Below are 70,130 nucleotides of genomic sequence, written 5' to 3' on the forward strand. Positions count from 1 at the left end.
TGGGGCAGTCATGACTGCTGTCTCTCCAGATCTGCTTTGTTAGAGAGGACATGGGACCTTCCTTTCTTAGCAGGCTCTCAAAGCTTACCTCCCTAGTAGGTGCAATACAGTGTGGCTAAGATGTATCCCCGATCTAGGTCTCTATTCCCAGCTTTCTCATCAGACCTCACCGTTTCTGCTCCCTCTACCTGTGTTATCTCCCTCTCTTCATCTATCTAGACTTTGAGGGAAAGGAGTGTCTCTCTGTATTTTTATTGTACATCTTATGGTAGTCCTAGGTTCTCTGTAACATTACTAACAACAGCAAGTTGCAGCTGTAAATATCTGAGCCCATTTATGATGTTGGCTTTTTACCTACTGAAGAGCTGCAACAGTGGTTTAGATGCACTAGATGCTTTAAAGTACACATATCATATCCTTGTCTGATTACTTGTTTTACGCAGATAACAGCCGTGTGTAGTTCTGTTGATCCTATAGTTTAGCTATTCGTGATTTCTGCCAGTCAAGTCCATCATATCTCAATGTAGTGCACTAGTTAAATACTGGTTTCCTTTACTCTTAGATTTGCTTGAATCCTTTCTTGTCTTTAACCATTTAAGGATTTAGTGCTCCTATGAATTCAGATAGTGGACTAAATGGTTAACAAAACTTGACAAAGTCAGATTTCTTCTACATAATCTGCAAGTCTTGCAAAAGTCAACTTCCACAAGGCAAGCAGCACTTTAACCAAGTAAGGGAGGCCAGTCAGCAGTAGCTTTGACATGGTGAGCAATCAGGGTGGAAAAAGCATGATGAGATGGTTTTTTGTGCCTAGGGTGGTGAATTTGTAGATGCAGCAGATTCAGCACATGTGCCCACATCTGTACAGGGTGTGTCTTTTAGAATAGTTTACTGGAGCTTTTGGAAAAGAAGAGCTAGGAAATATATCTCACTCATGCACCCTGTCTGATATTGCTGCCTTCTGCACTGATCTCACAGCTGCTTTTGTACAGAGAGCATTGGGATCTGCTTCTTGCTGCATTTGGTAGAGAAGGCAATAGTACTCATCAGCATGCAGTTCCTCCTGCACATATTTCTCATGTACTCTCTTGCTGGCTCAAGTTCCCTGAAAAATTTTATGAGTTTTATAAAATCCAGCATTAGAAGGATTAAAAAAACACCCTGGATCCTCAGGGCAATGAAAGCACATCCTAAAGAAAGCAGTGAAGAAACAGATCCAAAAATTTTGTGTCCGGCGATTCTGCTAGACAAAGCCATGCCTGACTTGATCAAGTGGTGGCAAGTCTTGGCCCATGTGGAAATTTGGACTAGAAGGAACCTTCAGCACCCCCTTCAAACAGTTGGTTTTGTGATGCTGTGGTTCAGGCTGCAGGAAGACGGGAAGAAGAGACCAGGACCTTCAGCAGAGAGTGGAACTCATAGTCCTCAGTAACTTCTTATCCACTCTGTGTGCTGGGGCACATGCGGTACATGTCTAGTGTGAACTGAACCCGTAGAAAAGGAGCAATGTTCAAATCAGCTGCAAATGAGAATGATGCTTTTCAGCAGGACTCCTCAAAGCCTGACTTTCTGCTAGGTCCCTTCTCCCCTGCCCAGTAGTGGCAGCCAGATCAGAGGCTTAAGGCAGCAGGGGATAAGGAGCAAGAGCAAAGACCCCAAACCTGTGCTAAAACCTGCATGAGATCTAAAACAGGGCCCAGACTGCTCTTGCCTTGCTGTCACAGTGTATCAAGGCAAGGCCTGTAGCATTGTTTGACGTCACTCAGTAAAAGCAACAGGGCTTTGTAGCTTGGTGCTTGCTAGAGCTTTACACTGGGCTAATACCTTTTTTGTCTTTCTGTAAAGAAAGTAGAGGCTGACAGTTTACAAGGCAAATGCCCCTCTCTGTGCCTGAGCAGCAGAAAGCAGTACTGGCACCCACCAATCTACGGAGCGGTGCAGTGAGAGAAACATACAGTGCATAACATCAGGCTCTCCGCAGGCTTGTTATGAGTCTTTGTCTTAACAAAACACACCCCTGGCCACTGTTTTCTACCCCTGTACTGGCAGAAATCTTCCTCAGCAACAGTATGAGCTAGATCAACTGGATCAGTAGCGTGATACAGTTGAAAAATACTCCCAGCTCCAGTGGGAGATGAAACAGGCTGAGGATCAAAAGGCCCTTGAAGAAGGCCAGAAGGCTATTGCTTGAAGAATGGGCTAGAGGAAAGCCCGAGTCTCCAGCCAAGTGCTGTATTTGGCAGATCTGATTCCTCGCCATATCTTGGGTCTCTGTCTATTACTTCGCCATGGGGATGTGCTCAGGCACAGGGGGCAGACAAGTGGTTTTTCCATTCCATGAAGCGTGGGAGGAGCAGTGCTGTTTCCCAAAATTACCAGCATGAAGGCGTCCATCACCTCTGTCTGAGGAGCAGCTGAGCAACTGAAACTAACTGTCAAGAGTAACCTGAACATTTAATTGTGCTCCTTCAGCGAGTTGTTCTCCTGCACCACTGTGCAGGCACTGTGTGGAACAGCAAGTTCATGACTTGGAAAATGCTCACCTCTGCTCCCAAGCACACAGGCTTTTTTTGTCGCTGTCCCAGGCACATAATGAGAGGATTGTCACTGCAGGACATTGAGGGGTAGTGAGTATTTAGGGTTGAAATCGCTTGGAGACAGAGATGTGTGTGCTTGGTGAAACACTAGGGCAAAAGTCTTCAATGTAGGCAGATTTTCCTCAAAAGAGGAAGTTAAATCACAAATGAAACATGAACTCAAGTCCTCTTCTGACCCACAGAGTGACTGAAGATAACATTCTTATTCAGCAAGCCTGATCTTTGGGTGTACCTATGGCAAAACTTGCTCTCCTGACAGATCTCTAAGGCTATTTCGATACCTCCATAATCCCACCTGCTCTGGACTCCTGTCAGCCCTCTGGAGCAATGCAGCTACACGAGATGTGGCTTCTGGCTAGTGCACCAACAGCATCCAGTGCATCAACATGCCTGGAAGCAAGCAGGTGTCAGAAAAGGGATAGGTGAACCTTTGGAGTTTTTATTATTGGTATTGATTGGGTAGCTAGAGGTATGCTTCAGCTTAGCTGAGCCTTAAATTCATCTAGCAAGAGGTGATGTTAGAAAAAAACAATGCTGTGCAGAACTGCAGAGGGTAGTCAAACTGCAGGTGATTAATATGGTGACTTGACAGCTCTTCTATAAATCATATTTATAAACCATAAGAGCAGGCTTTTCCTGCATTCACAACACCAAGGAGTCTGGGGAGAGTGAGCTTCTTTATAAAGACAATAGACCTTGGGAACGGGAGGCCGAGGAGAAGCCTTGACAACAAACCAAAGGATATCCGATCTTCCTGCTTTCACACATTCTCCTAGCTGGGAACACATAGCAGCACAGCGAGGCAGCCTGATGGACGACGGGTAACCCCAGTGGGCTGCCGTGACCCCCGTGGGCCCAGCAGGGAAACACCTGAGGAGCATACTGCCTCTGAAGGTGTGAGATCAGTGTGGCAGTGTCACTGTTGGTTCCCAGAACTGCCTCTGGCCCCAGCTGACCCAGATGAACTGGAACCATCCCCTGGGTGTGATGGCCTTTCCAGAAAGTGGGAGGGCGGGAGAGAGAGTGGGTGCTGCCTCCCCCCGCCAGCTGCACCCCTCCGTGCCAGGGATGCGCAGGGGCCGCGGGCAACTTACTGGGCGCCTCGTGTCCGATGCCCCTTCCCCGCTTCGGCGGGTTCCAACGAGAGAAGAGAGCTGCTTGCCCCCTCCCCCTCCCCCTCCTCCTCCTCCTCTCCCCGCCCCGGGAGGGCGGCGTAAGAGCGCGGGGCAGCCCTGGGCACCCCGGCGCACGGGGGCTCCGCCGCGCCGCCGCCCCGGACCCAGCGCCGCCGGCCGGGGGAACCGGCTGCCCCAGCGCGGCCCACGCAAGCCGGGGGCGGCCCGGCTGGGCGGCGGCACCGCCCCGGGGGTCGCGCAGCCGGGGGCCGGGCCGCGCTGCCCGGCGGAGCGGGGCTCCATCGCTGCCGCTGCCTTTGCCCGCGTCCCGGCGGGGTTTGCGTGACAGCGCCGGGCACTCCCCGCCGCCGGTTTATGTAACCCGCCGCCCGCACCCGGTTATAAAAGGCCGCCAAGGCAGCGCCGCCGCCGGAGCCTCGCTGCCGCCGCTCCGAGGGCCGCGCTAGCCGGGAGGTAACGTGCGGTGCGGTGCGGTGCGGTGCGGTGCGGTGCGGTGCGGTGCGGTGCGGTGCGGTGCGGTGCGGTGCGGTGCGGTGCGGTGCGGTGCGGTGCGGTGCGGCCCTCCGGCGGGCAGCGCTCCTGGCGCGGCGCGGCTCGGCTCGGCTCGGCCGGGGCGCGGGGCTGCCCCGCTGGCAGGCGGGGGTTTGGGGAGGAGAGCGGAGTGTGGTCGGCCGGGTCGGTTCGCGGCTCCGGCTTAGGAGCGGAACCGGCCCGTGGGGCGAGGGTGGGAGACTGGAGGGCCGCTGCTGCCGAGGTGCTGCCGCTGCCTGATCCTACCTGTAGCCTCTGCTAAGCTTTTCCCATCCTCCTGTCGCCCTTGCACATACCTGCAGCAGTGGTTTAGCTTGCCAGCATTACTCAGGAGCTTTGCGAAAACCCGTATAAAAGGGTTTATGGTGTAATAAACTACAGAACCTATCCGTAACAGTTGTGAGATATACAAGACAATCAAGCGTTCAAAAGTCTAACCAGGTCTTTGCCCCTGGTGTCACTGTTATCTGGACTGTTTTTTTCTCCTGATCTGTTGCGCAACAATTCGAGCATATAAACCTTCTCTTGCTGATGTAACCAGCCAATCCTCGTTTCCCATAAGCAAGGCATTCCCCGGGGGCTACCAGTCTTAGACTTCAGGATGTGTCCAAGCTAAATAACCCTTCCTTCTCCCCACCACTTTTATTTTACTTATACAGGAAAAAACGACGGCAACTTCTTGAGCTTTAAGTGATAGGAAGAGGCAGAGAGGAAAGGGCAATTCCTGTTTCTTTAAATCTGGCTCTTGTAGTTCCAGTTTCTTAAAAGGATGACCATCTCTCTCCCTGAGAAATCCACTACTTCTGCAGTGGTGGGTATTGTTGGTCCTACTCCCTCTCAGTCCTGGGAGGCAAGAAGGGCAGATGGTGGGAAAAGGACGATCAGTGGGATACATCTACCTTTCCACAAAACTCAAGTAACCAGCAAAGGATGTCTCTGTGGACAGTTCTCTCTTTTTGCTCTCTTAGTTAGCCTGGTGACCTCCTCGGCTTTCCGCAACATCTCAGTAAATTTTTAGCTTTCCAGCAAATACCGTCATGCCAGCACCTAGAAGGGAAGTAAATGATTAGGCTAACTTGTGTTAGTCTAACCTGTCGTGTTCAATTTCTGGAAGGGGCATGTATTAATTCCTCTCTTCCTTGCTGTAGTTCCCTGGAAGGGGGACAGGAAGGTCTATGGCTGTGAGGTCACCTGGCTAAAAGGCAGGGTACAAGTTATACCCAGGCCTTGCACAGGCTGCAGAGCTTGGGGACTGCAGAGTTTCCAAGTTCTTCACATGCAACATTAAGGCAAGAACTTCAAACGTTTTCTTTCTTTTTAAATGAGTGAAGAGATCCGAACTTGGTGTCCATCAGTTACAGCAACAGAAAGGGAAGGAGTCCCTTGACAAAAGAGCTCTGCTGCTGTGACTAGTAAGTGAATCAATATTAATGGTTGCACCTGTATTGATATATTTCCTGCTATGTAGGCTCTGATGCATGCACAGGAAGAACAGTTCCTTCCCTTTGCTGTTCACATGTCCTCACTTTCAGGTGCTCCCATCCTAAGTTACAGAGGCATCTTATCTGCTTAAACCAGAATGCTTTATAACTTTGTTATTACAAACAGACATCATATTTAATTTTCCTTAATGTATCAGTGTGTACCATATTTTTCCTTCCTGTGTCATGTCCCCGATTTCTCCCTGTGGGAGGGGGGAATCCTACTGTTCTTCAGGGTAAATGGTGCCTGCAGGCAAATCCAAGTTTCTCTTCCTATTTGTAGTTGTGAAGTATCTTGCCACTGGTGTGACTGAAACATAAGCAACACGTGTAGTTGTTACTTTAATCATGTCGGTACCTCTGAAACAAACTTGTGCCAGCAAACAAGGTGCATGTGACTGGCATTCATTTTCATAAGCACAACCATTTTTCTTCCTGTGGTTCTTCGTACAGATTCATTAATAGGTTTTCTCTGCTGGCTTTGTGGGGGTGTGTGTGTGGGTAAACATGTTACGCCTGAAGGATGGGAGCTTGAGTCTCTTTAGCTTAAGTGGTAGCAGCTTGCATTTCTAGTCCCCACTGTGTTGAGCAAGACCGTGACCATCACAGATGGGCTTGTTTTTTACTTCATTAGATGCTCTTTGAGCTAGCATCACTCCAAGAACATACATGTCTTATTCTTAAAGGCTATGTCTATTGTTCCAAATCTGTGGGTTTCCGTGCCTTTGGGGACTACTGGATGTCTTCCAGTGAGGATGTCCATCCTTTTGGAAACTTGGCACCTGTAAGGATTGGTATGGTGTGCATGAAGTTGCTTTTCCAAGATGCTTTCTGCAGAAATCTTTGCTCACGTCTCCTTTCCCTGCATGTTTTTGTGTTCTTTGTCTCAACAGATGGGAACTGCTCAAAACAACAGTGACCTCAAAAAACTCCATGCAGTGGAGCTTGACCTATGTAACAAGGACATGATGGCAGACACATTTGATCACAGCATTATTTCTGTTGGAGAAGAGGAAGGAGCAGGCAATTTCCAACGTTCTTTTCCAACACGAGAGTCCCTCCGATCCCCTCGGGGCTCTGTTGTGAGTTTCCATAATATCCAGTACTCCGTTAAGCAGTCCAGTGGATTCCTATGTAAACGGAAAACTGTGGAAAAGAAGATCCTTCATAATGTTTAGTAAGTTCTTAAATAAAATACCAGAGGGTAGGAATTAATCTGCTGCTGTGAATCAGTGACCTCAATGTCACCTTCCAGATCCAGCTGTGCTGGTAAAGAAATGACTACCCTCCTGTCAGTCTGCAGTTCCTGTGAACACTTTCTAATTTGATTTTAGGAATAATAGCTGGGATATAGCTGGAGCAGTTTCAGTTATTGATCTGAGCAAATTAGGACCAAACTTGAGTGAACTCTTCTGCCAGAAGATCTGAGGGTTCCCTTAACTATGGTTCGAGCTGCAGTTGGAGGAAATGAACAGCAGAGAGGAGTTGTTTCTTCTTTTCAAGACCCAGCTCAGCAGGGAAGACAATTTCTGTCTTTTGTAGATTGCTTTTTATGTCCAGCTCTGGTTCTGTTCTGACTGGCAGTCTGGGACAAGAAGGGAAAAATGCTTATTGATTTCAGATTTAAGGAGAAGTTTTTAATAATCTCTAAGTTTTCCTTTCAACAGCATTTTGTTCACACCTTACCTCTACTATGAGCTGCATGTGAACAGTCCTCCATTTGGAAATAACTCTTTCCTTCTTCCAGTGGCATTATGAAGCCAGGCTTGAATGCTATCCTGGGGCCAACAGGGAGCGGTAAATCTTCGTGAGTAATTTCTTTTGCTCCTTCAAATGGACAGTCAGCTGTTCAAAGAGGATTTGGGGTTCTGAGGGTTGGGGGAGATGTGAGGGATCTGCAGGCTCAGACCTTTGCATGCCTGTGAGAAATCTGGTGATGTGTTTTGACCTCATGTCCCTCTATTGGCTTTGCTGGAGTTCTTGCCCTGCAGCGGTGTCACACCCCTCATCTGCTCCAATTGGTGGTCCATATTACTGCAGTCATTTTTGGTGGTGGCCTGAGTTAAGATACCAGGCTCAACTGGCGTGACTGGAGCTTAGTTGTAGGCTCTGTCCTAGACCTGTAATGGAGTCGGGGGTGTGTGTGTGCAAGCTCCCTTGGGGAAGGAGAGATACCATCCCCTGTGAAGTCACTGCAGCAAGACTTCCTTGAAGATGCTAGGCCAAACCCCTCTCTGACAACTGACAGAAATACGGTGTAATGTGAGTCTGTAGGATGCTCTGGATCCTCAGCTTGGCTGTGGCCTGGTGGTGGGGGTGCACATGTGCTTGGGTTCTTTGGATGAAAGCACAGAGAAATACCATGCAGACGATCTCCAGCCAGTTCTGATGCTGTTTTCTCTCCTGTATAACCATGGTAAGAGAGCTCTTTGTCACTCTCTGCCTTTGAGAATGTCAGAGACTGGCAAATATGGCGAGGATTCACACAGGTGTGTCTTTGTGATGACCCTTGATCTTCCTCTCTAAGGAGACTGCTGGCTAATCAGGATGTTTTCAAGAGCAGCACTTGATCAGGGCGGTGTTTACTTAGCTAGCAGACAGGCTGGCCTCTGCATTGGCAGTAAGGAGAATCCAGTGATATGTTAAAACAAAATGACTTTATAGAATTAATCTTAACTCTAGTCTTGTTTATACCCATTTGGATTAATTTCCTTGAGATCAAAGTTCTGGCTGGAGAGCAGACTGCAGCTACTCGGCAGGGTGCTTTTGTCTCTGTGCATTTGAGGTTAGCTGTTAATACAGAGACTGAGTTTATGTCTGTAAGGGGTTGACTGCTGTGAATTGTGAGGGTCTGTGTACTACCATAATGCCGTGGCACACCTTGTGCTGGAAAATCCTGTATCTACACCAGACTTTCTGTACAAAGAGCTAAAGCCCCCAGAGTAGAGGAAGCCCCTTCTGTGCTCTTTGGTTTGCAGCATGTCATGAGCAGGCTGTGAGTGCAGTCCTTACTGGTGGTACTTATCCAGTCAAAGGTAAAAGCAGCTGTAATGGCAAAATCTAATGCCTGGTGTTTGTCTGAAGTCTCCTAGATGTGCTGGCTGCCAGAAAGGACCCAGCAGGCCTGTCTGGAGAAGTGCTTATAGATGGCATCCCACAACCTCCAAACTTCAAGTGCATCTCAGGATACGTTGTGCAGGTGAGTAACTGCATTCAGTGAAGTCCTGGGAGCCCTTGGGAGGGAGAACCGCGTGAGATGAGCAAAGCATGAACTACTAGGTTAGTTAATTTTCAATGATCTCTACAGAGTCTAATTTGATAACTCAGATGTTACAGTATTCAGTATTTTTCTGACAAATCCTTTGACAAGAGGATCAAATCGTTACTCTAACCAAGTCAAGCAGGAAGGTGTTTGTCTTCCCAAAGCCACATGGATGCCCAAACCACTGGACTACTGTGGCTTGTTCTTTGGGCTCTGCCCTGAAGTACTAGCAAGGGTTTAAAAAAAATAAAAAGGTGAGGAAAAAACCCCACAACACCCAAAATCCCTTGTTGTAAAACTCAGAAGCAGTTCTGGCTGGCAGAAGTACCTTTAAGCTATCAGGCAATAATTCTAGGAAGTAAATAGATCCCTGCTGTTCTTCCTCTGATTCTGGCTGGCTGGGACAGAGCTTCGTTGCACTTGGAGACAGGAAAAGACAGATGAATCTGCGGAAGTGGGTGGAGGCCTGGACCAATAATAGACCCTCAAAGCCCTGGGGGAGCTGAGGAGAAGGGGATTCTTGGCAGCCATACGAGAAGCCAAATCTGGAAACCATCCAGGCTTCTGACTGCAGGCAGATGTGAAATAGGCAGCTTTCCTGAAAGCTGCCAGCTGGGGGGCTCTGCAAGGATGCATGTGACGAGTCTGATGCTGAGTCTTGATCCTGCAGGTCAAACATCCCCAAATCCTCAGTGTTTCAGGAATGGCCAGGAAGTTTCTTGCAAGTGGTCCCAGTTTGAGGCATTTGTCTGTCAAATGCCCAAAGCAACCAAACTTAACCTTAAAATGATAGGCAACTAGGTGAGACATTAAATGGTCTCTCTCCCCTCCCACCCCTATGCAGTACTCCCTAGATCAATAAAGGTGGCCCAAAGACTACAAACAACACTTAAAGCCTAAATACATAAATACATACATACTTACAGGGTCAGTTTTATGCAGGTGAGCATATAGACATGCTAAGTCATGTGTTATCCCTATAAAACTGCTGGTGGTCTCTCCACTCATGCCTTCAAGTGAGGGTGTCATGCCACAGTTTGTTACATTTGGTATTAAGGTAGCTTAAATTCAGTTTAATTTCCAGTGTGTTGACTTAACAGTTGTACTGGTGGGTCTGAGGATGGGAAATGGGAGGCTAGGGTGAGAGACTGAGGGTGTGTGGGGAGGGAAGTGATGGTAGGAAATCCCTAAACCAGCTTTGGCAGCAAGGCCAGTTTATCATAACACTACACCCTGAGTAATCTGTCACATACTTCTAGCACAGCAGCATGTTCAATCTTCCTCTTAACTCCAGTGCCAAACGTGGTTGGCTGGCACATCCTTTGTGCTGCTGATCAACTACATCTGATGTGGAAGGAGTCCCAAAGCAGGCAAGAACCTGCTGCCCTGCAGCTTAGGGGCTGTGTCTTCCAAAACGGCCCTAGGTTTGAAAAGTGCCTGATTAACAGGCATGTTTCTCAGCAGCTGCCCAGTGTTGCAGCCCTTCTCCCATCATATGGTGGGATGCAGAATTGGCTCCAATATCAAAGCAGGGGTGATGGAGAGGCAAGGAGCTCTGGTTGGACCTGACGTCAACTCTGTTTGGCTCGTGGTTGTTACAGGTTGGTGTGGGCTCCCCAGATGTTTGTCAACTGGATAGATTTGATTCTTACTCAAAATGCATATGACTCTTGAAGCTTTTCTAAAGGTGTAGCCCTGAGCGTCTCTACCTTGAACACTGAGCACTAGCAATGTTCTTTGGCTTCAGCTGGACTGACAGAAGTTTAACTCTTTACAAAACCAGCTGCCAGCTCTCCTGCTCTGCCTCCCTTTGGCTGGTAAGGAAAATGCATGTGCAGTACAAAATGGTACTCTCTGCACTTGAATTCCTGAGCCTGAAAGCAGACTGAGGTGGTGCTTGGTGTAAGCTGGGAACCTGCAGAGCTGCATTCTCCTCTTGACTGCAACTGAATGACCTTGAATTTCACGTCATGTAAGTTTTGAAGCAGGGGTTGTCCCTCAGTCCAGTTTCCACTGTAGCCTACAAACACCTTGTCCAGCAACTGCCACTACAGGGACTCTGGTGCCCAGTTGGGTAGCTGAGAAGGAGGCTGTCCAACTGTCCATTTGTACTGTTTTCAGGATGACGTTGTCATGGGCACAATGACGGTGAGGGAGAATCTGCACTTCTCTGCTGCCCTGCGACTCCCCAGCTCCATCAGTGTTAAAGAGAAGGAAGAGCGAGTCACCCAGATAATCAGTGAGCTGGGATTAACCAAAGTGGCTGATGCTAAGGTGAGCAGTGAGAATACCTTTCTCAGAAATCATACTACCTCTGCAAACTGAACTACTTGACTGGGCAGTATGGCGTATGTAGTGCAGCTACACTAAGCTAAGCAGGAACCTGACTAAACCGTATTGCACACAAGAAATCAGTCTCCAGCTCAGGAGGTAGCTTGGAAAGAGGTATGTGTATTTGCTACTAAAAGGGGAAGATTTTGGGCCATGTCCAGCATGTTGTATAAGTTCAGAGGGGAAAAAGTCACCTAGTCATTGCTCCTTGGAAAGCTGCTCAGTCATTTCCCGGCTTTGTGGGACAAGACAGGGAAATTGTTTTTACAGTGCTGAAAGCTGTAAGGTGTAAGCATCAAAGCTGGGCTATGATGGAGAAATTCTGTGCAGAGCTTGTTCCTCCCAGCAGCATTTTTACTCTTCCTTTACTTTTACTTTACTTAGCCCACTCTCACTTGAGCAGCAGGTGAGCTACAAACAAAAGGCATCCCTGAACACCAATGCCACCTCTGACTGCTGTGGCCTCATTCTGGCTTTTCCTTGTCAGTGTCATCCTTGTTCCCTGAAGTCATAAGGTGCCTGGTACCTCTGAAAATCAGGCTCTGCTTACTGCTACACAGTCCCTCACACTGAGTCAGATCCATCATCTGCTGCTGGCCCTAGAGTTCACTAATGGGACTCTGAAAATGAAAAGGGCTGCTGGGTGTGGAGAGCTCTGACCTCCAGACCACACACTGACTAGGTCTTGTTGCAAGTACCTGATTTCTTCTGCTTGTAGGTAGGAACCGAATTGATCCGAGGAGTGTCTGGAGGGGAACGGAAGAGAACCAACATTGGGATGGAGCTCATCACAGAGCCACCAGTCCTTTTTCTGGATGAGCCAACAACTGGCCTTGATGCCAGCACAGCCAATGCAGTCCTCACCCTCTTGAAGAAGTAAGAGTCAGTTCTTCAGGGCTTTGCTGCAATTTTGTTGTCAGCTCATTAGTAAAAAAAGGAATGCTGTTATAACTGAGTAGCTACAGTGCTCTTTTTAAAAAGAAAAAAAAAAAAGCTAGACAAATAGACTCAGAAGTGGTAGTAAATTATTTATTTGGGTCTTGTCCAAAGCCTTTTGAAGTTAATGGGAATCTTTCCACAGCAAGGATTGGATTGGAGCCCAAAAAGCAGATGTAGCTTGGACAGCTTCCCTTTGCCACAGAGAGGGGTGGACTGGGAGGTCAGGCCTTGTAATCATAATTTCTTGGCCTTCCAGCTGAGTCTATTACAAAGTCTCTTCCTCCACTCTGGCAACAGCCTTGAACTCAGATTGGGCTTCACCTGCAGATTTGCCATCAGTGTTTACCCTCAGTGTTTACCTTCGTCTCCTGTGTTTTGGAGATGAACTGTCTTCTGGTACAAAGAGGGCCAAACGAGGCTTATTTAATGAGAATAAGTTCCTAACCCTCCTCCTGGGTTTGTAGCATGTTGTCTGGTTTTGCTTGGAGGGACAGTTTGCTCTGCTCTTTGTGGATAGAGGTCTTTGATCGGCAAGGATACTTGTTGGGCATCAGTGCTAAAGCAGTTGAAAAAGCATCTGACAAACCTGAAGGAAAAGTAGTTTTGACTTTCCTAGAGAGTAAATCTTCAGCAAAAGAGCTAAAAGAAATCTCAGCTGGCTAGACTTCCACAGCCTGCTGTGTAAAGCCTGGTACTGCCATTGAGTGCAGTAGGACTGTTCCAGTTAGTCAAGTTGAAGCCTGGTATAGAAAACATGTAAGGAGGGTTTGTACACAGATGTGGCCTCAAACTTCGCTAGCTACAGACAACATCATACTTTGTCTACTTGGACTGCAATGATGGTGTCTTGTAATGATGGATGCTGTCTTGAAGGTCTTGCAGGCAGCATCTGACACAGTGACAGAGAAGGGGGAGCTACAGCTTTTCCGGGTTGAGATCCTGAGAAGCTGACAAGTATTTGTCTTGGATTTGGATACTTATTCTTTGCTTGGGTTAACATGACCTTTCTGAAATGCAAAGTGTGGTATATTTGAGAGATGTTTTGTTTCTATTTCAGGCTCTCAAGAAGAGGGCGAACCATCATATTTTCCATCCATCAGCCCCGCTATTCCATATTCAAGCTGTTTGACAGTCTGACATTACTAGCTTTGGGAAAGGTGCTGTACCATGGTCCTGCAAAGCAGGCCCTGGAGTACTTTAGTTCTATTGGTAAGTCTTCTGTGCCAAAAGCAAAGGCAACTGGCTAATGAGTTTAATCTGTGGGTAGATTCTTACCCTAGCACTGGATAATGGTCCTGTGCTGTTTTATCACTAGGATACTAGGGGTTGTACACATGCAGTCTGAACAGTGTTATGGTAGAACAGGAAAAAACCCCAAATTATGAAAATGAAATTTTTCAGGCAACACAGACCATGGCTCTCCTGCCTTTGTTTTGCCTTGCATCAGGACAAGACCCCAGAATTGCTTGGAATTTAGAAGCATGATGCACAACAGGCAAGATGAGGCTTGTAGTTCTACTGGGCCTAGGTGGCAGACCCAGTGGGTTTTGAACCACAGCCTGCAGATTGTCAGCAATCTGTAGGGGCTGATCCAGGGATCTACTCTAGTCTCAATGCAGGCGGGAGACTGAGAGGACAAAATCATGATGTGTCTTAAGATGGGTTAATAATTGCACTGTTGGGTAGCTGCCACCTCTCCAAGTAAGCAGGGTGAGGGTTTCTGACTATAATGGACAAAGAATGTGGAGTGGATTTCCAATCTAGTCTAGATGCAGCCATGGACACATTGGATTGTAAGCTTCCCCTGGCTTTACGGGAGATGCTTTAACCAATCTCAGTACATCTACTCCTCCTCTTAGTATCCCGCCTCACTTCCTTTCTCACAGGAATGCTATAAAATAAGAATACTTGCTTTTTTTGTTTTTCTCCTCATCCCATAGCTAGAACCATATTATAAGAAGCCACTCTTGGACAGCCATTTCTCTTCCTTGTGACCAAGGAAACACAAGCAAGAGTTGAGCTTCTAGAGCAAGCATCTGAGGCTGTAGAGCAGACATCCAGCAAGATCTACTGAGGAACTGTGTGTCTTTCAGAGTGGGATGTGGTTGAACAGCACTGGGAAGAAGGCAAGGGTTGTCCATGCTGAGCTGTGTAGAAGCAATTTACAGATTTCTCCTCATCTGAAATCAGTGGAGAATAAGCAACTTTGAAGCTCTGTACCATAGATAGAACCATAGATACCTCAGATTCACCATCTCCTAAATCCTGCCCATTTTACTGCTGTAAACTAATGCTTATGGAAAGCAGTGAAGTTTTCTTGTAACAGGGTTGTGGAAGAGTGATATAGTATTAGACCTGACCTTCCAAGCTGTGCTCTGTGCAATACAAACATGTTGCATGTGTGTGGGTTTGGTTTTGTTTTTTGTTTTTTTTTTTAAGGATATGAATGTGAACCCTTCAACAATCCAGCTGACTTCTTCCTTGATATCATAAATGGTGATTCAACTGCTGTGGCAGCAAGCAAGGAAGATCACAGACCTGTGGACACAGGAAAAGGTAAATTGTGAAGGAGAAATCCACTGTTGGCTGGTGTAGAAGAGAAGTTGTTTGTGGTGACAGCAAGCTTTTATTCTCCAGATTTCTGCCAGTCTAAGGGCACTTCATTATCTTTTTATCTTTCCTACTAATAGATATGCTTTGCTTTGGGCTTCTTTAAAGACCTCAGAAAACTTTTAAAAGGGATTTTTTTTTTCTTCCTTCAGTAGTATAGGAGCACAGTGATAGATATCAGTAATTTACAAAACGTGTTGGTAAGACTGAAAAACTAGAATTGCTTAGTCTCAAGAGACAGCTGACAGAAGGCAGAAGTTTTTAGTCACATAAGAGGCTGCTGCAGAGTAGAGAGGATAGATAGGCTAAGGGCTAATGGATTTACAGGGCAGTTAGAAAGACTGGAACTAGAATAGAGAACAAACTCTCTAACAATGTAGTGAGTGAGATGTTGGGAAATATTTGTTTGGGGATGTGGTAGCATATCCATGACTGAAGGATTATAAGGGAACAGTTTTTGTAATGGAGCTTTTTGGGGATGGGGAAACGGATCAGAGTAAATATTGATATCCCCAAAATTCAGTGAAACAAAGGTTTTCTGGTGCCTTATTCTAAGAATATGGCCTTTTTTATGCCACAAAGAACAGGCAGATTAGCTAGGTTGGATTAAAACTGGAGGGAAACCCTCTCACTAAAGCTAGCCTCTTAAGCTCAGAGCTAAGGCTTGAACAATTCAAATTCTCTTGGGCATTTCTGCTTTTTTCATTCACCCTCCAAAGTGGCTGAGCATGTTGATGGGCCATGTCTGAAGGCAGGGTTCATGGGGAATCACAAGCCATATCTTGTCTTTCTTACTCAGAGGTAAGCAATGAAAATGGAGTGGCAGAAGATAATGTGGATGGCAGTGTGGTAGATGTGCTGCACCAGAAATATCTCAACTCCAGCCTGTATCAGAGCACAAAGGAAGCACTGGGGAAAGTGGAGCTTGGACAGGGAAGCAAGCAGATTGTATCCAAGCAGGGGCATGAGATTACCTATGCAAATGGATTCCTCACCCAGCTGTACTGGGTGTCCAAGCGTTCCCTGAAAAACCTCATCAGGAACCCACAGGCCTCTGTTGCACAAGTAGGTAACAACTGCTAAAAGTCTCAGACTCCCTCTGCGCTCAGTCCCACAATCTGCAGTTTGTAGGACAGACTTTTGTTTTCAAAGGCAGCTAGGGAAACAGAAAAGTACTGTGCCACTGCCACTTAAGTGGAGTGAGATGCCCAGCTGCCTTTGTTGCTTTTGAAAAAAATCTCCATTGTAGTGTAGCACAAGGACACTGCACTGAAGATTGGGGAGTGGGGGGAAATGCTCTGTTCTCTGGTTCACATGCGGAGTTTCTAGGGTGATGTTAATTTTGTGCCTCACTTGAAATTTTAAGCTATGTTATCCTTTAAGTGTGGTTCTACTAACCCTTCCCAGCCAAAGAAGATCAGAGGAAGGAGAAAAGTGAAGAAGATAAACTTGGAAAATTTGCCATAAGGCTTTTAATTGTGTGTGTCATAGGTATACATTGACTAACAACAGCAAAGTTTTAGGCAGGTGTGAATCTTAAACCCTGCATATGCCTTAATAATAAGTTTGTCCTTATTTACTTATCTGAAGGACTCCTTTTATTCCCTTTCTTCTTTCCACTTCTAGATTGCAGTGACCATAATTCTAGCCTTGGTTGTGGGTGCTATCTTTTTCGGCGTAAAATTGGATCGAAGTGGCATTCAGAATCGGTAGGTTGGAAAGCCACAGCTTTTCTTATTTTTCTATCTGTAGAAGACAGGTTTCAGCCACAGGGAAGGCCTTGGGATCCACTTGGACCACAAAGGAGGGCTGGGTTCACAAGCCTCAATGCACTGCAGCATGGTATTGCCGGAGGTCCTAAGGGGACTGCAGTTCTGTTGGGCTCGCACATATATACAAAGGAGATGTGAAAGGGAAGATAAAGGAATAAACCTGGTTTTACAGATAAGATCTACAGCAGCACAATTAAATATCTCGATTCTGTGGACAGAGACAGAAAAGCAATGACTTGATGGCGTGATGATGTCTGAGGCTGCCAGTGTTGATCTAGGCTGTTTCCTCACTTTTTGTCTGTTCTGTTTTGCCTTCTAGGGTTGGATCCTTGTTTTTTGTCACCACAAACCAGTGTTTTTCCAGTGTCTCTGCAATCGAGCTGTTCATCAGAGACAAGAAACTATTTGTGTAAGTAGTGAGGCACTTAGACTGTCTCATACCCTGGATTGAGGCAGGGAGAGTATCTTACAGGCTAAACAAAATTATTTCAACCTAAGATTTGATTGCTCCCTTGCAACATCAGATTGCATCAGTAATGCTAAATTGGTCTGTTGAGCAGGGAGCTGAAATGCTAAGAGGTGGAGGAAGGAGGCGAGAAATAAAATGCCTTTACTTGCTCACTGTGTCACAGTTTATTGAGAAGTGCTTTTCCTACCCACTTTTGGTAATAGTTGTTCTTGAAGTCTGCCTGTGAATCCTGCAAACTGTGAACCCTGCCTGCCCTCTTGCTGACAGGGTTGAGACACTGTCTTGCAGTGGTCCTGAAGTGGTAAGTCTATGCAAAGATGATGGGAGAGTTCTTAGAAAAGCTTCACAAGGGATGCGCATGAAGATGGCTGCTGGCTGGCTTACAAGAGCTCCCTAATAATCAAGCGCATCTCTCTGTCTATATATATCTGTGTTTGTATATCTATGGGAAAGTGTGTAGATATAACATACATACATTTATATATACATGTATGTTGAAAAAATAGTTTGGAATAGCCTTCAGCTCATGGGATGAAAGGGCAAGAGACAGATCCTATGCAGTAAAGAGGAAATTGGAGATTTTTGCCTGGAATGCACACGTCCACCCACAGGTTGCTCACAGCAGCTTAGTATTGCCTTTAACAGCTGCTCAGGAGTGAATCTCACCCACACTGACATTTCTTGCCAGTCTGCTCTGCTTACCAGCTTAGCTTACCAGCTGTGTCAATGGGGATTTTGGCACCTCCCTATTAAAGCATCTTTTCATGAGCTCCATTAAGCAGCAAAATAATCATATTGACATTTAAATGCCCTGTGAACTAGAGGTGAGTTGATGTCCTAAAGGTCATTGTTGGGTATCATTCCTTCTCCCCTGGAAGCAGCTGTATGAGTTAGCTGTGGATGAAGTGTTCCTCCAGTTAACAGCAGTCTAACACTTTCCCATGTTCTTGTATTAAGGGTCATTCTCTTTGAAAAGAGATTTAGGAGCTTTTTCCAATATGCTACTTAGCAGTCACATAGCCTTTCATTCACTTTCCTTGGAGGGCTCCCAGTATGACTGCAGGGCCTGTGAGATAGATCAGCCCTTGCTTTACAGAGTGGGAAGTGATAGCACAGAGACAATAAGCAACTTGCATATAGAGAAGGAGTCAGTGGTAGAGAGAGCAGGAAACTGAATCAGGATAAATCAGACACGCATGCTGAGCCTGCTTTCTAGATAACCTCTAAACCTGTACAACTCCCCTCCTTCCTGTCCTCGCAGCCATCAGTACACCAGTGGATATTACCGTGTGTCTGCCTACTTCCTGGCCTTGATGATAGGAGATCTGCTGCCCATGAGAACTGCTCCAGCCATCATATTCTCATGCATCAGTTACTGGATGATTGGTAAAGAATTGATGCTTTCGTTGAACCTGTCATCTTCCAACACATTTGGTTTCTGACTTAGTCAGTTTAATTCCTGTATCTATAACACAAAACTAGTTGAACCTTCAATTGATTTAAAAGCTTGGCATCATAACTTCAGAGGACTCTGGGGCAGGGGCAGAGACACCAGCAATCTAAGACAGGGACCTGCTTGACCACATCTTTCGGTAATGCTCTTTGGGCCTTTGGAGCATGCATAGTTCCTGCCAACTCCAGACTTGGTCTTTCTTCCTGCTTTCCCTGTCTTGTATAGGAGTCCAAGGGTACCTATTATGGGATTCATAATGCGGTTGTTTACCGGACTCTTTCCTTTCTGTTTTTTGACAGGATACCAAGCTGTTGCAGGCCAGTTCTTCTTCTTCATGCTGACCCTGGTATTGGTGTCCTACACTGCCACGGCCATGTCTCTGGCTATCAGTGCTGGGATGGATATGGTGGCTGTGGCCAATCTGCTCATCACTATTTGTTTTGTCCTGATGCTTGTAAGTATACAAGGGTGTGTGTGCTCCTTTAGTGGAGCTGAGGAAGCAGCTGAGACAGGCTGAAAGGACTGGGTTGAGCCAGCCCTAAGCAGGCTGAGAATCCACAGTCCAGTAGCATGTCAGCCCCATGCCTGTGATTTTATTGTCAGTGTAGTCAAAGATGTACTTCTGCCGGCTTGTAATCTAAGGGTCAAATCATTGCTCAGTTGCAATTCAGTAGGTGTGATGCCACCAGAGCTTTGAAAGAGTGTGCCCCAAAAAAGTGTTTGGGTTTTTTTTAAATCATCCTTACAAAAATTGATTTAAAAAACATCTTGTAATTCCAGTATTAGAAATCTAAGTGATCAACTAGATCACTTAAAAGGAAAAAGTCTTGAAACAAGCTTTAGATCAATTGACTTTATTGCATTAATTTTTGTTGCCCAGTGGGATTAGCAGCATTCAGTATTGCCCATGGGTTCCAGAAATTGCTTCAATAATCTTCTTCAAGGACTTCTAAGGAAGAGAACAAGTGAGAGAGAAAGGAATTTTGACTACTCATAGATAAGGGATGTGAATTCTTTTTCAAGGAGATAATGTTAGTGATGAAACTTCTTGACTGTGAGGCCTATCAAGTTACCTTAGCATAAAAAGTACCTCCTGTCAGGTGGTTCCTGGTAGCTGTCTGTGTACATATTCTAAGCTCACAGCTCACCACTTGTTCTTCAATTTGCAACTTAACCTGCTTTTGCAGTAAGTTAAGTGATAGTGTATCGCTTCAAATGCTTGCTGGGGGTGAGAAGTATCCATGCGTAGTGAAGGGCAGGTGATGTACATTGAGTTAAGTCACAGTATATAAGGAATGGCATGCACATCCTGAAAGACAGCAGGATAAGCACCCGAAACAGTTGTGATGAAGCACAGCCTGAAGTGCCACGTTTAGCTATGAAGTCCAATTGCGCTAAGAAGTAAAAAAGCAAGCCTTGTTCCAGGCAGGAGAGAGCACAGATAAAAGATGTAGGTGGAGCAGAAAGCTGAAACAGTAACAGCCCTTAAGGTTCCCCATGGTTTCCTTCTTGTTTCTTGACTTCCTCATCTCCCAGTCATCCTTCTTTAGCCTCTGGCTAGCTCTACCATAGGACACACTCCTCCAGAGTAAGAAGTTGTTAGCATGCATGCTTCTTAGCTCATGTGTGGATGTAGAAAACCTTTCTGACCTCTTTGCAAGCAGTTCAGCTGGAGTACTTGGGTGTGCTGTTGGGCCAGTTGGCTGGGACTGCTGCAGGGTTTGAACCCTATGCCTGTAGGCCCAGGCTTAACAGCAGTAGGAGGTGCCTCTATCCCAGTGCACCTCTGCTGGGCAATTGCAGTATCTGTGCAGGAATGGCATTGTTTGCAGTAAAGGGAGTTTGTGACTCATTAGTCTCTTCTGTTCTGTTTCAGATCTTTTCAGGCCTCTTAGTAAACCTCCCTTCTGTAATGGGCTGGCTGAACTGGCTCAAGTACTTCAGCATCCCCCGATACGGCCTTACTGTGAGTAGAAATTAGCATCAGTCTCCTGTGAGTAATGTAGCCACATTGCTGCTTCCTGGAGAGGTTTTGAGTATAAATTAAGTTCTCTTGAAAGTCAGATTTATTTATTTTCCTTGTATGAACATGGTAAAAGAAGAACAAACCAGCCAGCCCCTAAAAGCATGCCAAAGTTAATCTCTGTGTAAGAGATGGAATTTTCAGAGATTGAACAAATCCTTTGTGCCATAAAATTAGTGCCACCTGGACAGCAGCAGAGTGAGCTGTCCAGTGAGGCACTAATTCCTAGCCTGAATAGTGATCCCTATGGTTTAGAATAAAGTCAAATGTTGTATGGCCTCTCCAGAGACTGCTGTTTGGGGGGCCAGTCTGAGGTTAATGACTGTCCAACTGGTTAAAGGATTTACCATAATCCTGAGTGTCTCAGTCTTTGGTGTGGCTTCCTCTGAAGTGAAATATGACTTACTGCCATTTCTGAATAATAAGGAGCTAGGGTACCAGAAAGCTAAGGGTGCAGCTGCTCGAAACACTGTAATTAGACGTAGGAGGTCACCCACTGGTCACAGGTGGGAAGCACAGGTTGTGCTTCCATCTCCTGTCTTCATTCTGGCCAAGCCTATCTGGGATGAATAGTTTTCTATCTCTGAGTAAAAATGAGTTAAATGAATGCCAGAGCAGGGTCGTGTGGGCAGGACCATGTTGACCACCAGTGGAAGAGAGAGGTAGGATCAGAGAGGGGGGGAGATGTGTGAGACTTCCCCTGTTTGGATATCACCGAGATACTTTTATCAGTGTTGCTGAACACGGAAGCGTCCCCTGAGACTGCGGTTAGCCCAGGTTGCCAGTGCAGGGGAACCCTTCCCCTCTTGCCTTGGCTGACTTTGCCATCTGCTTCAGTGCTGGTGCTGGGGTGTATGCATGCAGCCACATGGTTTTCTGGGTCAGTAGATTGACCCAGATGAAAATGGATGAACAGGAACTTGTAGCTGGCAAGACAGAAGCCCGTGGCTCAATCACTGAAATGTAACTTTGAAGCCAAAGACTCAGACACCAAACCATTCTGCACATAGAACTTGGAGCAGTTCCTCAGAAAGGCAGTGATTAAAAGCTTCAAAATAAAAAGGATCATAAACTTACAGTTCCAATGGTGTTATGTGTCTTCTAATAATCAAATTCCTTCGAGATGTTTCAGTTTTAGCACCTCAAATCACTAACTGTAAAAATCTGATGTCTGCCTCTTTCCCTAGGCTCTTCAAGTGAATGAGTTCAGAGATCTCTATTTCTGTGGTGAGAAGAATCCAAATGTTACAGCATCTGTGGGAGATGTAGACAGTTGTCCTCCTGATATTTCAGGAGAAATGTAAGTCTCTAACTCATGGTGCTTCTTGGGCCTGATTTGTGATGGCTTGCTTAGAGAGAAGTCTGACTGTTTCAAATTTTTATATTATTCACAGAATAACCACTCACAGGCCAGTCTCAATAATATGTCCCAAAATAATGTATTTTAGGAGTATGTAATAAAACTTCACAATTACAGAAGAGTGAAGTAGGGATGAAACTTTACTCCTAAAAATAGGCAGATGAGCTAAATTGACTTTTGTCTTTGATAGCCTAGCCCTGGCTTATCAGTTTTCTTAAACAAACCCAGGGCCATTTAGCAATGGAAATGAAATGTGTGGACAGCTACAAAGTTGTTGGTTAGCAGTAGACCTGTGATCAGAAACATGCCTGCCCCTCAGAGCAGAGTTCTAAATATTAACCTCCCTGCAGATACAGCAGCAAGCCAAGGTATCTATCTCCCCGTGCTACTGCCCCATTTGAAATACTCTTGACCATTTTAAGAGTATTGTACAACTTAGGTTGTAGCAACGTAAGTATTTCATGACACATGCTGGAGGGCTGGCAAACTGAGGTTATTGCAGAGAATGGTGCTAGAGCACTGTTTCCACAGCTTTTGGATCCCAAACCCTGCTACAGACCTCCAATGATTGCTGCATGAAACTAATGCTTTTGTACTTACCACAGTTCAATGTGGTTCTGAGGTTTACTCATAAATTGCCAGCTATCTATAAACAACACTTAGGATTGTACCGAAAAATGATGAGAACCAGAGATCTAGATTTGTCCCTTAAGCTTTTTTTAGTGATAGCTTATGAAGTTACTCTATTTCTGTCACCTGTTTTGCAGAGTTGAGGGTTGAAGAATCTTTGTGGAACAGGAATAAAAGTAACTACCTGAAGACTTGCACCACATAGTAATACCAACTTCTTCCCCATGCTTTTCTGCAGGTGTTCTGGCGAAGCATACCTGTGCAGCCAAGGAATCGCACCTACCAACTGGGCAATGTGGGAAAATATAGTGGCTCTCTTCTGCATGACTGTTATCTTCCTTATCATTGCCTATGCGAAACTCCGTTTTATGAGAAAGTTCACATAGACTACTGCAGTGCCTTGCTTTGCAGCTTCTCTAATCTTAAAACTGCAAAGCTTGTTAGGGCGTACTGGAGATTGCCAAAAGATTTCAACTGACTTTACTGGACTTCAGATGGGAACCCTGTCCCCTTGTTTCTGGAGCATGATCTCCACACAACTGTACGATTTTGGTTTTTAAGAAGAAATGCATTAATGTACATTGCGTAAGTGTTTTTTTGTAAGAGAATATAGTTCTCATAATTCCTTAGGTACATATCAAACTGTATATTGTAAAGCATTATTCTTCTGTGGCCAACTTACACAGGAAATGTTCAAAGGGAAACACCTTCATTTGAATATGTGAGCTTCTAAATCACAAGTGGTGTAAGGTGATGATGGCATTTATGCATTGACATGTTGCCCCTTGTTAGTCACATGTGAGGAGAGCCAGAGACCATTCACAGTGTGTTGGAGATGCATTTGAGTTTGAAGTCAGTACAGGGAATGAATGCTCCTTGCCAAGCAAGAACAGTTATACTTCTCAATGGAAGCTACTTGCAGAAACAACTTTTGCTTGATTAAAAACTAAACAGTAGTGGTGTAAGACATCTCGTCTAAGAATAGTGAGAAATATATACTGTTGTACTGTAAAAAAACCCCAAACAAACCACCCCTCCAAACCCTGCCCCCCCCCAGCAAAAAATACATTTACTGCTTAAGAGGAGGGGAGGAAATTCCCTTTTTTCTTTTTTTTTAATAAAAATTTGTATACTTAGCAATGGCAGATCTCTTTAACAGACTTAATGCTTATCTGCACCATTTATACATAGTGGTCCTTATACTATCATCTGAAAAAACTCCTGTAGACAGTGTTGTGGCAACTACAGGACAGACTGTAGCGTGCCAGCAGTTGTCTCCTCACCACATCATCAGCAAAAGCAGAGCTGCTTTTAAGCTGCATTAAGACCCTCAGATCCAAGTAGACCAGCTAAGCCAAAGGAAAACATCCTCGAATGCAAGGATGGCTTGCTTGTGAAGGCCGGGCTAGCAGCAGCCCTTGAGACTGGCCTGCAGTCCGAAAGTGCTTCCGGTGCTCTTGCAATAAATGGCTCAGTCGTGGCGTTAGAAAGAGGGAAATAATCAAACTGAGAGCGCAGCCGCGTCAGGCACAAACCGTGCTCTTTCTGTGCTGCTTCACTGCCTTCTGCAGCTGCTAAGAAGTAAACTCGTGCCGCGTTTTACACCTCGGTGTTTGTCCTTCTCCTCCAGCCGTGATGGCGGTCGTTTGTTCTTGCTTGTTCGCGCCACCGAGGCTGTCCCCCGCCAGACACCTCACGCACGCGGTGGTGGACGCCTCCCCTCACGACGCGGACAGAAGCGGGGAAGGGGGGGGCAGGCCCCGGATCTAGGCGCGGGGCGGCTGTCAGGGCGTGGCCCGGCGGGGAGCGGGCCGGAGCCGGCACGGCGGTGCCAAACCCGCCGGCCAGGGCCCAGCGCCGAGGGCGACTGCCTTCCCCGGCCACCCGCCGCCTCCGCCGCCGCCGCCCTCCCGCCCGCAACCGCGCATGCGCCACCGCGGCCAGGGGCGGGGCCGCGGCCGTGCGCGGCTCCGAAGGCGGAAGCGGGCGCCGCGGGAGAGGGCCTGTCGCCATGGCGACCGCGGCGGAGGGGCTGCCCGAGGCCGGCGCGCAGCCCGCTAAGCGTAAGGGGCCGGGGTCGTCGCCGTCGCCCTCCTGTCCTCTCCTCTCAGTCCCCCTTCTCTTCTCTCCGTCCCCGTCTCCGGGTTCGGCCCTTGGCCGCGTGGCGGTGGACGGGCCCTGCCAGGCCGCGGCCTGCTCCCGGCGCGGCAGCAGCCGTCCCGCGGCGGGAAGGGCTCCGGCGGTGGGGTGGGGGCCGGCTGCGGGGCGGGCCCGGGGCTTCGCGTATGTCGGCCGGCCGGCCGGCTGGCTGCTCCCATGGAGCCCGGCGGCTGCATCCCGCCGGGGTCGTACCGCCGTGTGCCTCTCGCCGCCGCTCCCCGCGCCGCCGCTTCGGCCGGCGGGAGCCGTGGGCCTCGGGGCAGCCTTTGCGTTCAAGCCGGCAAAAGCTGCCCGCACAGCAAAGAGCGACTTGCCGGGCTGAGGAAGAGGTGCTGAGCTGCTCCTGCGAAGAGCGGACCAAGGGCAGGTTGCGGTAGAAGTGGATTTAGAGAAGAAAAGCGGCGATTATTGCTTTCCACAGATGGGGATCTGTTGTAGCCCCTCGTGAAATGGACTGGGGGGGGGTGTCTGTTCTTATGTTCTGAATCAGCGCCTAGAAATAAACACCAGTAGCATTGTGCACAAAGTCACTCAAAAGTTCTCCCCACATTCCCTTCCTGTCGTCTAGGTGCAGGAGGGGGCTGATATTTGCAGGTGCGATCAGGCCAGGTGCCTCTCCCTTAAATGGTCACAAAGTATTGTTTTGAAATAATCTTGATGCTACTTCAAGGAAACTGCCTAGGTTTGTTACCCCTTAGTGTAAAGTAGACAACTTACATGGCAAGTAGGTGTAGTCAATTCGAAGGGGGAAAAAAATGGGACCATTTAATCTTTATGGAGTATTTCTGTACCTGCTAACTTTCCCCTAACCCTGTAATGTCTATACCCTGATTAGAGGATCCTGCTGTTGAAACAGCGGAGGAAGCTAAGGAACCAGCAGAGGCAGACATCAATGAACTCTGTAAAGACATGTTCAACAAAATGGCCACTTATTTAACAGGTGAACTGACAGGTAAGGCACTGCTTTACTGACCTGCAAGTAAGTTTTTGGTTCTTTTCATTTTCTGTTAAAGAAATCTGTTGTGTAGTTTGTCTAAACGATACCTATTTAGATCATATCTAGCAAGACTGGCAGTTCAACCCTGGCGTGTTGCTAGACTACTAACAACACTGAGATTAATCATATTAATGAAGTCCCAGAATAGCACAAATACTTTTCAAAAGAATTCAGTGTGATATCAGCAACCTAAAAAAAAATTATTTTTAGTCTTGCAGAAGCTTGTACATGGAAAAACAAACAAACCAAAGGGGTCTAAGTTAAGAAGGACTAGAAGAGAAGCACAACTGAGTGGAACATATGCAGCTATTTTGTTTCTGAGTGAGAACGAGGATCATACGCATGTTTTCCAACAGTCATGCTTTAGAATAAACTGCTGTGCAACATTAACTGGAGCAAAGTAAACTGCTCAACAAGTTAATGGATTCCATAGGCTCTAATTTTGACAGTGCTACATAGCACTACCGATTTGCATGGACTTGAAGGGTATATGTTACAGATTACCAGTCTGGATTTGTGCTATCAGTTTTGTAAACATAAGCGTTTAACTGACAGAATAAGAGTAGAAATGTGAGGAATTAGTCACTTTTTCTCAAAAAAGCCCTGAAAATTGCAAGTGAGTAAGTATTCATCAGTCCAGTTGATTTTTACGATTCACAACATGTAGTCTCTTTTCTTATAGACCATTATACTAATACCTCTATTACCATCTAAACTATTATTTTTTACATTTGGCTATTGGTTTGAAATCTCTTGTTCTCTTGAAGAGTCTGCACCCAATTCAAACTGCATCAACTTTTTAATTAAAATAAACTCTTATTCTTTTTAAGCCACCAGTGAAGACTACAAACTCTTGGAAAACATGAATAAGCTGACTAGCTTGAAGTACCTAGAAATGAAAGATATTGCTATAAACATCAGTAGAAATCTGAAGGATTTAAATCAAAAATGTAAGTAAACCAAATAAGGTAGGGGTATAATGAACAGTACACTTGTTTGGGAAATGAAGCATCTAAGAGTCAGATAGTTCATACTTCATTAGGTGCTGAAGGAAAGAAAACTCATTGAAATAGACATGCTGCTATACAATGCCAATCTTTTATGTTTCTTTACAGCTATAGACTATGTAGACTAGCATAAGAGAAGACACATCTGAATTTATGTCCTGTTTTACTCCAGATTTTGGATCTGATAGGAAATAACGCTTCTTTTGATTCACGTTGTATTGTTATTTGTGTTGAGTCTAGCCAGTACTCTTAAACATTTCATACTTTCCTGGAACATGGCTATCAGTATCACCGCTTGATTTTGGGTCAGGGGAAGGAAGGAGATTTTAAATTGTTCTATCTAAAGAACGTAATGAGAAATTCTTGTGTTTCAAGTATGAACTGTTTCTTGGAAGTGAATTACTGAGAACTGACAGATACGATTTTTCTGCTTTTTTAAGATGCTGCTCTTCAGCCATATCTGGAACAAATCAACCTAATTGAGGAACAGGTTGCAGCTCTGGAGCAGGCAGCTTATAAATTGGATGCATATTCCAAAAAACTTGGTAACTATTGTCCTCTACTGTTACTACCTAGCAGCATAGGCCTTTGCAAGGGGATTTAAAAAGACAAAGTAAACTCCTCCATTTAACAAATCTGAGCTGCAGAGTTGCCTATGCTACTTTTGAGCAACAGACATTGTATGTGAAGTGGTAAGCATTGGGAAAAGATTAGTACAACAAGTTAAATGGAGGTGGACTAGTACAGGTTTTATTCAACTACAGCTTATTAGTGAGGCTTGATTTCTGTTTTACAATATGCACTGACCCAAATTCTAAAGACAGTTGTTTAATCCTGCAAATAGAGCGATTCATAAAGTTCACCCAGGCACCCAAGTCCCCTTAGCTTAAATTAATATTAGTGGCCTGACTTAAGCACCTGGTTCTTAAAAAAGTTTATTGTACAATTATATTTGCCTAAATGCTTTAGTAAAAACTGACCCTGAGTGATATTGTAAATTAACTTGAATTTTAAGATGTATGGCAGCTTACAGGATTCAAAACTTTTACATATCCCATCCTAAAATATTGTTATTTTTCCTTCTGCAGAAGCCAAGTACAAAAAACTGGAGAAACGATGAAATTACAACAGTCTTTAAGTTGGAGTTGGGCTATGAGTCAGACTGATTTCTGTTTAAGTTGCGCAACAGCAATTCTGTATGTTGACAAGGATTTGGTTACAGCTAACATCAAGACTGGTAACTTTTTCTATCTATTGAATACAGTAGGCTGTATTCAGGCTTAAGGCTGAATAATATTTTCCTCTTCTCAGGAGGTTCTGTTGCCTCAGTTGTTCTGCAGTGAAAAGTAGAAGCCTGTCCCTAACCCATACGTTGATATTGGCTGCCTGTGTGTTAGTCCTATGTCCCACATGAAATACCCTGTCTAGGAAAAGCCCTCCATAACCTATAAAGACGTTTTCTCTTAGTAGCAGCGGGACCTAAACTTTTTTTTTTTTTCCTTCATTGAGCTCTGCATTGAGAAGATACCCAGGCCTTTGGAGTTATGAGCATGGTATTGAAAACACTTCATTTTGGTATCCACTTTTATCTGTTTTAAATAGAGAGACTAATTATTATAAATTTCCAATAAAACAACTTACTGCATTTGTCTCTCTGGAATCTCAAGTTCCTGTTGGAAAGATTATGTAAGTTGTCTTTATTTTTTCAAAGGGTCTGTTAATAAAGACAAACTCCTTCCAGCTACTGGAGATCATAGAAGCCAACATGTTTTAAACTCTGCGTCAAGTATTCCTGCAATTATATTCTTTGATTGTCTGGACCTCAGGTGAAATTGCAAGCAGTACTGCTTTATCACATGCTCAGTTAACCTAGCAGATCCTTTCTCTACTTTACCAATGAATTTTGATCCTAGTAGTTTTTTAAGAGGCATGCCCAGCACAAAAAGCTTCTTCTCTACCAGATTAACAGTGTTCCAAATTGCTAATTTAGCAGAGCCCTTCTTACTGAGCAGGTACTCCAAGATTGTTTTTTTTTTCTGTACCTATTGACCCTGACTAGTTCAAGCTGGCTTTTGAGTGAGTTGCAGTTGAGGATAGTACAAGTGCTGATGTAGGAAAGAAGTAGTTCAAACTTCCTACAGGCTGTTTAGAAGAATGTCTAGTCAAGTGCCAGCGTGGTAAAGATCATAACGCTGTCGGTCAGTGTATAGCCACTGTAAATAGTCAAGATGGACACTTTTCCCTAGTGCTATTTAAAAGCAGTGAAGCAGATGACCTTTGAGAGCCTTCACCATCACTTTAAAAATCATGGGTTTAAAATAGAAAATACTATTCTATATGGCGTTGCTGTAGGATTTGAGAGAGGGTTGAGTTCATTTGAAGAAAGGCCTTTTTGGAATGGGCATCTTTAAAGAACAGGGTTAAGTCTCCCAGAGGTATCCAGCCATTTGCACCTGTATTGCTTTTATCTGTAGTTAGCTCACTGATGACTGTTCTACCTGTGAAAGCAAATTAGACATTTTACTGTTGTTATCAAAGCAACATCCTCCAACCCAATGGGAAGAGGTACCAACAGATGAATTACCATTTCTGTGTTGAAGGAAATTATACCATGTGGCGCAGCAGCCTGTTTTAAAATCTGATGGATCATTATCATCTCAGGATTCATGGTGTGTTCGCAGTTCTGCTGGACAAGAGGATCTAGCCAGGCAGATCTAAAATCTTTGTGCCTAGAGACTGACATTTGAATGACAGCCTGAACAGTGGCCTGCTTGGTGATCTCTGATGGTGGGAAGTGGTACCACAAGGTGGTAGACAATCTAGAAGTCCTGTTTCTCCAGTGTTTCATGCATCTGTAGATTATGCAAGAGCTAGACTAGATGTGATTCAGCCAGACTCACCAGTGTTTTTGATAGTACCATTCTTTCTCTTTGCCATTGTGGAGGAGTATCACAAATATTTGGCTGCTGATGTAAAAGCTTGAGGGTGCTTCTCAGAGTTCCTCTGTTCCCTGGAAGAACGAGGATTTTCATTATAGCATATAGCACTTGCATGTGGCTGGGAGCTTAGTCCCTGATCCCCTGTAAGTCCTCTCCCTGGCCCCTACCCATCTCTAAGAACAGAAAAATTACTGCTTCATATCAGGTTGGAAATGGTTCTGGATAGGTGGACATCATCTAGAGCTGACCAGCCACTGAAATGCTTACCAGGGCAGGTTGTTCCAGGATTGAAACAAGACCACTAATCTTCTGGCCTAGTGATCGCTCTGATTGCCAGCTCTTTCTGGGAAGGTGGTGCTAGAAGCACAGAGCAGATGCTAGGACACAAAGGGATTGCTCTCTACTGCAGGGATGCAGCTGGCCCTGCACTTGGGCTAGGTGCAGAGGCCAAGATGAAGGGGTGACAAGAGTTGTATCCGAAGGAATTACAATAGAGAGCTGGCTATCTGCTGTCTAGAGAATTGTGATTGATCATCTCCATGTGATAAAAATAATACCAAGCCATAAGTGCCAGTGACTTGTCTTATCGCATGGCAGCAATGCCAGTAAGTTCTGCTCATGGCAGATGACCTGCAAATCAGGTATTCAACATAGAATGGAACATGGCCCAAACATGCTCTGTGCTCTAGTAGCAGCACACTGCCAATGTAGTTGCAAGTCCACTCCCTTATTGAATGTAGGCCATATGCTCAGACCCTCAATGGGAGACAGACCACAGATCCAAGCTGGGTACAGAACTGAATGTATGGCAGCCCTGCTCTGTCTTAAGATGAGTCCCAGTCACCTTCCCTTTTCCTTAACACGTACTGTTTACATTCAAGCTGGATGCTAAAACTGAGTTCCATAGTAAGAAGGATTCACTGTCATTGGGATCATAACAGCAGCCTTGCTCTGTAAATTCCTGGAGTGGCCAAGAAGAACAGCATGGCACTCCTGTTGTGTGTTTATGTCCTCTAGCACTTCTAACTGCCTTGGACCCAGTAGGGCACCTTTTCATCTTGAGACCATGGGGGGGGCACATAATAATGAAGATGTTTCAGAGCTGCTAGTATTTCTTAAAAGAGGAGACAGTTAACATGCCTCACCCTTAAGCATGGTTTAATGTACCAAGCTCATCCTGCAGCTGCACGACTTTCCTTCCATAATGTGTGCCTGGAGCATGCTATGTTGCCAAAGGCAGCTATGGACATGACAGCAGCCTGGTAGGAAGTTTTCCTAACGTGGGAGTTAGATATAAGGATTGTCAGAGGGTTTGGGCAGAAAGGGTTGCACTCAAGGATAGGCTAGTGCTAGCTAAGCAAGAACACATTCTCAGGGGCACAAGGGCTAGAGTTTTTCCTCTGCTCAGGAGAGAACTGGAAATTTGTGATTAAGCAGATTGTGATTGTACAAAACACCACTCTGGAGTACACACGTACTAGCTGTAAGCCCTAATCAGCACTTCTCAGGTCTCCAAAGATGTCTGAAAGCAGAGGATGCTGTCAGTGTCATGACTAAAATTGCAGTGGTGTTCTCTAAGACAGCACCCATGCAACTGTTGTTAACAGGTATTGCTCCTCACCCCTGCAGGCCAAGGGGTTAAAGGGGACTGAGTGACAGTGGATAGGTAAATATGGTCACATGAAAGTAAAACCATTGTATCTCGTTCCCTCTGGAGAATGGAGGTCACCTGGAGAATACTCAGTCTGCATGGAGTTTTGTGGCCTGCCCCATCCCACCTTTTCAGAGTCAGAGGTCCGGTGTCTGCTTTATGTGTATGTAGCAAGGCAAAGAGCAGGCTCAAGAATAGGTTTAAATACATTCCAGTGACACTCCTATTTGGATCTGATTTTGTAGAACTGCTGGCTTAGCCATGTCTTGTTTTAATCACAGGTGCATTTGATAGTTGCTTTGATGAAGAGATCCACTCACCACATGCAACCCAGCATACTGTTGGAAGGTCTAGGAATCTGTGTGATCGGGACATAGAAAATTTCGAAGAATAATACAGCATTTCTCTGCTCATTGTCTTTCCTTGACAGGATTGCAGGAGGGCCACGAGGGGGCGATGTGTCAGCAGAGAAAACTTAAGAAGATAAAGCGGTAAAGGCAAAGTAAGAACCACATCTTGTTCCTGTTGAAAAAGTTACTTTTCTACGTATAGAAAATACAATGCTATTTTAAAACTACAAAGATGAAAACCTCCAGGAACTCTGAAGATTGAAATCCATCTAGCCGTGCATTGCCAGCAAGTGCTTAGTGTTTTCAGGTAAGAGGGCTAAGAAATAGCAAATTCCTTCACAAACTCTTGAGTATCCCACCTCCAGGAAGCAGAAATGGGAAGAGGAGCTTGTCCCACAAGTGCCTCTCTATTGGGAGGAAATTTTAGAGACTGACTACCTGGCTGTCTGGAGGATTGTGTGACAGTGGCATCCCAATTAGGCCAAGAGCTGGCAGCTGTGTTCCAAGTTCTATCTCTGAGCAACTATTCCCCTCTCTACCTGAGGGCCCTCCGTGTGACTGGTCGACTCCAAATCACGGCAAGGATGGCAGGTCCTTGGAGAGTAGCACCACAGAAGAGACATAGCTGGGTGTGTGTGAACAGAATTGTGCTGGTGAAATGTATAGTCCAAAAGCAGAGGTGCAACTTCATTGCTGCTCAGACATCTCACCTGGAGAGTCCATAAGAAGTTCCAGAGGAGGTACAGAGGTACAGGGGGAGACTAAATCTCTCTCTCTTCTCTACTGGAGCATTTCCTGGTGGAAAATTGTCCTGGTTGTGGCTGGAACAGAGTTAATTTTCTTCCTAGTACCTGTTACAGTGCTGTGGTTTAGATTTAGGATGAGAATAATGTTGATAACACACTGATGTTTTAATTGTTGCTAAGCAATATTTACACTAAGTCAAGGACTTTTCAGCTTCTCACACTATCCCACCAGTGAATAGGCTGGAGGGGCACAAGAAGGTGGGAGGAGACACAGCCAGGACAGCTGACCCAAACCAGCCAAAGGGATATTCCCATACCATATGATGTCATGCTCAGTATATAAACTAGGGCTGGGCATCGGTCTGCAGGTGGTGAGGAATTGCATTGTGCATCGCTTGTTTTGTACATTATATTATTGTTATTTCTTTTTTTTTTCTCCTTTTCTGTCCTATTAAACTGTCTTTATCTCAACCCACAAATTTTACTTTTTTTTTTCCTAATTCTCTCCCCCATCCCACTGCGGTGGGGAGAGAGTGAGCAGCTGTGTGGTGCTTAGTTGCCAGTTGGGGTTAAACCACGACAAAAATATAAGAAAGTAGTGGGTGCTTGAAGGGAAGAACATGGAAGAGAACAAAGGGAGGGCTGACAGAGAGTTAAGGGGCAAAGTATCTCATCAAAGCAGTCTATGCAACTGTTTTGGAGCTGAAGCAGTTCTTGAGGACTTGGACTGCAACTGCAAACCAGGGGGTGAAAATCAGCCTAGCAAATACAGCTCTTTAAGGACAATCAGAAGAATTCAGTTCCAGAGGAGGATTTTTTTCCTGGCACCTTGAGACAGCTGCTCTAACAGGTTATTCTGAAGTCACCCAACTTTCAGAGCAGTACGTGGAGATGCCCACAGTCTTCAGAATGAGCTCTTAAATCGTTAGTGGAAACTGCAACATGTCCAAGAGCTGAAAAACAGCTCTTCTAGAACAGAGTATACTTTTAAACCTGGAACTCTGTGTTCAATAGAAATGTTTAAAGATATCAATGGGGTGATAATCACAAGTGTATATAATGGCCTGAATATAAACACATTGTTGTATTTGCAGCATCCCATCAGAAGACAAACATATAAGCAATGGTAATAGGCAGAAGACAAGCATGCTATGAAAATATGACAGGGTTTGTTAATGATTAATGTTGTCCCTGCTTTCTGATACTACAGTAGAACAAGGTTGACCTTAAAAAAGGTCGCAGAGACTTAAAAATTAAAGCAGTTCATCCAAGTTTGTTGGTAGTGAGTGATTTTTTTCTAACCAGTGTTTAACCCAGAGGAAATGAGAGCAGCTATTGGTTACCTTTCCACTGTTGTTTTTACTGTAGGCTTCCTAAAGTGAGCCTTCCAGGATGCAGCTTCAGCCCTTGCTGATCCCACATCCCTGTTCCACGTTGCAATGGAACCCCTGGGAGCCCCTTTGTCTGTTCAGTGTGGAGGCAGTTGTCTGAAACAGGGAAGCTGCCTCCTGGGCCATTTCCTTTGCCCCTCATAGGAAACATGCTGCAGCTGAAGAATGACTTGCCTGAGGCAAGGGGGTGTAACTTAAAAGTGTGTTCTTTCAGCTCAGTAAGTAGTATGGTCCTATGTTCACAATATGTCTGGGCTCAGTACGTGTAGTGGTGTTGTCTGGACCTTATGTTGTGAAATAAGCTCTGATTGATTGACAAAGGTGTAGAGTTCAGTGGGAAAGGACTTATGCCACTCTCCCAAAAGTTCTCCAGAGGAACAGGTACTTTTCTGCAAGATTCTCCCTAGGTAGAGGTGTTCTTTGGGGAGAATGTAACTGAGAAGTCAGAAGTGGGAAGACCTGATGTTTCATTTAGTATAGGAGGAAAGCCTGGCAGAATCTGGAGGGACATTTGGTTCACTGGCATTAAACGGTCCCAGTCTCTTGCTGTTGTGGATGATAGCCATTGCACCTTGTAAGGTCTGGGTTATGATCTGGAGAGCAGATGGCTGTGGTGGCATCCTCACACAAGCTTTCCACTCTAGTAACTAGGTATGTCATTACAGTGGGACAAGTATATCCTAAGATAGCCAGGACTACTTTTGACTGGGGGCCATTGCATTTCCTCTCTCTCCCTCATTTCCAAAGAGTTGAACTAGGAACAAAGGAACTTCAGGCAAGCTGCCATAAAGAAACCAGGCATCTCTCTGACATGATAGCAAGTTAAAGAATTTTACTTAAAGGTGCTGTATAGGGAGTAGTTAAAGAGAGCAATGCAATACAGATATAGGAAAAGATATAAGATGATAAAGGAAATCCATGCAATAAAATAGTGTGAACTGTTTGCAATTTGAAATATAATGTAAAATGAAAATGAGAACCAATGTGAGAAGAGTGAATAGCTATTCAAATTTAAAGGTAAAAGTTGCTTTGAAAGATGCTAAAAAGCATTTAACCTGGGAATTATGGCAGGAAATCTTTTCTACCTTACTTAAGTACAGAGGCCAGATTTCATCTGAAGGGCAAAAGCCAATAGAAAGACCAGTTCATGTAGGGTTCAATTATATGGAACTTAGTTATCGGGCCTGAAAGTAGCTCATGGTCACAAGAGTGTTCCAGACGCCTTTAGAAGGCTTTGAACAGACTAAACAAGAAGATAGAAAAAGAAAGATCCCAGTTAGAAAAACACAGGTGCACATTCCACGATAAAGGGAACTTGGCACAAACAACCTCAATTCAGGGGCTTATCTCGACCAATTGGACTAAGACAAGTCTTGCATGCTCTAACTAACATAGCCAATTATGTCCTGTGTTTATGCGCGTGTACAGAGTGAGTATAACTAACTTTATCTTATGTTTATATGCGTGGACAGTATTGATGTAACCAATCACCGCTTATGCTTGTGCCCGTGGACACCAAATGCTTGCATGCAGCAGCCAATCAAAGCTTCTAAACAACTTAGAGAATTGTATAAAAATGATCGGCTAAGCTCAATAAAGTGACGACTTTAATCATCTTATTGGTGTTCTATCGTCCGGGCCCCGCACGGAATAATCCCTAAACCCTACAAGTTCATTTTTGCCTTCTGAAGTTTCTTATGACTAATGTTCCCTGGACTGTGCAACCTAAAGCTTTGGTAAAGCTAAACGGCCCATACTGGTTACTCATGCTTCTAATCTACAGCATGTACAATCATTTTATTCTATGTCTAGTGGTTATCATATGCTGTTTCCTATAAGAGAGGCCACGTTTTAGCCTATGAAGAGAGTTCAGATTAACCTGTATGGCTTTCAGAGCTTGTTATTTTTTGCATTGTGTGAGCACAGGACAGGAGGGTCTAAAGGTCATAGTTTTTAGGGAATTAATCCCTTTGTGCAGGGTTTTGGGGGTTTTCCTTTACTTTTCAAGTAGTATTTTAGACAGCTGCAAATGAAATACATCAGGAAGCTGGGGCAGGGAGTCAGCTAGAACAGAAAATAGATGCCACAAGCTAGGCAGTAAAATGCTTCATCTATCCTTTGACACCAGTTCTGTGATCTCCTTGATCTGAAAAATGAGTAATCACAGTGTGTTCATGGGTGTGGGAGACTATTAAGTGGACCACACATTGCAGAGAGTGGAAAAGCTGTGCTCCTTGGACTGAGAGTCTTCAGTGAAAGAGAGAAGTCAAGTGAGGCATGCTCCATATTAGAGCTTGAAAAGGCAAAAGCACAAGTGTGAATCTCTTTGGGTTGCTCAGCTGCAAGTTGGAACCTTTGCTCTGTATGTATGTCTCATTGGAGGGGGGTGGGGGGTGTAGCTCACAACACACAAGTATTGTAAGTTTACAGTTATGACCCATGTGAAAAATATCTCTGGTGTATTTGTGTGCAAACAGAAGATCCATTTAGAAAGGTGAGTCGCAGAACCAAAGTTCTTCAGTGTTAAGTAGTAATCCAATAGAGAGCTTCGTCCTCAGGGTAACACAGCGCTGGTGAACCTCAGTATATTCTATGTGATACAAAGCCACTTTCAACTCTTAGGTCTCTTGACAGTCATATATAGCTTAACATGCTACTGTATAGAGTTATCAAGGGAGCACTGACATCCCAAGAGGTCAAAATGTATCTTTGAAATTGTAACTGGGAGAATCACTAAGAACATTGACAGCTGTGGATAAAACCAGTTTTTATAACTTTCCCTTTTAAATGCAGCTTCTGTGTGGGAATTCACAAATGTCTTAGCATCCTTTCCTGCAGCCTACAAGGGGTATGTGACATATATGTGCACATGAGGCTCTGGTATGCACTCTGCCCGTAATTTTTTCCTCTTCATCAAAAAATTTAAAGATATTTGAGTTTACACCTGGCTACTCCAAACTGCTTGTATTCACCTTTAATAATCCCATCTCCCTTGACCCACATCTATCCTTAATGTCCAGACATACAATTGATCTATGTATGTCATGTTAATTTATAATAGTAGCTCAGGCAAGTGCTATTGCCCTGTTATGGGGAAAATGCTCAAGTACATTTGTTTGCTTCATGGATTGCTTCACTGAGTTCCTCACCTGGGGACACCTTTAGTGGGTTTGAGAACTTGCCAGTTCTTTTCTTTGTTAGTGCTCGCCTGGCTGACTTTTTCTTCTGTAGCTGCTCCCCAGCTTCTTAGAAATGTCTTGGAAACTTGAGCTCACAGAGGCACTTATGTTCTGTGAGAGGTATTTGGGAACTAATAGAAACAGTGTGCAAAATGGATTAATCAAGTTTGAAAGCCACTTCTTCATGTGGTGAAGTGACAGGACATTGTGTCGGGTTTGCCATAGAAAATTCATATAGCCCTGCCTAGTCCTGCACACGAGCAAGCAATGCACTGTCTGTACAGTCCCAGCAGAAGATAAAGTCTAAGTAACACTGAGTGTTAGCAGGCAGAGAGAGAGTGAGCAATATGACTTCGTCGGAGATGTAGAGCTTTTCAATTATGGTTGTTTTCTTAAATGGATGATTTTCAGTTTAGTGGTCAACAAAGGTCGATGAGCTACATCCTATTCAGTGAGCATTGGAATTTTAAAAATATCTGATCCTTAGTCTCCCAGGAGGTGATAATATTACTTGGTGCTAAAGGAAGTTAACCCAGAGGACTTGTGAGCAGTTATTTGTTACCATTGCACTGCTTTTTGTATCACAGGTGACACAAAGTGAGGCTTCCAGGACACAGCTATAGCTGTCCTCTAATCTCAAAGCCCTGCTGCATATCATTGTGGAGTCTCTGGGAGCTAAAGCTGTTTTGTAGCTGATTTGCATTGGCTGCCTCATTGTCTTTTCAGCATGGAGGAAGATGTCTGGAACAGGGAAGCTGCCCCTGGGCCATTTGCTTTGCCTATTTTAGTCATGGCACAGCTGAAAAGAAAGTATAGAGTGTTTTCCTCTTTTTATCTGGTGAGAAGACTTGTTAATAGTTAATCCTTTTTGGTATATGGTGATAAACTATATTTATATTTTCATATATCTTTCTTTCATTCATATTTCCATGATTCTGCGACATTTGTGGCTTTTGCCTTTGCAATGCTATGCTACCAACTCATGGTATATCAAGCTTATTAATACTTTGAAAAGAAAGAAGTTGTGCCTGTTTCACATAAACAGTTAATGCCATTGCAGTAATATTACAGTTGCTGTCTTTTCCCACATAGCACAGATTCAGCAATCTGTCTTCACTGTAATCACTATAAATTATACATTGCAGGGAATGTGATCAAGTTAGGAAATGCCAATCCTACATCTGTACATGTATGCTTGGCAACTCATGTAAACTCTTTTTATCTTTTTTTTCCTGATTGCAACACTGCTGTAGTGATCTTTACACACTTCATAAAATAATGGGAAGATGCAAGCTGCCGTTCAGCTAGTAAATGGCACTGGGGGATCCCAGTATTGTTTGATTGGTCCTTTTTTGCCACAATGGACAGCTCTGTAACCACAGTTGGGGTTCTGGTGGGTCTTGTAGGGTCGGTCCAGCCTTCTCCCACATTGTTACTGATAACGGAAATTTTATATAGGTCATTGGCCAGCTCAGTCTTCAAGCCATAATACATTTCATATAAATGAGTGAAGTGAAACAGTCAGATATGTACAAGACATTCAGGAGTATAAGCTTTGTGGAGTAGGTTTTCCACCAAAAGGTGTTCTTCTGGGATCTCAGAAAAACAACAATTCAGTGTACTACTACTTTATTTTGCAAAATAAATTGTAATTTCACAAACCTTCGTTATGATCACACAGGAGAGGACCCATCTGCCCAGTCATTGATAAACTCCATCCCCACCACAGGAGACAATATGTATTGGGGCAAGAATACAGTAGATGATTGTCTTCTAACAGAAAAAAACCCCCATTGTTTTATGCTTACATTTACCTACAGGTCACAAACAAATTGAAAATACAGAGAAGAGAGGTACCGCAAGCAGAGTCTGTGGAAACCCTGGAGTACAAGCATCTGTTCCTGCTGTGCTGAGAGGATCAAGTGATATGGACAGTAGCAGCAGGGCTCTCAGAACACTAGTCCACACACCCTGACATGTCAGGACATCAGGAGCCAGATAGGAACCCGAGCTAGGTGAGGCAGGTGCAGAGGAGAACCTGCATAATTTTGCACAGGCAGTTGTCTCCTTCCCTATGCAATTGCCTACTCTGTTTCTGTTTAGAGCTGTCTGTGGTGATTGTAAAAGCACCATACGATTTTCTTTTCTAAGCACATTTCTCTCCATAAAGTATCTAGCAAGTGATCTGAGTGTTTCAGTCTTAACAGATTGGGAAATGACTGTCATTCAACCAGAGCTTTCATGGGTTTGGGAGCTGGCAACTGTCTCCGCTTGGCTAACGTGGAAGAAAAGAGACCTCATAAGGTCGGGGCATATTTGCCAGAGTGGTGACTATTGGGGAAATGTCAATGTCCTTGTGATCCACAACAGATTTCAAAGCAAAGTTCTGCAGGATAGCTGTTAAAAATATGAATAGCTCCATCCGGGCCAGACCTTCTCCTGCACAGATGCGTTTTCCTGCAAGCAAAAAATAATAAAAATGACAGTGGAGTATTTTGCTGGTAACTTATTTTAACCACTGTTCCATGGAAGTTCAGACATCTCACAATGGACAGGCAGCACTGCAGCATTTTGGGGAAGTAAATGAATTAAACTAGGGGCTAAGCATCTAGAACAATGAGTGCTCAGTGGGAAAAGGCAGTTTGAAGGCTTTGATTTCTCATGTTCTGCTGCTGTTTGATGGTAAGTTTGGAGAGAGAGAATTTGCATGGCTGAGTCTCTCTTCATGTATCTCTTCTTGTAGAATGCAGTGGAGGAGCTTTTGTGGTTGCTAAAAAAGGAAATCAACTGAAACTCTAGTACAGGGGTTAGAGCTGCCCAGAAGTGACTCTAACAGATCACCAGACATCACTGTAGAGACCATGGTGATGGAGCCACTAAAATCTTCAAAGAGGTTCTAGGAGAGAATCATCTAGAATCTGAAATAGAAAGAGGTCTTACCTGCAGAAAATGGCATGAAGTAGTCACTCTTTTTAAAGGTACCATTTGCATTCAGGAAATGTCCTGGGTCAAATTTTTCTGGATTTGGAAATTCCTTACTATCATGTAGGATGGAAGTCAGCATAGGGATTATCATAGTGTCCTGAATTAACAAAGAGAGGAGAATAAAGTTAAAATGGAGACGTGCTAAAGCAAAGTGGCATTGAGAAGTTCCCAGGGCTGAATAGAAGGGTAGTCAAAGTTTAACCAGTTTAAAATGAGCATTTAATAAATAAAACTGTGTGCCATTCATATGGCAAAGATTTTTTTAAATGAATTTTAGTGGTGAGTCTGATTAGAGTATTTAATATTGCTTCCAAATAAATTAGAACTTTGCTTACATTTACGTGATAAAAATAGAAAGCTCTATCTCCCTCTTCACATAGAGGATGAGGTCTTTTTTTTTCAAATACAAGAGGTTGGACTCAATAACCTCCAGAATCCACTTCCAAACAACATTATTCTAATTCTAGATCACGTTTCAGTGTTTTTTGAAAATAAAATAAAATACAATGAATAGAACACATCATTGTTTTCAAGAGATTATGACCTTTCTCAGGCACAGTGGAACAGACCTTGGGGATAAAATAGTCTCTGAACTTGATGTCTTTGATCACAGTATGTGGGACATTAAGTGGAAGGAAATCGATGAATCTCTGGATTTCATGGACCACAGCATCTGTGTAGGGCATCTGGCTCCGATCTGCCATGCAGGGGCTTCGGTCTCGGCCAATGACACAATCAATCTCCTTTTGTATTTTCTCTGTTAGGAAATAAGTAAGTGTTGAATGGACAAGACCCCCATCTGTTTGCCTAAACCTCTCCCCATATTTACAGCAAAACTTGCTTTTAGTGCACCAGGAATGTATGAATGTACTTAGTACTGATATCTTTTTCGTGTGAATAGAACTAAGACTAATACACATTTCCACACTGCAAATGCACATTTCCTTACTCAGGGGACCATTGCCACATGTGGTAGTGACAGGAATTGTCCAAATTGATCCCATGACCTATTAAAAAGTCTTCCGTTATTTATTTCCTTTTCTATTACCTGCTATCTCTGGGTATTTCTGGAGAATCACAAGTCCATATCTCAGTGTGGTGCTGGTGGTCCCTGTTCCTGCAAGGAACAAGTCGAGTGTGGTTCTGCTCAAGGTCTCAATGGTGAATTCTGAGTGACCATTCCCTTTCTCCTGGAGGAAGATGTGGCAGAACATTTTGAATGACAAAGCTAAGCAGCTTGTTTAAAAAGGAGGGTCCTGTACCTGTAATGTATGATTTTAAACACATCTAGTGTCCTTTCAAAAACATGACACTCACTCTCCAGAACACCAACATTTATGGTACTTTTACTAAATAATATGTGGGAGGAGCATTGAATTACATCAACCAGATTGGTCTCCAGCTTTCCTAACTTTGGCTAGTGCTGTTAATTCTGTGTTTAAAAATTCTTGATAAGAAAATGGAGAAGAATGAAGTTGATGTGCCAAGAAAAGCAAGTTCCCTCTGTATTTGCAAAAGCCCAGTGCCCTGCCACAACTGAAAGAAGCTGGTATCCAAACAGTGTTTTTCTTATAATTCGATAAGTGTCTTGCTCTTACATTACCTGTTCCATTTTGTTAAGAAAAGCATCAATAAAATCTCGAGGACAAGTGGGATCCAGGGTTTCCTGGTGTTCCACTATGATTTCTGAAGTAAATTGATGAACTTTTTCAGTATTTTTTATCATTTTTTGATGAGGCCCAGGTAAGTACTCCATGATAGTTGGGATGAAATTGTATAACTGTAAAAATAAAATGGTGGAAAAGCACATTCTGATTAATATGGATACAATAAAATGTTGTCCTAATTGTAACTATGAAAATGGGGCAATTAAACAGTTTTGGAACAGTAGGTCTTTATTATTCAACTGGATTTTAATGCTTTTTACTTTATGGTTTCACTATATTCAAGGATAGACTTCTCTTGAGCAATTTTTGCAATGATATCTTTCTTTGGATGTACAATGGCAATTCCATAAGGTAAGAAAACACAGGAATTGGTTATTTAACTGCCTATTTGGTTTTCAAAAATTTTTTCCAAATGTAGGAAAATCCACTCCAATTAAAAAATAATAACATGAGTAAATATTCATTAATAGAATATTATAATAATTAACAGATTTATTAATTAAATAAAACTGTACACACGTGTATTTGTATAGAGTTCTGGAGCCTGTTGTTTTCATCTAGCAACTCAATTAAAGTTAGAAATTTCTTGTCCTCATAGTCAAAGCGATCCCCAAAGATGATGGAGCAGATGATGTTGGAAACAGCATGGACTAGGAATATGCCAGGGTTGAAGGGTCTCTCTGCAACAACAGAAAACCAATGGTATCTTGCTTTCAGTATTTCAGGCATCATCCCCTCCTCTGACACTATAGGGAAGCTTTGCATCCTCTTCAGACCCAGAGTTTTGCACTCCTTTGAAAGGATGGTGAAGAGCTTATCCAATTTATTCTTCTCTACTTTAACTAATTTCCCTGTTGAATGGTTTGAGAATCTCTTTTGTCCTGTTCTCAGCAGAATACTAGTCTGAGTGGCTTCATTCCTCTTCAGCTCACACATGCCTGTCTGCCTTATAGACTGTTTATTAGAAATAGCCTAAAGATTCCCACCAAAACCCGTAAGGACTTTGCCCGAGCCATGTCTTTAGGTTATTACACCCTGTTTATGAACTCTATTAGTGTAACCTCAGTTGTATAACTCTCTCCTAGAGGTTCAAATGCCTGTGGTCAAAGTCTAGGTTTGATAGCACAGCTGCATAAGCATCTAAGAAAACTACAGTGTGAGAAAAAAGTGATATAAGACCCAAGAATGAAAGGAAAGGTATAATTGCAGACAGTCATAGGGTGCATCTCAAGGGTTCAAGAGGAGGAACAACAGCATGAAAAGCTATAAAATCCTAAAAATAAAAAAAAAAGAGTCAGAAAATGGCAACTTGGCAGCATTGAGGATCAGCCTATTCCAAGGAGCAATGGCACCAACTCTTCTCTGCCTGACTGATGACTCCATGGCCCTTGAAGTCTCAGCAGATATCTCATTGGATGTGATGAGTATATTAATGCTGAGCCTAGTAGATAACTAGTCCTAGCTATTTATTATTTCCATTAAGAGTAAATAATGGCTTTATACTTTTCAGTTGAATATATCTTGCTTGCAAAGCCTTTTAGTACACAGTAAAAGATGCCATAACAAGGTGAGCCAGAGATGGAGGCTTGCAGTAGGGCACAGGAAATACAGTATTACTGTATTAGTGAAAGGATAAGAGCAATACAGGTGAGAATGTTTTCTCTGATTTGTAGCAGGAGTGTTTATCTATGAATCCAGACTGAATTTGCTAGCGGCTCACAGGAAACTGATGTTGCAGCATTCTGCTTTTCCCCCCTTGCAGAATAAGCACACATTGAAGGCTGGCTGTGGAAAGGAAGCCTGTGGTCCGGGTTGGTACTGTGCCGCTCTCAGGGGAAGCACTTAGAAGTAACATTGTCTTCTATACTACCAGGAAACAGATTTATAGGTTGAAACCTATAAGGCGGTTACACTGGTCTCCTACATTTATCCCTCCATACTGTCACAGTGCCTTTGACTGACCTACTCCCAGCAGTGATAACTTTGCCTGTGGGAGCAGAAACAGCAGCCACATGCCCACTTCTTGGGTCATAGATTTGGTGAAGCAGTGCTACACCCCTCACTGCCTCATTGCAGGTATGCAGAGTGTCCCAGTAGGCACAAAGTCCATGTCCTACCATGTGTGTTCCTGATCCTCTCCACCAGAAAATGAGCTTCCTCCTGGATTCGCTCCTCGATGCTCTTCTTCCCCATCCCAAAATCCCTCAAGGTGGTGAGTGCAAATCGTCGGAGCTGCTTCCAGGTCTCCCCATTGCTCGTCACAATGCCTGATGCAGGAAGGAAAAATAGACATCCATGAGGAAACAGATTTTTCTTTTTCCTGAATGGGAGCTACACAGTAAGTACTTCACAAACATACAAAGACACTGCTCTGTGGAGTTATACTGAAATTGCTATATGCCCCAAAATGTAACTTCTCTGCAATTCTGGAGGGGACAAATCTGATCCATCTGTCACACCACTTTGAGTAAAACGGAGTTTATTCCCAGAATAAGAAAAGCTATGTTAGGATGTAAATAACAAGGTAACACTGGTACTGAATTGATCTTGACCACAAGCACATGGTCTTTGCAATAACATAACTGCTCATACATTCTGCTGTGTACCTTCACACTGCATATCATTATTTGCAATACCATTGATACTGTAATATAGTACCATGGAATAGGTACTATTTACCCAGATACATGCCATACTGGGAACTACCCTGGTGAATAAGCTCAGGGCTTTACCTTGAATGTGGTCCTTACTGGGGCAGCCTATATTATCTTGTCTTTGTTGTGCTGTGGACTTTCCTGTTGCTGGTTCCTTAGCTGTATGTATATTGTCAATATTTTCAGAAATGGGAGAATGTAAGATCTTAGAGGCACATTTTTTAATGAACAAATTTTTAGCCAGAATTTAAAACGTGCTGAAAATAGGAAGGCACTCAGTGAAGCCAACCTGGGACCTTAAACAGTCTCCAGGGGTCCAATTTACTCAAAGGTCCAAGTAATGAGTTGGACTTTTAGTCTTTTATTGCTAATTTGTATGCATGAAAGGAGTAAATGAAATCCACAATTCCGTCCTCAACTGCCCTCTCAGCTGTGCTCCTGAAGCACTGAAAGCATCAGCTTTGTATGCTAACATTACCTGTGCCTTGGAAGAGTTTTTTAAGCAGTGGTAGATTGCCCCTTCCGCTGAAGTCATCTGCCTGATCAATCAGAGCTTCTTTCACAACTTCATAGCCATAGAGCACCACAGCCTTTTGTGGGCCTAAATATATTGTGAAGACAGGACCGTACTTCTTGCTGAGCTATAGGAAAGAGGAACAAAAAGAACAACATGTCTGAATGTTAATCATGTGAAAAGAAGTTTGTAGCGAAAGGGTCTGAGGATTGATGTGCCATTGTCCCATCATCGCTGAGACATAGCATTGATTAGCAGCAGTGCAGAGGTCTTTCAGCTATGAATTATAGCCAGGGGAAGAGGGAATTGTACAAGAAATAGGGGATATGAATGGAAATAGTGAGGTGTCAAGTCCAAATCCCAGAAAAGAAAATAGTTCTTCACATGACTGGCAAAACAGTCTGGAATGCCTTTCTAGAGAGCACAGTGGAGAACAGTTTACATGGGCTCAAAAAGCAATTATATACACTTATGGAAGCAAGCGCCTAAAGGGTTTCTGAGCATAAGCATACCACATTTGTCTCTAAAATCTCCTGGGCCATGACCTCTGGAAATTGAGCAAGTATATGAGTGGAGAGTCACTGCATCCTTGCACTAATCATATACTCTTTCCCAGGCCTCTGTTTTTGGCTACAGTTGCAGAAAGATTCTTGGGCTACTTGGTCCAACCTAGAACACTTCTTCTTGTGCTCACTTTTTAAGAGCAAACTAGATATAGTCCCAGGTTTTTTGTGGTGGGAAACTGAATAACCTAGCGCTCTGAAACAAAGCAGAATGCCTGAGAGTGCTCATGATTCTCAACGTTCATAAGCACGAAGGCAAAAAGGACCTCATATGGGTATGTGTGCATCTGACAATACACACGGTGATGTCAACCATCACCACAATTTTGCTCTGAAGAACTCAGGGACACCCGCCTTTCCCACCCATCTGCCACCATCCCCTCACAGTCCCCTAATGAACAGGCACTCCAGCTGAACTCCCTCCACCTATCCCCTCCCAGGCCTTGCAACGCACAGGTTTTGTTTGACAGATGGGTGATGTCAGCCAGAGGAGGGAATGGACAGCACAATTCACCTCCAAACTTTTTTGCTTCAACCCCTTCACTCACTACTTCCACTCCTAGGAGATCCGACCCATCTGCTAGGGAGCAGAGGCAGCAAAACGGAGCAGGGTCCTCCCCCAAAAAGGGCCAGGCCATGTTGCTAGTGTGGTGAGGAGTTGGGCACAGGAGAAGTATAGTGAATATTGCAATAGCATTATTGCCTTGGTTGCAAATCCACTGCAAATTGTAGTACTGCTGTGAGGTCAGCACAGTACTCATCATTAGTATGATACTGCAAATATATAGACTTAGACTTGCAATATATAGACTTAGATACAGACTTAGATATATAATTTATTGCAATGTATAGACTTCAGAAGCTTGTATTTCTGGGAAACCGTTTGTTTCTGTTTGAGTCTGATGTTTGGTCAATGCAAATTAAGCTTGTGAATTAAACTGAGACAGTCTGGACTGGGCTTTGTTTTATATGCAATGGAGACAATGTAGGAAAGAAGGACACAGTCCCTTACCTTCTTCAAGCTTTCAGGCAAGTTCCACACGTTCAGCTGGAGTATGTTTCCAACAATGGGGAGTGTGATGGGACCAGGAGGTTGCTTCTCTTTTTGCGATATGCTTCTCCATGAGGCAAAGAGAAGAAGGCATGAGATGCAGAGCAGCAAGAAAATAGTAGTCATTCCCAGAAGCTCCATGGTGGGCTGAGAAAGAGAAGACAAGTGTCAAAAGAGCCTGATGTTGGACCTGTAAATTCATGCTTATTTATATGCTATGATACCAAAGCACACAGATGAAATTAGCCAATAGTCCCTTCCTATTCCTGCTGAGATATGAGATTACTTATTAACCTGCTCAAGATAAAAATGAACAAGCTAGGGATGAACTCCTTGTTTGCATGCTGATTTTTTACCTCTCCAGCTTGTGGTCCTTTGCGTAATCATTCATGTAGGACTAAAGAAATCATGTTCTAATGCTGTCAAACAAACTCAAAATGCAGAATTATTTAGAGTCTAGCTGCTATGTATATGCTTAAACTCTTGCTGTTTGCCCTCATGCATAGATTGACATCTGCCAGTCCCTCTAGTATCTGAGCACAGTGTAGGGAGGTGTGGTTGAAAAAGGGCATCACTCCAAGTTCCTCCTAGGAATTTCACCTCTATTTCTGGAATGAAATTATGCAATTGTACCCAAGTCACACATTCAGATTTTGAGGAATACACTCATTTTGTCTTAATCTGACATTTCAACCAGACAAACCATACTGTCTACAGCATTTACATGGTCAGAGGCTCCCCCCAAACCACAAATCCCTGCAGCAACCTGCTGTCTCTATTCTGATGTTTCTAGAAACTAGTTGAAGATCCATAGAAGGATCATGAAAGGTAGAGACACCCTGAACAGAGCTTAACAGAATGATTAGCTTAATTAATATTGAGTATTTAACATAATGTAAAATCTTAAATGAAATGTTATGCTTCCCACTTCTCCTCCCTACAGGAAGCTAAACCCCTACAAACAGGGTGAGAACTGTGTGTGTTTTCTGGCAAAGTAGAGCAGAACAGTGATTCAGTCATCTGAGACTGAAGAGTTGATCCCAGGACTCTGTTGCCAAATTTTTGTCTGTACATCATAGGGGGTGTCTATAAAGTGCTAGTGAACTACTGTAACCACTGTACTCAGCCTCCTACAGCCCCTTGGGTCTAATGTGCCTCCCTGCCATTCCTCCACTTTCCACTCAGCCCCAACTACAAGGCACGGCATTAGGCTATATATTTCCTTTATGTGTGACTTTCTGCAAGGAGATACTGATCCTTTCTTGGAGCACATTTGAACACAGTAGCTATAGCAAGATGAGTAGAGCAAGTCAGGGAAGCCTGGAGGAAACATCACTGTACAAGGGGATGTGAAAGGGGCTGCACATTCAGCAGGCACTCAGGCTTGTTGCTGGCCAGGGCTGGGTGGATGATATCGTCTTAAAACTAAGTAGGTATGGGAAGGAGTCTGAATAACAGGTATGCCTTTCCTAAACTAGACACATAATTACTAAATGGAATAGCTCAAGTTTCAGGAACCCTGTAGTGCAGTAAACCAGTGAAGTAGGTACAAGGTGAGAAAAAGGAAGTTAGTAGGTGCCAAATTATACCTATTTTCTGACACTGCTTAAGTGTCAAGAGCATGAATTACTCTTTGGTTATTAAGGTTAATGAATGTTACTAAACTTGATTTTTGAGAGCAATGTAATAGTCCTAAAGCAATGTTAATTCAGACTCAGTGAAGCCCCAGTAAGGAAAGAAAGAAACAAGGGAAGAGGACATGGGGTGTAGAGAATGGAAGCTGATAACAACTGCAGCTTAAGGAATGGAATGGGAACATACTGGAATAGAAACACAGTTAGTTTTATCACTGAAGGAAATCTGTGTAATAAGAAAGAAACATGAAATTACTCTTAAACTCTATCTGAATGAGAATCTGTGTCAAAGGATATTATTTTCATGTTTATCTCTGATTAACAAAGGTCAGATATTTCCTATCTATGAAACTGGTGCTCAAAGACAGTGCAGTGTATAATGCTGGCAAGAAAAATGGAGTGGGTCAAACAGAGTTGCTCTGTAGCAAAACCTCCCTGGACAGCTTTGTTTGAAAAAGCTTGGGTTTTTTCCCCCCCCTCTTTGTTTTTCCTCTCCCCTCCCCTGTTCTTGAGAAGCTTTGTGTTTTGCAGCCCCAGATCCCCAGCAGCAGTGATAAGTCCCCATTTCTATGTTCCCTGGGTAGGTCTGGCCCCACAGAAGAGCCCTTCGCCATCACCCTGTAGGGTCTGGTCACACCCTCCTGCTCTTTGGCTCAGACACCTGGATCTCTGTCCAGAACCTATTTGGTAGTGGGTGAGCATTAAATGGGTGTCAGTGTCCTCTGGCTGTGCCTACTTCTCTCCACACACTAGAGAGGGAGCTTATCCAGACTTTCAGACAACTAATGTCAGATGAGACAGATCCCACCCAAACAACCACGTCAGGGACCATTTCAGTTCCTCTGAGCCAGTGAAACAGGCTCTGCCACCTGCCAGCACTCAGCCCATCCCATTACATCTTTTCAGACACATAGCCAAAATGATACTGACCCCTTAGGTGGTGCGACACTGGAAGGAAGTGTTAAATCAACGGATATATTCTTATATATCCTTATATATCCTATATATATATTCTTTTATATATCTAAGTCTCTTATTTGTCTCTCAGGTAATGGTAATAGGCTATGAAAGGCATTTTCTTTCCTGCACCAACTCATTGGCTTAGAACTTGAGTCCACATTGGTTCAACCAGTTTTTGAGTGCTCACATCTGCACTTTCATGTGTACAAAAATAACCAGCTACACTGTGAATAGCAGCCTTTGTTTTCTACTGAGCTGCCAAAATGGGATTTAAAGGATGGGCAGATTTTATCTTTAGGCCAATTAGCTGAGGACCAGCCAATTCTACAGCAGTGAGGAAAGAAACATTTCCCACCTAAATTTAGATATCAAAAAGGTAGGTGTACAAATCAGGTAGTCTCCCCTGTTAGTGGAGAAACACTGATACTTCCAGAGAATGGGTCATCTGGCATTCTCATGCACCTATTTTAGTGTGAAGTTTGTCAGTCACTAAAGAAGTTTATTTGTTTTCCTTAACTACAAAGGGAGCCTCAAGAAGCTTACACAGATTTACATATCTGACTGCTAGGGATCTGTTTTGGGGCAGATGACTCTGATACCCTGTGCATCTCTCCTGGCCCTAATGAAGTTTTTTTACCAGCAACAAATTCTGCAAATTCTGGTACAACAGGCATTGCTCTCAATACTGCACACCAAGGGTATTTAAAACTAGAAGTGGGCAGATGGGTGAAATTCAGAGGAGCCTTCTAGGTTGCGTCTGGAGAGATGATTATATCATTGAGAACAGTCAGTTTTAGTGTCATCAAGGAAAAAATGAAGTTGTTTGTATTTTCTTTTACTTTACTTTTGCAGATAAGTTGCCTTGCATTCCTCTATTGGCATCCCCAAAACAACTGCTGTGAATCCTAATGCGCTGGAAAAGCAGGGCTTTGCTCACAGAGTCACTCCCACATCTGGACATGGCTTTTTAATTATTTATCTAATTAACTTGCATAATCCCTAAAGGGTTTCAAAATGGTGTTGGGATAAAGCCAGAACTGCTTGGAGCGATCCGTGAGTTTCACTGGAAAGAGATTTAACTGCCAAAGGTCTTGGATCACGTCTGATGACAGGAAGACAGGAATTATTTGAGTATGAAAGGCTATTTGAATATGAGAGGCCCATCTTGATACAGTTTGCATACACAAGAAGTACCTGAAAGACTCTGCTTTCTTCCCAGTGTGGTATGAAAGCAGATGCTGGGGCCTCTGGTCTTGTTACGAAATGGCACCATTCTCTGGCTTCACTTGTGAATCTGAGCTCGAATTGACAGGGTGGGACACCATTGTATGAACTAATCTTTCAAAATCCAGGCCTTACTCTGAATGTCTTCCAGAGGAAGTTGCTTTGCGCAGCCTGCCTAGTGGCATGTATGGTCTGGCTCCTGGGATCCCATCCTGTGCTTACATGCAGCCTTCAGTCTGGAACCTGGACTTACTGTTTAATTCACTTGCTTTGTTCTCCTCCAGCTTGGGTCTGTGTGAAAAAAGACACCTTTTTATCCCCAAACCAGCCCCTTCAAGTGTATTCACAGCCTCCAAGGGTATACAGGCCCTGGCTTCTTCACAGCAGCTGGTATGGCGCTGTGTTTTAGCTTGTGACGAAAACAGCATTGATAACACACTAGTGTTGCACCAACTGTGCAAGCTCCAACCTCTTTCAAAAGCCTCCTGGGCTATCTGCTCCAGTCAAGCACTTTGTGAAGGCTGGATAATACTTGTACATACACCTTCAGACATCTAGCATTTGAATCTTTTCTCACCCCTGAGACACAACTATATGTTTGATGTGCTTTAGGGAGGAAAGAAATAAGCAGGGAAGGCTGGCTGGCTACAACCAAAGGTTTTGGTGGGGAAAGGTCTTCCTGATCTCATGAAGACTGTAGATCAATCTGCAACGTTATCGGCAACATTAGCATCTCTTTAGATAGGCCAAATTTCCCATCTTTCCTTAAACTTTACAAGGGCAAAGCCTTTCTACCCTTTCTCTTTGCTAGGAGGAGGCTGGGAAGTGGTGGGGAGAAACAAGACATGCAGAAGATTGTGCTGCAGCAGCTCTTCCTTCCTGCTGCTGTGGAGGGCAGCCCCTGGACAGACAAATACAAGAAGCTCTACAACTGATGAAGTCTGGAAATCTGACAGCACTCCTAGAGAACGTCCGATACCCTTTGTTTTTTGGGAGACTGAGGTCATGGAAGAGGAGACCATGTCAGAGTTTTTATTCATTATTTTTTCCTCCATTGTAGCCTGAATATTAAGGGGGCTCTATGCCAAGTAGGATGCCCAAAAAAAGCAAACCAAACATTAGGCATCATTAAAAAAGGAATAGAGAACACAAAGGGCACCTCTTTACATCACCATACAAGCCTATGGTGGACCTTTAGCTGGAATTCTGTGTGAAGCTGCAATTCCAAAAGGATGGTGTAGACCTTGAAAAGCCTTAGAATAAGGCATTTAGGATGACTTAAAGTCTGGAAGGACTGGTTAAACGGACTAGGTCTCTCTGGGCTGGGAAAGATATGAATGAAGTGGATATAGCAGACATCTGTGAAACTGTGAAGGGTTTGGAGAAGGTAAGAAGGGAATGGCTGCTCATTTTCTCTTCCTGTATAGAGCACTAAAATAGCAATTGGCAGGTTTTAAACAGGCAAAAGAAGGTGGTTCTTCAAACACCATGCCCTTGAGCTGTGGAAGACCATTTTGCAAGATATATGTGTCCAAAAATTAACTGGGCAAATTTATGGGAGAAAAATCCATTGAGGGTACTCAAACACAAAGATACCACCAATGGCTCAGGAATCACTGGAGACTGGAACAGTCTGAAAGCATGTTCCTCTTGGGTTGCCATGCTTTTATTCTGTTCCTTGGGAACTCATTTTTAAGCCACTGTTGGAGAGGTTTCTGAGCTGGCTTGACTATTGTCGTGATCCAGTACATCCATCCTCAGGCTTCTATGTCCTTATGTTACAATGTGACATTTCACTGAACATTTTCATTGAGCAGGATAGCAGAGTAGCCTGTGGAAATCATCTTGCTTGTTCTGCTGTGAATAACAACATCTCACCTACTAAACTCTTACTACTTTCAGATAGGACTTTCCTTAGTGCCTTGTAGAAAATCATATCAACCTCTGCCTTATTTCTAGCAGCAATTTGATAAAGGATCTGCCATGATCAGCAGGTATTAAGGTTTAGTGATAACTTCAGCATTCAACAATTTGTAACACCCATATTTGTAACATGCTACATAGGTAGTACTAGAGATAAGCTACAAACCACATCATTAGTTTTCAGATCACAGAAATGACATTTGACCAGCTAGTTCAAATGGTTAAATATTTGTATATGAACTCACTGGACCCAAACCATAACTCAGCTGAAAAAGGATGAAGCCAATGAAGTTCACCGGTCATTTGCAATACATGCTAAATTGCTTGTTTAGTCTCCAAAAGGGCAAGGAAATTAAGATGATAACAACCTTCCTGTGACCCCACCAACAGTAAATCACTGTGTTGCTGCTATACCCCGTCACCTTTGAATAAAGCCAAGAAGCTTAGCTCTAGACTATGGTCAGCACTAAGAAAGAAGAGGCGTTTCCCCAAGCCAGGCAGAAAGAAGTCAGGAAATGGGAAAAGTCAGTCCCAGAGCTCCTGAAATTGCTGCTCCCAGATGCCTGCATGGGCGGTGGAGCTCCTGAACCAGCCGCGGAACCTCCACGGTGTACAGCAGGTAATGCAAAAGGTCCATGCCCTGGGAGATAAAGAAGTGAATGGGCAACTTTATCAGCTGTCCCCAACTATAACAACTTCATCACAGGGCAGAGTGCCCACTGCGCCTTCCCAAAGGCTGAGTAGGGAATCTGCAGTACAGACAGGACCTGAACACAGACCTGCTGAAACTCAGGCTAGGGCCTTAACTAGAGTCATTCAGCAACTTTGAGAAGTTGCTTATCATCATCTCAAAAGATCATGGAAAAATGTAACTTGCTGATAGTCTGTATGTTCTGAAAACAGTGCATATCATAAGGAAAAATTATGATGGAAAAATTAACCAACGGACAACTTAAAATTCAAGAAAAATTCAGCAATCACCAAGTAATAAAACCTTTGGCTACACTTTGTGATATCAAGTAACTATAGTGATAAGGAAAACAGATGAGAAATCATGTATTTAAAACATGAAGAAAAAAGTAACTGATGGTAATGCCAAGTGATATAACATATGCCTTCACTATGCCTTTCAGTCCGGCTAGGGACAGAAGCACAGAAGTAGCAGGGTGGTTTGGGAAGTTAAAGGAGAGATTCAAAGAAACAGAACAGCCCTAAGAAGTGACCCCACCACAGTGGCACAGCCAGCCCTGGAGTGTTCTAGCAGGAGGATGGTGGTGGAGGACGCTTCTTCACCATGGTGACACCATCTTCCTGTTGATTGTGTAGAAAGTCAGGCTATAGCAATTTCCTCAGTATCATGCAAGAAACCCCTAGCACAATACAACTCAGATGTCTGCAGGAGAACACACTATTGGCTATTCTTCTCATCAGCCTAGTCTTCCAGACAAGTTCCCATAGATGGATTTACATGTTTTCTTATTGTTTGGGAGGCTAGTTTTTGAATGGAGAAAATTCCATAAACCAGCAGCATTTTAACTTCAAGTTTACAGGTATTAGTATCTGTCAGTCAGGCTTTTCTCCTAACCATGCCAAAATACAGCAAGTGCAGTAAAAGTGTAAATCACGTTTCCCTAATGTAAATGGTAACCAAGGAAATGTATAATAACTTGAGAAAGAAGGGCTGTGTCAGAAAATGCAAGAAAGTGAGAGGAGCGTGTTTAATATACTACAAGTGAAAGAGAAGTGCAGAGAGCCCAGGACAGGGTGGAGGGCACTGCCTGGGAGGGACACTTCTCTGTACAAGTCAGTGCCAAACTGGTGAGTATGCAGTGGGGCTGCAGGGTACAAGACAGAGACAGGTGAGACAGGGAGGACCAGTGGTTGCCTTGGCCAAAAGATCCCCAAAAGATCTCTGTGTGAGGGGCTACACTAGCCACATGGTGACAGATGGAAAAGGAGAATTTGCAGGGTCAAGAGGGAGTTTCTGGGACATCTTTTCTACTTATCATGGTGGCAATCAGCCATTAAATGCTCTGGCAGTGAATAGTGAACTGACACAGCATTCATGACCTGCATCCCATGAAGGACAAGAACTTGCATGAACTCACAGGCAGTACCTAGGTAGCAGATGAACAGACAGTGCTTTCCTGGCATGGCACAAGCAGCAATGGCTTGGAAGGTAACATAAAAGATGAACTTGTCAGTGAACAAAAGCCAGAGTTTACTTGATTAAAGCAAATGTACTTCATGTGCATTTCATGCTCAAGTGAGATCTTCTAAGCTAATAATTGTATTTGAGTTTCATTTAATGTTTGATAGTGATTGGTTCAGAGCCCACAAGGACTATGGCAACTGTCTGGATTTGGGTGTTGATTCTCTCGTCCCATCCCACAGCCAAAGCACGTAACAAGATCCTCCAGTCCTCCCCGACTACATGTTTCATGTGTGGGACCACTGGGTGAAGAGGGCCCATGTTAAGACTCTGCCCCTGCAGCTCTCATCCCTGCCTCCCTTAAGTGTGAAAGGTGGCTCATCCCCTCCTCCCAGCCACCATCTTCTCCTGCACATATCTCCTCCTCTGGAAAATATGGTGCCTATCCCTCATAAACATGAAAGATGTGCCCTATCCTTTGGCTTAAACTCATTTGGAATAGTGGAAGAGAACATCACCTATGATTTATTTTCCCCACTTAAGAGGTATGAGATATATGACATTTCAATGAAAAACTGTCGATTAAAAAAATAAAAATCTGGGTATGTACCCCTGCCTTCTTCCTATGTGACTTTCAGATAGAGTTATTAACTAAAGTAAATCTCCCAGTAGTGCTAAGGCAAAAGAGGCACCATGATCCACATGTGGTACAGTACAATATGTTCTGCTAGTATTCAATAGCTCAGATGATACAGCCACTGGAAGCAAAACAAATTACAAGTAAGAGCTAACCAGACACATTGCACAGCCTATCTGATATTGCACAAGAGCTTGGCAAGAAGGATATTTGATTAATCAGTGCAAATGGGTTGGTTAAATGTTTCTTAATGAACTTGGTTAATCCAGGCATCAGCTGAAAAAGTCCAACATCAGACTTTCTAAATAGCTTTCAATGAAAATGAAGAGTGAACTTCCATGACCTTTTTCAATGCACCTTTCAATGTACCATGACCTCTTTCTTTGTACCTTTCAATGTAAGGTACATTGACTCTTCAGACTAAAAGCTATTAAGGAAGGACTATTATTTATTATTTGATCCAGGTGTACTTGGGGGGACCTCTAGATCAAGTGAAGGTGAAAGCCTGCTTAAAAGTATTTCAGCCTTTATAAAGGAAAATTTTAAAAAGAAAAAAAAGGAACATCACCGCCCTCTTTTTACATAATAAAGTGTTTTTCCTAAATCTGAATCGAGTTTCCCCAAGCCCTATGGACTATTACTATGGTCTGTAGACTAGGGGAATGATATCTGTGTATTATATCAAAGGATGGGGAGGGTAGTGGTGCTTAATGAGGATGTATTGGATAGTGTGGGACCTGAGCATGACATAAATGGTATCAAATAAGGGGTGGAGAATATGCTGGGTTTGACTGGGGTAGAGTGAATTTTCTTCATAGTAGCTAGCACAGGGCTATGTCTTGGATTTGTGTGGACAACAGTGTTGATAATTCAGGGATGTTTTCGTTACTGCTAAGCAGTGCTTACACAGAGTCAAGGTCTTTTCTGCTTTGTCTTTGTCTCTTTGTCTCCTCTTCAACCTAAGAATTACACCCTTAATCTCATGGACTAACCAATTAATCCCCTCAAGAGTTACACAACTGAAATTCTTTCTACAGTCCCTCACTAAAGCTCAGTCTTCTCCTCGTCCCCATCCAGGGCTGTGACTGTAGGGGTGAGGAAAGCCTTGTCCTCTCTCCCAAACTCCACCTTTTTGACCCTTTGACTGTCATTACAGAGTATGTTGCAAGCAGTCAAAAGTGTGTGCCATACACACGCACATACTCATGCACTACCAGACAGGCTTTGGCATAGATGGAGCATTGGTCTGACCAGGATCGTGTGCTGGCTTTTCTTACACTCCCGCACACATTTCCAGCTGTGTGTTGCTATATAATTTAGGATGTGTTTAATTCACCTAATGCCAGAGCTGATGAAGTGGGTGGACAGAATCGTAATTCTCCAGCAGGAAGTAAATTCTGGGTTTGTATTCTAGTTTTCATCCAAATACATGAACAATCTTTTGAAAACAAACCAACCAATCCTGTTTGTTTTCACAATTGAGTTTCAGTAAACAAAATCATCCAGTTTTATTCCCAAAAGTCATGTACTCATATGTTAACAGTAAAAATGCTTTTTAGAAGTGAACAGAAGTGAAGTCCTTGCAGTACAGTTGCGGAGATGGTTTATGGGAGGTGGCTGGGTTCCTGTGCACCACTGATGCCTTCTCCTTGCCAAAGGAGAAGTGTGGAACAATGTTTGGAAATAGCATCATTATTACACAGCCCATTGAAAGGCTGGTAGGTGCCCTATGGCAAAAAAACCCTCAAACCACTATTGGGTGAATCCTCTGTGTTAACTGATTGTGCTGGTTATGGCTGGGAAGGAGTTAATTTTCTTCATAGTAGCTAGCACAGGGCTATGTCTTGGATTTGTGCTGGAAACTGTTGGAAATTCAGGGATGTTTTCATTATTGCTGAGCAGTGCTTACACAAAGTCAAGGCCTTTTCTGCTTCTCACCCCACCCCACCAGCAAGGAGGCTGGGGGGGGCACAAGAAGATGGGAGGGGACACAGCTGGAATAGCTGACCCCAACTGACCAGAGGGATATTCCAGACCATACAACGTCATGCTCAGCACATAAAGCTGGGGGAAGAAGAAGGAAGGGGGGGATGTTTGGAGTGATGGCGTTTGTCTTCCCAAGTAACCTTTACACATGATGGAACCCTGCTTTCCTGGAGATGGCCGAACACCTGCCTGCCAATGGGAAGTGGTGAATGAATTCCTTGGTTTGCTTTGCTTGTACATGTGGCTTTTGCTTTATCTATTAAACTGTCTTTACCTCAGCCCATGAGTTTTCTCACTTTTACCCTTCCCATTCTCTCCCCCGTCCCACTGGGGGGGAGTGAGCAAGTGGCTGTGTGGTGCTTAGTTACCAGCTGGGGTTAAACCACGACACTGATACTGTGCTATTTTGAGAAATGAACAACTTCTACTGCTTGGCTAGTTTGTTAATAATTTCTGACCAGAATGGGAGGATGCAGGAGAGAGGCTGTCCTTTTGCTGTTCAGTCCCACCAGTGATTTTGTGAGGTGTTCAGGCTCCTCTGAGTGTTATGAGATCCCAATGTCCTCTCCTGGCTGGTACCGGCCATGCTGGGATTTTCATCTGCCATGAATCCGGGATTTGCAGAGGTCCAACATCTTGCTTTTTCCATCTTTGTTTTTTTAATGCCACTTAATGCCAGTATCACCGTACCATCCAGTCTCCTTGAAAGCTGCTGGGCTCCTGTCTATTCCTCTTTTTGCCTCAAACTCATAAACCATCTCTCCCCATTTGTCTTGCCTGGAGAAATAAAGATCATTCCCTTCTGACGGCTGGACTTGGTGGGGATCGCCAGGGTCCAACACATTGCCAGCAGCCTGTGGGAGATCAGGATCTAACTCTAGAACCATGTCATAAATATGGCTGAAGGAGTCCTCTTCTGGGGCTTTGCTCCCCAAGTCAACAGAGTCGTAGTCCTGCATGTCAACATGAGAAGGCACTGCTTCAAGCCTGGCAGCCTCCAATTCCCTTTGGAGAGAGGAGAGAAAAAATGATGCTTACCCACATCCTGCTGCTAGGCTGTGATTTGGCCAAATGCTGGCCTATTACCCCAGAGAGGTACCTCTTTGCTGGACTCGTGGCAGGCTGACATCATTATTCAGAAGCATTCAGCGTCAGAAACTATCATCTACCTGCTCCTAGCATGAAGCACCACATGATTTTCCCTCAGCGTGGAAAGCCGTGGGATGCTCTGGAACTAGCATGTGCCACATGCTGCCTCAGTGTTGTTGCAGTGGCAGCAAGCTGCTGGGCTGGCAGTGGTTGTCACACACAGCATGCGGTAGGTAATGTGGAGCTGTGCTAATCTCACTGCAGCAGCCTTACATGCTGTCTTTTAGCTCAGGGCTTCTTTTTTAAGACCAGAGGCATTCTGTTGTAGATAGGTCTCTGTGTCTGCTTTCTATACCCTGCACTCAGATTTTAGGAGGTATTTTCCATGAAAAGCACAGATAGAGACAAGCAAAAATGTTTATAGCTGTCTGTTGGGTTAAAGACTTCCTCAAGCAGGCAACTCTTTAGGACTCTGTTTCATGACCATGCCTTAGAAAACACATGCTGAAATTTACCATATTTTAGCATTTAAAAACTTTTAATGATGATACTTGTGGCGTATCTACAATGGACACCAGATCTCTATCCTGTTGAAGTGAATGGCCGAATTCCCCATGATGCTGGTGAGGCTGCAGTTTGTCCTGTGGAGGGAAGTGATTTCCCCTTTGGAGCTCTGTGTTCTGCAGTGACTCTATGAGCTAGTGAGTAAAGGAGGCTGGCACCTATTTTTCTGCTGCTTTACATTATTTTTATATAGGCTAACAGGAAACAGCATAAACTTCCTAGTAAGCAGGCAGCAAGTCTCTGTGCCTTGGGGAATTTGGTGAAGGTGAATGCGGCAAACAGAGCCATTCCAGGACAAGTTATCTGACAGCAGAGTATTAACTCCATTATTATATTGTTGGTACCTGAACAACTCTCCTTCTGCTCTTCCTCCTCCCACCAAGAATTTGGAACAAACTTTGGGCAGATATTGTGAGAAGCCTCCATCAGAATGTTCTTCCAAGATTATGAAGAGGCAGATTGCACTGGGGATGCACATGCAGGAAGGCACAGACCTCCCACCGTACTGACCCCACTCCACCAAGACCTATGCGGAGCCCTGCAGAAGCCAGGCTCCCTGCCTGCTGCTCTCCTGCCATGATGCTCTGTCTTTGTGAGACAGCATAGCAATGCCTGGGGGACCATGAGTCTGCTTTCCTACTGCAAGCAATTACCATAGCAATATATGGCTCCATGCTGTCTCATTTATCCTCCTCAGACATAGTACATGGTGCAGAAGACTCTTGGGTCTTGATTAGACACTAAACAATTTCTCTGACTGGTTCTAACACAGCTCTACCCAAGACAGTTCTAGCTCCCCGCAAAATGTCAGCCAAAGCACAAAAGGGCACTTGCATAAACTTGTCTCCCCTTTCCTCCCCACCTGCTCCTCCCACACAAATTACATCTTTAGCAACACAACTATTCCAGAAAAAAAAAAAAATAAATCAGTGTTGGCCTTGATTGAGTCTGTGAGCTAAAGGCTGGGGGACTTCCCTGGCGTAAGAGCAACCCCTATGGATATTACTAATCACTCACCAGTGGGACTGAATGTCCAGTTACAAAGCTGTGCAAAAAAGGAGTGCAAGTGAATATTGTTACCTGACTGCTTGTTTTTCCTGTTTGATCATCTCTAATATGGCAGAAAATGCAGGTCTCCTGGTGGGGTTGTGATTCCAACAGGCTTTCATGCACCCAATCAGTCTGGCGAGGTTTGGAAAACCAAAATCATGAGGGATACGTCCTAACTCCGTGAATTTTAGAACCTGTTTTTATTTATCCAGACAACAAAAACAATGTCGCATTAGCTTTCTGAGAACTGGTGGCTGGATGTGCAACTTTGCCCTACAGCAAACTTGCTAGCAATAAAAATGGTCTATCTTGCACTGAATTGCATAATAATTGCATAACAAACAGTAATTTTTATGTGTTAGTTGAAGTTAGTGGGAATAAATAGTTCCTTGAAAAGTGGTTTTGTATGGCTATTGTGTAAATTCTTTAGCAATGTGTTTAAGTTTACACTGCAGCCTTTCACTACTGAAGGCAATAAACTGTGTTTCTTCTCTCTGCAGAGGGAATCATCTCCAAAAATGTTACAGGAGGAGCCTAATAGCATTGAGATCAGTACTCAGTCATCACGCCGAGAGAACAGGTTCAAAAGTCACTGTGGTGGAAGAAGGGACCAGGATGTTGACAAACTGATGGACAGAGGCAGCACAGCACAATTAAATAGGTCTCTTGCCCTCAGGACCAGACTTAATGCATAAGCAAGGAAGGAGAGAGATTCCTACGAAGCCTGACCACAGCTTTCATATGGGAAAATAGAGATGAAAAGAAGAAGAGATTATGCGTAAAAACGCACTTTCCTGTCTAAGAAGGGAGTCCCATGACCAGCATTGCAGGTGCTACACTCAGAAGATTGTGGAATATTTCTCAGTCCAAATATTGACTGAATTACGAAGGAAATAATGACCTCCTGATATAGGCAACATCCACACTTGGGGTGGGAGTGGGGGTTTCTTTCCACACATGGAGGAGAAAATTGGAAAATGGGTCTTCCCATCCCTAGCAATGTTAGAGTTATAGAGAGGCTGATACAGAGTTTCCCCCCAAAACACCCTTACCCTCCTTACCTCCCTGCTGTTCAGTGAGTGGAAAGGTTTCAGTGGCTTGTACATGTGCAGGTTGGTCAACTGTGCTGTTAAAGCTTCCCATATCATAATCCCAAAGCTAAAGACGTCTGATGCTCGAGAGTAGAGCCCATCATTTCTCACTTCTGGGGCAGCCCTATTGAAGAAGTGAACAGGTTGTTGGTCTGACATGTTTCTGTATACTGTAAAGCTGAGGAGCAAGGCAAAGCAGAGTGGTTCATGCTTTTCAGCGTGGATCCAAAGACTTCAGTTCATACTTTGCATTAGTGGCTATGGTTAAGTGTCTAAGTAAGAGAATAGAAGGGGGGGGGGGGCGGGACAGACAGTGGTGCCTCATGGGACAAATACCTAAGCTGTTGAAGAGAAAGGGGGCACAAGGCACAGCAGCATTTTTTTCCATGTTCAGAGTTACAGGAGAATTCAGTTTTTGCCAGAATGTCCAAGTTTTCTGCTGGACAAAAAGCCACAAGACAGTTTCTCTGAAGCAAAGAAACAGCCATGTTCTGCTCTTTGGACAGGTACAAGGTAGAATATGGAAAACACAACTTTAAAAGAATACCCCCAGGATTTTCCACATTTTCATAGGAGCTGTAAGAAGCACGTGGATATGTGAAACAAGATGGTGGCTAAAGCCATGGATGGATAAGGTAGAGTTTGTGATAGGAAAATAGGCAGAAAAGAGGGGGGAAGTAAAACAACAATGCACTTACCACTTGGCTGCATCAGTTGGCATAACTTTGCGCACGTAAGGCTCAAAGAGGTTGTCATCTGTCCCTAGATGTGGCAGACAGACTGCTCTTCCCCAGCGACCAACTTTTGCCATCACCTTTCAGAAGACAAGGGAAAGAGAGGGGGGATTTAAATCCACAGCATTTATCCACTCTTCAGCAAAAGCACCAAGAATTCAGTAGTTATAACAGTGCAGGGCTTGCTAGACAGTTTATCTGTGTTCTGAAAACAGTGACCAGCATCACTGCTTCCCAGTTCAGGGATGAGGAATGATGGATTGACCTGTCTTGACACTCATCTGAGCTAACCTTTCAGAAGTTAAGATAGTCAATATAAACTTTTTATACAGCCTTCCTCACAGGACAGAGCCGAGCAACTCCAGAAAACAATTAGACACTTCTTCCCCAGAAATCTACCTTGACATATGATGAATCTCTCTCTGGGGTGATTGCATTACCACCTGATTAAGAAAAAATTACTAAAGTTTTTGCATACCTCCCTGTTAAAATGTAACTAAAAATGCATGCTTCAACATGTGACAAACCAGACTATGACTGTAGTGCTGTGCTCCATAGCATCCATCTGTGTGCACTTTCCTGCTCATTTGCCAAGGGCTCTCTTTATACAGGGATCTAGCTGGGTGGAATTAGATTGTGGTTACAGGCAGCAGTGGTCCAAGCAGAGTTAGGGAATAACCTGAAACAAGACAGGATGAGTAGAAAGAAAAAATACCTGTGGGCAACTGTGATCAGAGTTAATGTAAATGTAACTACACTGTAGGTCACAGTGTATGATCCTCCTGGAATGAAGATACGCCATGGCAGCAGCAACCTGCTCAAGGCAAGCGAGAAGTTTGACATCATCCATGCTAGGACTTGCAGCAACTTCTATTAGGGACTTTGGGTTGCCATCAAGAGGCTCAGAGATCTGCAAAAGGGATACATGAGAAAATTAGGGAGAGGAGTCAAAGGGCAAATGCTTTCTAGCAAGTTATCACAAACAAAGCAGAGCTCTGCGTCCATATGTGCCCCTCACAGCAGTTTCCACTTCCAGGAGTGAATAGCAAGATGCCCCAGATCTGTGTGGTTTGCCTACTTTGTGCACGTGTGATGTGCGGAGGTTCCTGGGCTAGCCCTGAGTGAGCAATGGGAAGAACTTGAAGCTCTGCAAGCTGGAGGAACACACCCAAGTCAATGCAGAATTAGCTTGTCTATATTCAGGAGGACGTGTTTAGTGTGGCATAGTGGGGATGATATTTCATCCTTATCTGGTGGGATTTCAAAACAACACCCTCCCCAGACACTACAAACACTAGTACAGCAATCACAACCATGTACTGTAGCAGTGCTTGACGAGGGCACCACCTTGCAAAAAACTGGGAAGACACAAACTGGGACAAGGTCTCTGACTCACAGAGCTTATAGTCCATTGCCAGAAAAACAGCCCCTTTCTTTAATTTTTCACTCACTACTGTGCTGCTCTTTCAATCCCTGTTGTGGCTAAATGCTTTGTAAAACATTTTACAGTCTCTCAGTAGAAGCTGGCAGCTCTTGCCACTGCTGTTCAGCTCCTTGAATGCACAAACGGCAGAGTAGCCAACAGCCATTACCATGAAACACTTCATGCAGTTACAGCTACATGACGATTTCCCTACTCAAGGAAGGACTAAGCAGCAGAAAGACTGCAAAGATAACAGTCTCATTTCTCTATCTACCTAGAAGGATCCTCTTATATATTTGTCTGGGATCCCACCTCAAGACATGACAAACCCAGACACCAGGTAATATGTCAAAGAAAATCCTTGTATGAGAAAGGACTCCTTCCTCCACCACACTGGTATAGATATGCAGAACTTTAATTTGGAATAATCGCTCCTGGTTAACATAAGAGCAGAATTATCCAGTAATGCCTTCATCGTCTGCAGAAAGACCTCTCCATGGTATGGTAACTGATTTTCAACCTTGGCCTGGCAGGCCCATGGGAAAGGAAAAATCTATGATACAGTTCTGATGTGATTATGAAAAACAATTAATTATAGAGAAATAAGCCCATTGATAACAAGCTGAAAATCATTCTGCTGTGGAGTTACACCTTCACCTCCCTTGCTTACAGGAAAAGTAAGAAGCACACAGATAACTACTAGTTCCTTATTACTACAGTGAATATTCCTTTTCTGAGGTCTCCATCTCTGCTTTCTGAGAGAAGATAAATGACCTTTCTCTCCCTGCTTTGCTTTGGCCAGCTATTTTCACACGGGGTCTGTACAAACACAGACTTTCTAACAGGAGCAAATTTACACTTCATGCTTCCTAGAGCCTCTTGTTTCTGCCATTGCACACACTAATACACGCACACTTGCTACTATCAAAAGCCACACAAAAAGAGTAGTGGAAGGTTGCAATTGCAAAATGTTAGAGATGCACGTAGAGACAGAGCTTAGGGACTGACTGGTTGGTGACATGATGTGCCTGAAAGCACTCCTATAGTCACAGAGCTTGGGACAGACCTGAAGGCCCCACACTGATTCCTGTACCTCATGGCCACATCACTGCTGCTGTGGGACTGTTTTATCATCACCCGTGGGTGTCTCCTTGCACTAACTCCAGAAATGACTGCTCTGGTGTTTCTGCTGTGGCTGAGAAAGGAAGAGAGTCTTCTGTGGGATTGTACCTGGAGGAAGTGCTGGGGACAACTTCACCAGCAAACATCAATGTGTTTTATGATCTCAGATAATAAGGAGTCAACAGGTTTCATCGAGAAAAAAAAAAAATGCTGTACCCACCCAAGGCATGAGAATAATGTCTACACAAAATGACTCAGTGTTTTTATAGTGATAACCACTGAGTGAGAGAGATGAAGCCAGCAGTAGTCAGCCACGTAAAGCCATGTCTGCGTGATTATAACTGGAAAAATCACTGTACCAGGGGAATGTCAGACACATCTAAGTGAAAACATAAGCTCCTGGAAACTCTGCATCTGAGCTCAGAGCTGATTCCAAGGGAAATCAGACCAGCAAGATCACTAGAGACAACTCCATGACTTGCTGAGATGTAAAGAAGGGACATCTCAGTGCCGTCAGCAGAAAAAGTCTACCAAAGAAGAAAATCCTATCCATATGCTTATACATGCTTTCTTAGAAATACTGTAGTGAGATGCCAGGGCATTCCCTTTACTAGGCGGTAAAGCTGGCAAAGGACAAGAAACATTTCTAAAAAATGCTTAAGGTGATCAATATGATCTAGCGGCAGCAGAGGGCACCAGTCGCAACAACATCTGACTTCTTCAGAGCCCAAGAGTAACCCTGCCCGGGGCAGACCCCTCCGACTTGCAAGGTCCCTGGAGGCTCCGGCAGTTCTGCAGGACTCCCCTTTGCATCCCTGCCAGGCTGCTTCCTTTCTCCAGCCGCTCAGCTTTGGGTCCTGCTTCAGTTCTGCTCTTCTCTGAGGGTGCTTACCCCAGCTCGTCTCTGTTGTGATCCTGACCCACGCCATGGCCGTTCCCACTCTCACAGCTTGTGCTCTGAGCCCCCTTGCCACCCTCTCCTCCTTGCTTCAGGTGCCGCTGCCCCAGGTGGAAGGAGCCCCATCAGAGATACACCTCCCCGCCTGCCCCACGCCCTGTGGGACCTCCCCAGGGATGTGCCTGCCCCACGACCCGCACTCCAGGGCTTCCACCACTCCTTCCCATCCTCCACAATGACTGACGCCTGGAACTTGAGAGGTCACGGCCACTATGACTCTCATTTCATAAATCTGTCGTAAGACTCTCTACAAAACTCTGATCTCATCATTTTGCTATGAAGAAAGCATTACTTTTTCTTAGCCCTCCTGATGATCTCCCAGAGCACAGTGGACTATCTAAACATAGTCACAAAGCTACTTCTAAACCAAACCACCTTCTACCTGAAGCTGGTAGTTTCAGGTACAACAACAACAAGCTGGGTTTCAGGAACGCAAGAGAATAGTGGTGACAACCCATGGAAGACCACAATATTAAAGCCACAAAATTTGTCTCAGAATTCACATCATACCCATGTCAGACATTTCTCTCTGGTTTTCTTCACTGACTCACATCCAGACCCTTAAAAACCAAAAGCCTCCTACAGCTGCATCACATCTGCCCTCTCTTATCTCCCCTCCAGGTCTGGACATGTAGCCATCCCCTGCCAGCACTCTATGCACAGGAATTCAGGCCACAGACATTGCTTGCTTGGTGACACAGAGCCCTGGCAAAGCTCTCACAAATCATTCCTGCTGCACTCACCAGCGTGGTGGTCATGGGGAAGTAGTGCATGATTTCTTTTACCGGCAGTATGTTCTCATGCTGTAGTGCGTGAAGAGCCATCTTGGTCATATGGTTCATTCTGAATGACACCAACTCATACAAGCAGTCATCCTGTAAGAGAGCCCGAAAATCAACTGCCAGTAGCAGCCAGATGCCACCACTTTTATGGAGAAAAGGACGGAATTTGAATCTTACCCGTTATGGCAATGAAGAGCCAAGCTCTTCCTTCAGTAACCTTAGTGAAACCCAACTGACTTTAAAGGAATGACTGGAGAATTACAGTCTTTGTAATGGAAAAACAGTTGCATTTACTGGTCCTATCAACTTAATTAGCTTTGTGAATGACTGAAGAGTAAAAGAACAGTTTGATGATTTAACTTTGCATTAGGAAGAAACAAGTGAAATTTTCCAGCTTTAAGTGACCCAAAATTTTGAAAACCAAAAATTCACATCCAAAATATATTCTGAAATGTTATTGGCCTAACAAGATTTGGTGTGAAAATACCATTTGTTACTTATACAAAACAGGTTACTTATAGGAAACCCAGTTTTACATGTGCTTTTTTGTCAGTGAATTTACTCATAGTGAAAATGCTCATCTTGAAAGTCCCAGAGACAGATGAACTTTGGCAGGTCAAACTATGTCAAAAGGAATAAATAAAACCATAAAGAATTATCACAGAAAAGCCACAGATATGTAACTTCTTCCATCATATTTCTTTTCCAACTGTCCAAGGATTTTGCCTTATTCCCCTGACTCCTCTTAAACTGGCTTCTCCTGTTAAAATGTGCATTTATAAACGATGAAGCCATGAACAACTAATGCAGTTTGACTTGATCATCTCTACAGCAAAGACAAAGAATTTTTGCTTGTTAGACTGCCAGTATAATCTTTAAAGATTCAGCCAGGCTGAGTTAAAAAATTGCCAGTGATGATAAACCTACCACCAGTCCCACTTCTTACCTGAATTTTTCTATCTCTAGCTACTGGCTCTTTACATGATTTTGACCGCAAGGTTTAAGTATTTCTATTGATAAAGCAGATAAAGTTTTATAAGAGATAAAGTGATAATAATGAAACCAAAGCGCTACCTTTTGCCCAACAGTGTCTTCACACTTCTCTGGAAATATGTTGAGTGGATCACTCTTCTTGAAGTTGCCTGAAGAAACAGCAAGACAAAAATACAAGGAAGCCTATTTCTCCTCATATGTATACTAGCTGTATGTTGACATGGCATAGATGTCTGAAAAGTTGCTCTTCATTTCTCCCTACCAAAGGAAGATCTGTATCAGTCCTCAGATTTTAATAAAGTGTGTTTAACTCTACACCATGGCTGAGTCATACAACCACATCACCAGAACATGTTCTTGCAAAAAAAATGACTCCCTAGGAAAATAACTTGTTCAGAGCCATCTCCCAACAAAAGGACAAGCTCCCTCCTCTCCTCTGTGGTGCTCCCATTTCCAGTACGGTATGTTCTGTCAGCCGAAGGTGAAGGATGTGGTAATGGGGAAACTTAGCCCATGCAGTGAGGTTGCACTGGGTGTTTCTGAAAGCAGCCACAGCCTTCAGGCAACCACCTGCTTGAGACACCCTTTATTCTCATCATTTCTGAGGTCTTTCAGGAATTGATCTCACAAGATTTCAGTGTTTCTAAAGTCTTGAATTCCTAGTGTTGTCCCATCACCCATGCTCAGTCCCACTGAGTCTCCTTTGCAGTTTCCCACATGCTGGGTTAACTGCTGAAGCACAGATTGCCTTTTCATGATTGATAACACCTGTTCTGGGAGATTTTTCACATAAACTGTTAAAGCCAAGCAGAATCTTCATCTAGACTGTGGGAGAGCTGCTAACTTATCCCCAAACTTGCATTTCTGGATCCCCATCTGTACAACTCTGAAAAACCTTATGGAAAGACCTTTTGTCATTAGATGTTTGGATCAAATCATACATCCAAATAAGATCCCAATCTGATCCGTTACTTCAGCAAAGCCCCTGACCTTTCTGTGGGTTACCCAAATGCAGCCCAACCTGCTCTGCCACTGCTCTCTTCAGACTCTCCTGCTTCCAGCACCTGCCTTTCACAAAGCCTCCTGCATCCTCCTGTTATTACACCTGTTGATTTCCTCTTGAGACACGTACTCAGTATTAAGAAAGTTTTCTCGCCAGAAACATTTGTCATGCACACTTTGAGAAAACTAGTTCATACCTTTGCTGTCAAGGTAGCCCTGTAAAACAAAAGGGAGAAGAAATGTAACTAAATTTTGACCATTCTTAGTTATTTTTTCTGCTTACTTCCATCTATACAGACAGAAATACCAGTACTCCCACTTTTAAATCACGCGGCACTCATTAGCCTTTGAGATCTAATGATGCCAGAAAAATCAGGTTTCAGCAGTGCAGATCCTGGGGAGGAGAAGGCTTCCAGATGGCCTTTCATTCCCCAGACAAGAAAAGCCTGCTGTGAAATGCTGGTGCTAGAACAGCTTGAGCATACTGAAACAACCCAGGCTTAGGTAGAATCCCAATGGTGTAAATCCATTGCTTTTGGGTTAAAATTTAAAAAAAAACATTTTTCTTCATGTCTGAAACCAACCTGATTTTCTGTAGTCCACTATCAAGTCCATTAAATGGGTACTTTTACTTTGGGCCAAATGCAGTGGTCAAGTGAAAATAGGGCAACATTTACATACTTCCTATAAACACATGGGACCAGTAAGTCTACTTCTGACATTCTGCTTCCACAGGGCCAGAGAAACCAGATCTGCTTGTTTTAGGCCTGACCAAACATAGCTTTCTTACCATTTGGAGTTCAGCAGTGACCAGGCAAGCGCTGGACAAAGCCAGACTGTTCAAAGCTTTACACAAACATTTGTGAGACCTGATCATCAGAGTATCAGGCAGGCTTTCTCAGCATGCATATCTGGTTTTCAACAAACATGCCTTCCAGATAGATTACCCTGCAATTATTAGGATAATGATTAATGCTGATTATTGATTACTGATTAACACTGATTGCTACTAACCATTAGTAGATGTAACATGAGTAGCAGCAGCCAGTGCCATAGACACCGTGCTCTAGAACATGCAAAAAAAGATATTTAAAAAGCTGGCAGGTCCGGAAAAGTTACTAAGCAGCTTTGACAATTACCCTTATAATATCTTCCTCACGGATGGGAGAGAACTGGCTTATTATCTCATGTGGCTTGTCCAGATCTGACCCTAGAAAAAGAAAATAAAATAAAGGCTGGAGTTTGTATTTGATACTACCCAAGCCTTGAAGGCAGAAATAGAGCTCCCTTTGCTGTCATGGCTGCAGTATCTGAGGCAAATGGTATGGCTCAGCTTATTGCTGAACTGAAATGAAAAATCTGGCTAAGAGCTGCAGGCTGCAACCAAAGAACACTGTATTATAGATAAAGTACCTAACAGTCATTTAAGTGAGATGAGAGTCATCCATATGGTTAAGCCCACCCCAGAGACAGTGGCTGTTGTATTATTGTGCTTCCAGCACAGACAAAAGGACTCAAACTCTGCTGCCAAGTCTTCTGGAAGACCGATGTACCACCCGCCTATGGGGATTTCTCCTGAAATGGATCCTGAAAAGGCAGCAAGTGGAGAAGGAGGAACTATGTGTGACAATTGTTGGTCTGCACATGTTAGTCACCATGTGTGTGAAGAAGGTGCTCAGATAAGGTATTGAAAGTGAATAGAGAGCTCTACAGACAAGCACCAATTTGGGAAAGAAATGAGTCTTCAGTGACCCATATAAAAGGATGTCCTCAGTCTAGTTCCCACTGCTGACACAAACTGCGGTAATTACATTGAGTGTAAAGGGTTCTTCTGCTGTATGTGTGCAGTTCTGCTGAACTGGCTGGTCAGACTTGCCAGAAACCTCTCCTGTATACTGGTATATGCAGGCAGCCAAAACCTGAATTAACTTTAGAGTGAACCCTGATTAAGTAAGATATGGGTTAAATATTTCTAACATCAGAGGCTCACCTCTATTGATTAAAATGTCTTACAACTCCTGAATCAAGAGGCTGCAGCAGGTGACCACCAGGCAGCAGAAAGCACCACGGGCATGTTCCCATGCTCTGAGTGAGCACTGTGAATAATTACAGGAAATATCTAGGCCTCTCCAAAGACCAACAAGTTCCTCTGTGAAGAGGAGACTCAGAAACACTCCCAGATGTGGGAACAGATGGATTCATCAGTGTGCTGTGTAACCAGGGAATTGGATCAGAGGCTGGGAAAGGACCTCGTGCCTCTATCTCTGTAGGGCTGGCTGTTCCAGGCTATTTTGTCAGGTTGGTGACATCATGCTCTCAAAATTCATTGTCATAATCTGAGGAGTCTCTTATTTAATA

At 43.9% G+C, this 70,130-nt stretch overlaps 3 protein-coding genes across 9 annotated transcripts; 2 read left to right on the forward strand and 1 right to left on the reverse strand.

The window, feature by feature from the left end:
• The first annotated feature begins 3,859 nt into the window (after nt 1–3,859).
• Nucleotides 3,860–23,733, forward strand: LOC142030197 (broad substrate specificity ATP-binding cassette transporter ABCG2-like). Of its 4 annotated transcripts, XM_075025969.1 has the most exons (17): nt 3,860–4,186; nt 5,591–5,676; nt 6,639–6,922; nt 7,493–7,552; nt 8,830–8,944; nt 11,129–11,281; nt 12,057–12,214; nt 13,335–13,486; nt 14,717–14,833; nt 15,687–15,952; nt 16,514–16,596; nt 16,979–17,068; nt 18,390–18,514; nt 18,881–19,035; nt 20,458–20,547; nt 21,792–21,904; nt 22,833–23,733. In XM_075025969.1, the coding sequence occupies exons 3-17, from the start codon at nt 6,639–6,641 to the stop codon at nt 22,978–22,980; spliced, it is 2,109 nt and encodes a 702-aa protein (XP_074882070.1). In that variant the 5' UTR covers nt 3,860–4,186; nt 5,591–5,676; the 3' UTR covers nt 22,981–23,733. The 4 variants fall into 4 exon arrangements, with proteins under 4 accessions (XP_074882070.1, XP_074882068.1, XP_074882071.1 ...); XM_075025967.1 differs by lacking the exon at nt 5,591–5,676; XM_075025970.1 differs by lacking the exons at nt 3,860–4,186; nt 15,687–15,952 and having other exon boundaries at nt 4,449–5,676; nt 16,512–16,596.
• A 283-nt stretch (nt 23,734–24,016) lies between these two features.
• BLOC1S2 (biogenesis of lysosomal organelles complex 1 subunit 2) lies at nt 24,017–32,915 on the forward strand. Of its 3 annotated transcripts, none has more exons than XM_075025973.1 (6): nt 24,017–24,657; nt 25,590–25,706; nt 26,582–26,701; nt 27,199–27,312; nt 27,855–27,995; nt 31,779–32,915. In XM_075025973.1, exons 1-6 carry the CDS (start codon nt 24,606–24,608, stop codon nt 31,841–31,843), a joined length of 609 nt encoding a protein of 202 aa, XP_074882074.1. In that variant the 5' UTR covers nt 24,017–24,605; the 3' UTR covers nt 31,844–32,915. The 3 variants fall into 3 exon arrangements, 2 of the variants coding, with proteins under 2 accessions (XP_074882074.1, XP_074882075.1); XR_012650118.1 differs by having other exon boundaries at nt 24,030–24,657; nt 27,199–27,303; nt 27,847–27,995; XM_075025974.1 differs by lacking the exon at nt 31,779–32,915 and having other exon boundaries at nt 24,030–24,657; nt 27,199–27,303; nt 27,847–28,403.
• A 5,753-nt stretch (nt 32,916–38,668) lies between these two features.
• On the reverse strand, nt 38,669–46,874 carry LOC142030188 (cytochrome P450 2H1-like). Of its 2 annotated transcripts, XM_075025937.1 has the most exons (10): nt 46,805–46,874; nt 46,410–46,595; nt 44,799–44,961; nt 43,784–43,933; nt 42,186–42,346; nt 41,603–41,779; nt 41,048–41,189; nt 40,569–40,756; nt 39,955–40,096; nt 38,669–39,471 (listed from the first exon to the last, which is right to left on the reverse strand). In XM_075025937.1, exons 2-10 carry the CDS (start codon nt 46,587–46,589, stop codon nt 39,290–39,292), a joined length of 1,485 nt encoding a protein of 494 aa, XP_074882038.1. In that variant the 5' UTR covers nt 46,590–46,595; nt 46,805–46,874; the 3' UTR covers nt 38,669–39,289. The 2 variants fall into 2 exon arrangements, with proteins under 2 accessions (XP_074882038.1, XP_074882039.1); XM_075025938.1 differs by lacking the exon at nt 46,805–46,874 and having other exon boundaries at nt 41,048–41,186; nt 46,410–46,648.
• Nucleotides 46,875–70,130: the final 23,256 nt, after the last annotated feature.

Source organism: Buteo buteo, chromosome 4 (assembly GCF_964188355.1).
Source record: "Buteo buteo chromosome 4, bButBut1.hap1.1, whole genome shotgun sequence".
Taxonomy (NCBI): Eukaryota; Metazoa; Chordata; class Aves; order Accipitriformes; family Accipitridae; genus Buteo; species Buteo buteo.

Coding starts and splice junctions, on each gene's coding strand:
- BLOC1S2 (XM_075025973.1), top strand. CDS start 24,606: ATGGCGACCGCGGCGGAGGGGCTGCCCGAGGCCGGCGCGCAGCCCGCT. Junction 27,313..27,854: donor CAAAAAACTTGGTAACTATT/GTCCTCTACTGT, acceptor GCAGAAGCCAAG/TACAAAAAACTGGAGAAACG. Junction 27,996..31,778: donor TACAGCTAACATCAAGACTG/GTAACTTTTTCT, acceptor TTTCCTTGACAG/GATTGCAGGAGGGCCACGAG.
- LOC142030188 (XM_075025937.1), bottom strand. CDS start 46,589: ATGGAGCTTCTGGGAATGACTACTATTTTCTTGCTGCTCTGCATCTCA. Junction 41,190..41,602: donor TTCTTAACAAAATGGAACAG/GTAATGTAAGAG, acceptor ATCTTCCTCCAG/GAGAAAGGGAATGGTCACTC. Junction 39,472..39,954: donor CTTCATGCCATTTTCTGCAG/GTAAGACCTCTT, acceptor TTTTGCTTGCAG/GAAAACGCATCTGTGCAGGA.
- LOC142030197 (XM_075025969.1), top strand. CDS start 6,639: ATGGGAACTGCTCAAAACAACAGTGACCTCAAAAAACTCCATGCAGTG. Junction 7,553..8,829: donor ACAGGGAGCGGTAAATCTTC/GTGAGTAATTTC, acceptor GTTTGTCTGAAG/TCTCCTAGATGTGCTGGCTG. Junction 16,597..16,978: donor CGAAGTGGCATTCAGAATCG/GTAGGTTGGAAA, acceptor TTTGCCTTCTAG/GGTTGGATCCTTGTTTTTTG.